The sequence below is a fragment of the Hippoglossus stenolepis genome, chromosome 20, assembly GCF_022539355.2.
Source record: "Hippoglossus stenolepis isolate QCI-W04-F060 chromosome 20, HSTE1.2, whole genome shotgun sequence".
Classification (NCBI taxonomy): domain Eukaryota; kingdom Metazoa; phylum Chordata; class Actinopteri; order Pleuronectiformes; family Pleuronectidae; genus Hippoglossus; species Hippoglossus stenolepis.
This window is the reverse complement of record NC_061502.1, coordinates 951,105-1,003,427: the sequence shown is the minus strand read 5'-3', so window position 1 is coordinate 1,003,427 and position 52,323 is coordinate 951,105. Positions and strand designations below refer to the sequence as shown.

Below are 52,323 nucleotides of genomic sequence, written 5' to 3'. Positions count from 1 at the left end.
TCTTTTTGCAACTTAATAAACTGTGTGTGAGTTTGTGGTGCATTCAGGATTTGATGGTTTCTAATTTGTCCCTTGTAAGTTCCCCCCAGTTTCTGGTCATATGTTAAGAGCTACATCCCTTTGAATCCAAAAACCAGTCACACGGGATTGAAAGCTGCCTCTCTAAGAGCAGGTTTGTGGCAGCTAACCTCGAAGCTTTTAACCACTAGAGAGCAGTGCAGCAGCGTGACTCAGTTACACAGTACACGTCAAGAAGCATGTGGACACTATATGACTGTTTCACATCCCAAGTGATTTAGTGCTTTTATTTCACAGGCACAAAAAACCCGGCACAGGTGGATGACATTCTTTACAGAAGTACAGAATATAGCATTCCTCACTTTGAGGCAACATGAGAACAACAACACATGCTGCTTTAATCCAACATTTGTCTGGGCTACAATACGTAGCATGTATGGAGCTTAGTGCATTGCACTTGTACACAGGGATAAAGAAAATGTATTCTGTCTGCTACAATTTCACGACTTCCATTCTTAATGCTTTGAATAAAGGGGAAGTTTGTTCAGGGAGGAGTATAAATTCTAATAATATAAATTCACAGTCACTTTAAGAAGAGTAAAACACTCTTTGTTTTCACTTTGCTTGTGAGATGACAAAATTCAACGTGGGCTCAATTTCAGTAAAAAAACAACAGTCTCTGTATCTCAGAGGGAGAAGTGGCTGGTCCTGTAGCTCTGGATGAGAGGAATCAGTTCGGACATGTCTGAGATTTCTGGGTAAGCATTCATGACCTGCTCCACTGTGCTCTGGGGGAAGAGGGTGCTCAGCTGGCTCCTCAGGGCCTTCCTCTGCTTGCTGCATGGACTCTTGTCCCGGCCGTTGACCTGGGCATCAGGAAGGCTGCCCTGCCCCCATGGGTCTCTGGGCACGGTGTGAGTCTGTCTGTTGGAGGGCTGCCTGAAGTACTGCTTCTCAGGAACATGGCTGGAACATTCTCCGTTATGTGGAGGCAGAGATGGGCAGGAGGACCATGTTGTGTGTTGCTGCTGCTGGTGGTGGTGGGGGGACATCCTGGTCTGCTGGTGATGCCAGCTGTACTGGCTGCACACAGGATGCATGCAGGTCAGCGAGCAGCTTTGATGAGGGTGGTAACAACCTCCGCTCAGACAGGGCCTGTGGGTGTTCCCGCTGTATGACCCTGACAGGGAGAAGTCATTGTGGCCCAGGCTGCAGCTGGCCACTCCACTGCTGTAGCTGTGGGGAGGGAGCTCCATGCTGTAGGGCACATCATGGGTGTAAAGCCTGGACATGGAGCTGGACATGGAGTTCTCCATGGAGCAGAAGGCTTCGTCCACGTCTAGGCTTGGACAGAGGTGGAGGCTCCTCTGGCTGCTGGAGTCTCTCTGATGGATGAACTGCTCACTGGGTGAAGCCCTGTGTGACTGCTCCTCTGTGCTCGGGAGCGGGGGTGTGGACGAGCTGTACCCGTGCTCCGGCTCATACAAAGGAGGGAAGAAGTGTGTGTCCTGCAGGCTCGGTTTGGGTGAGAAGTTCTTGGCTCTGTCTCTCAGCGCCCTCAGCTCATCGGCCACCGGCAGCTGTGATTGGTTGACCCTCTCTGGGTGGTAGAACTTGCACTTCACTCCATAAGTACACTTCTTTCCTGTAAGAAAGAAACAAGTTCTTTACAGATGTTTGAAACTATGGCACAACATCATCATTTAACTTCCTGGAGAAAATGATGTGGGTGTGTGTGTGTGCTGCCTTACAAACAAATTAGCTGTGGCTCTGACATAAGAACAATGAAACTGATTCTGCTCTTGTGTTTGGCTCCTGTCCCGACAGTGAGGGACAGGTGTGTCTGTTGACTGACACACCTCAGATAATCTCACAGACCAATGTCCCTCCATAATGTCCATGTGCTCCAGCTCAGAGTCACAATGGGTCCATTCTTCCTTGGTCTTCCAATGAGGAAATACAGTATGAGTTAAAAAAAAATTGTTACCATCTAGAATGTGGACAAGATTGTGTTGTGTTGAAATCACACAGTGAAGGCAGATTTCCCTTTTAAGAGGAGTCTACTAATATGAAGCACAGGGGCAGAGATGTTTTTCTCTCACAGTTTGGAGCACAGCTTTAATTTTCACCTGCCTGTTGTAAAAGTCAAACCTCCAGTTGGGGCGATGTTTGGGGACTTCCTCTATGTGCTGAGAATGTTCCAGTCTTGTGAAATGTTTTCTAAACCAGCCGGAAGCTTCAAATATTACACTGAATCTGTCCTGCACCTCTCACACCAGTTACCCACACAGACATGGAGCTTCCTGCAGACTCATCATGACGCACAGGGTTGATGTTTCATAGGCTGCACTGTTTTCATATCTCTCTTATGTCCTGGTGACTGGTTCTTTGAGAGAACAAGCAAGTGGAACCTGAGCAGTGCTGCCTGTTATGTGCTGCAAGAGAAATGTGAACCAACCGTATGGACAGTGCTGCAGCTTGTTGTCTGGGGTCTTGGGCTTCTTCTGTAGAAAGTCATCAATGGTGGGACCGTTTCTGCCCAGAGGATCGTATGGAGGCATGAACCTGCGGCAGCACAGAGACACAGTTAGGATCAAAGTCACATTGATATTGGGGACAAAATCCACTTTTATACAAATGATGAAGGGCCCCGTTTTAATCTCCCTCCTGAAGCATCACTCTTACTTGTCGTTGGCGAAGGTGTACATCAGCAGCCTCTCCTCTATAAACTTCTTCCACTCGGGATTCTCTGTCTGCAGGTCACGGTAGTTGTCATTGGACACGATAATGCCGTCTGAGTCAAAGGCCAGCTTGACAATGAAGCGATCATCGTAGCAGACCACCCTCTTTCCGTTTACGCAGCGAGACGGTGTGTAGACTAGGATCTTCCTTCTCTCCAGCTCATGGAGAATGTGCTGACCTATGACACAGATGACAACAGTCTAGTTTATTTTCAAGCTCGTCTCCCTCCTCATACACCAGCTTCATTTATTCAGACATGTTGCCTCTGATCATGATCCAGCACACTTATGAGAGACAGGTTTGTTGAAGGCTCATTATGACGTTACTATAAAAAATTGGTGGCTCAGGAGTTAGAGCGGTCATCTTCTAACCAGAAGGTTGTAGGTTCGATCCCAGTCTTCCCACTGCACTTTATAAATGTGTGTGTGAATGGGTGAATGTAAAAACTGAAGAAAAGCGCTATATAAATACAGACCATTCACCATTTAAAAAGAAAAAGTCTGCCTGAAGGCAGGTACACATAGGTTGAGCACCCTGATAGTATAATATGCAGCACACGTGTGTGTTGTTGTTAATTTCATTTATCAATCTTTTTCAAATATTTCCTCTGTAAAACATTTTTCAAAAATGTTTTGTCCATGAAAAAAGAAGAATGAATGAATGAATTATCCATTTATCTTGTTTTATGGCCGTCCCTTTGCTGAGGCTCACAATCACGTTTTTTCTTTTTAAACTAAAGACAAATAAATGTGAAATATTTGTCATAGTTTTTCTGGGTAAGATCATTGGAAGGTTAATATAAGACCGCGTCATGCACCTCAGGACCATGTTCTATAACCACAAGATAACAGCAAACACAGCTGTGAAAACAAAGTCACGGCCTCCGTGAATAATGGCTGAAGGTTCACTCATTTTGATCTTGGTGGTAAATATCAAGCTTGGTATTAAGTTTCAAATGCTCACTGAAAATGTCCCTGCAGACAAACAGCCACGCACAGAGACAGGTGAGCTCACGTTGCAGCACATATGAGTTCCTGTCTTTATGGCTTTATCCTTGTTTTGATAGTGAGCTTTACATAAAATGTGTGAAACTGTATTTGGCACGAATGGTGGTTCCTTGTGAACTGCTCATAATCGCTTTCAGGAAATAAAGAAGTTATTGTTGGCGGCTATCAGTCTAAACTGGCTCGAGCTGCCAAACAAAGAACAGGCAGGAAAGAGGGATGGAAATTTACCAGCAACTATCAGTTGCATGTCAGAGAAGTATTTAACATGTCAGAACACTTGTGAAGAATATCTGATTTCCTTGATTTTGTTTCCGTGATAGTTCCAGTTAATGTCGACACTGTCCTGACAAGCTCTTGGAAACGAACTCAGTGTTATGGCCTCCACTTCTGCAGGTTGTTGTTTTTCTTTAATGAATGTACTTGTTTTGCTGAGTGTAAAATGCCTCATTTCCTGTGTGACTTGTTCCCCCGGAAAGTGCAGCTGTTTACAGGCACTTCAAATTCACAGTGTGACAGCTTCACTTCAGAGGCTGCACCATTTATGTTAACTTGGAATTTCCTGAGAGAAGCAAAGCTGATATTTTCAAGAATAATATTAGTGGTGTGAAGTGGCTGGTGGATTTGTCTGACTGACGGACTATGAAACATCATAACAATGCTTCTTCCTCCAAAAGTCTTTGTTTCAGAATAGTTTTTCTTAAAATTTAAAATAGTTCTTCCTAAATAGTTTTGCAAGCTGCACTTCAAGATATTTATTATTCTTATTATTAATATTGTTAAAATATTATGGTTTACCTGCAATGGGAAATGGTAGTAGCAAACCCTTCAGCTCTATTTTAGTATCTTTAGTATCTCTTAGCCCATTGCTCTCATCAGCCCCTTTCAGGCAGCAGCAGACAGATGTTTCCAGCTCAGAGCTCTGACACAGCCTGTGTACAACATCTGCACAGCACCACACATCAGGCAGACAAAGCAGGCAATGAGCTGGGGAACATGGAGCAGCTACAGACGCAGCAGAGACCAAAGCAGAGCTACAAGGAGAGGACATATTGGCCTCAAATGTGACAGATGGACTGACACACAACTCCACAGGACACTGATGATTCTTTCTGTCGCCCAGATGTATTTAAAAAATGTAAAAAGAAAAAAAGAATTGTGTTTATGTATGTAAATATGAAGGTTATTGTGTTGCGCTACTTCCTCAAGAAAAACTTTCTGGCACTAGCCGCATGTCATGTTCTAGGACAATTATGACATCACAGCTGGGTGAGGTGACAGTTGAGACAAATATAACTCTTCAAACAGGCGTCATTATCATCTGAACTCAAAGGGTGCCAACTGGATCACGTGACCATACCTGTGATGGGTGCATCTGGTCGCGGCTGTTCCTTCCTCCACAGAGGAACGAACACCGTGATGTCCCGGAGCCCTTTGTCCCAGAACCAGCTCACTGCCAGCTGGAGACCCTGACACGAAAACACCTTCTTGTCACCATGGCTGCAGAGAAACAGAAACCAGATTTTTTTTAAAAACACAAAAACTACTTCTTCTTTTTTGCTTCTGTACACATTGTGCACACACACACACACACACACACTTTTTTGAGGAAGTAGATTTATCACGAGGCACATGTATGAGTAACTTGGCACAGAACAGAACCTGTTCACGTTCACATGGCCTCAAGAAGTGATTCTCATTAATCCTAAAACTGAAAAGAACTATGTATAAATAAAATGAATCAATAAATCAATGTGCTTTACCAAAACCAGTGGAGACCTTTCTAAATACAGTAAAGGAAAATAAGCAGATTCTCACACAAAATCTCAAGGTCATTGTCATTTCCCATTGTCAGTTCACAGTTGAAATAGGGAGAAAGATGACAAAGAGGAATTCTTCATTGTCCTACTGTGCACACACACTGACACACACTCACTAATTGGATGTTATCAGGAGGAATACATCAGTCCTCAAAGGTCCTTAAAGCTTTGAATCGCTTTTGTAAGAATCCGATTAAAGAGTTTTTCTAAATGTCCCGAGGGAAATGTTCTGATTGGTGTTTGATACAGTAGCAGTTTGACAAGTTTCTTTCATGTGACAGGATCATGAGCAGAAAAAAGCCTCAATACTAATTTTGATTCCTGAACTGAGCCGTTTCTTAAAACTAAACCATGGCTGTTTCAAAGTTAAGGGAATAGCGTGGGAAGCCTGGCCCCCTTGTACTTGGATCATCTCTGTCTCATCTGCTTTCAGTTCACTGCAGCTCAGTTGGTGCAACCTAACAACCAGTTGTTCTCTTCAGTCCACACACGTTTTTCTTTCTTCTGCCAGTTTACCTCTTGAGTACATTCCAGTAATATGTGTGCGTGTGGATGTGTTTGTGTGCTTCAGTGCGTGTGTGTGCAGGCCTATGTGTGCGCCTGTGGGGGTTTCCCTTCTTTCCATCAGCAGGAAGTGGTGAGAGACTTTGTATTTGCATGTGACAGGTACCAGAGCTAAGCATGAGATAGTTCGTAGTGAATCTATCTGTCTTGCATAACTTTACAGGTTGCATGAAAAAGTTTCCTTTGAATGGTATTTACATCGCAGCCTGGAGCTTGTTCCCAAATATAACCCATAATGTGACAGCGTTGTACATACAGCCTTTACTGGTTTATGTAGAGATTTGTTTCATATTCTGTGGGTTGAATGTCCCCTGAGTTGATCAGTGGACAAACCAGCTGAGAGTGGGACACATGTCTGCAGCTGTACCCTGATGGAAACTAAGAGCCCTGCATTTAAACAAAATCTCAATTTACCAAGTATTAGCGTTAAATGTTTCATATCTGCCTCATTGGTAAATGTTCTTGCCCAGTAAATATACTGCTGACATATCTTATTCCTTACAAAGTTGACTAATATGACATGGGGGTGCCGTGCAGGTGGTGCATAGTGGCTTTAGCAGAGATGTCTGCTGCTGCTGGACACGTGGATGAGACCAGGTCGCCCTTTATGTGAAAACTGTTCTGTGCATGTGAGAGACAGATTCTGAGAAACCTTGGTTTGGGTTTGGGAACTGCAAATTGATCAAAGAAAGCCAGTGAAAGACCAGGAGGTTGAGATTTTGAATTATTATCACACCCTCCATTAAGTTAGTAGTTTGAGCCAACTTCCTTGTTACTGGATTTAGGTCAGGTAACCCTGGCGACTGTGAGATCATATGAAGTAGGAACTTCAGCGGTGTTACACCTTTTGAAGTCAAGGTAGTTAAACAAAACCAGCTGGAATCCAATGTGAAAAAAAAAGAATGAACATTTCTTGAACAGAGTAGACAAAACCAGAAGAACATAGCAAACACACATTGTGTTTTCACTTCCCCCATCTTAAAGAGGAAGTGGGGTGTGATCACATCAAGATTTGATGCAATTGGAGAGGCTTAAGTACAAACAAATGCCTGTTCTTTCATTCAACTACATCCTTTTATTTGAATAAGGGCTATTCAAATATCATTTTATTGATTGACTGATTTAATTAACGTATCATCTTTGCTCAAACCTCAAGAAAGTAAAAATAAAATGTATTTTTGTCCCACGAACGACAAGTCAGTGAGACCGAGATGGAAACTAACAGTAACATTTACTCAAGAACTACAAGTAGGGACAACGTTTACGTTAAATGTACTTTACCTGAGCACTTTCACTTTATGTTACTCTTTATGTGACTTGTACTTTTCAAACATGATGAATAAATGACATGGATTATATTTTTTAACAACATGTAAAGTTGTTTTAATCAGCTGCACTTTTACAAGACTTAAAATATAGCTGTTTCAATAAAAGTGGTCTGTATTTATATAGAGCTTTTCTAGTCTTGATGACAACTCAAAGCTCTTTACAGAACAGTTTTGCCATTCACTGATTCACACACACACATTCATACGGTGCATCCATGTGCAGCACTTTCTCTTTCACGTATCACTCACTGTCGGCACTATCAGGGGCAGTTTAGGGTTCAATATCTTGCCCAAGGACACTTTGGCAGTGTTATGGGGATTGAACCGCTGAGCTTCCAGTTAGTGGAAGACCCAATGTACCTCTTGAACTACAGCCTCCCCAAGGCAGCAATTATTATTATAACAATATTACAATAATGATGAAGACTGAAATGGACCAGTCTGCCCAACAAGTACTTTTGATAATTTAGGTACATTTTACTAATAATATGTCTGTAAAAAGATCTAAATTCAAATAGTGTTTACAACGTGGCAGTTGAATTCAAACACACAGGCTGAGATGTAAGACAAGTGCTGTTAATGAAAGATGAGGGGACTCACCTCATGGCCACATTGCTTCCGTCGATAACCACAGGTCTGAAGCCAGCTGCTGGCTCTCGGTCTGCTCCGGGTCTGGGCTGACTGGGACTGGGGCTGCAGCCTCTGGACACCAGCTTGGGACTGTTGGGGTCACTTATTTCGTTGTAAGTGCGAGTCTGGCAGGTCTTTATCAGCTCCTCCAAGATGTCATTGGTCTGGGCATCATGGCGGAGGCTCTCCAGGACCCTCAGGATGTCAGTGTGAGAGTATCCTAACTTGAGAAATCGCTCCACTTTGGCATGCTGCTGCTGGTGGTCCATCGTGAACACTGAGTGTGTCTTTCCTCTCCTCTGTCTTGTAGGGACTGTTTATCAGGGGAATCCTCCTCGCCTCCTTATTCTGGCTCATCCGTGTCGCCACAGTGACAGACTGTGTTTTGGAACAATTGACAGGTGCCAGAAGGAGACCTCTGTCACTGTAAACACAGGAAGCAAAGCTGTGGTCTCACAGGAGTTTTCAGACAAATCAATTGTGGGTTTGCTCCTGCTGACAGAATCTGCTCTGCTTACCACAACCTCATGACTGTTAACGCAAGAGCAAGCAGCGACTGACGTCATGTTGGTTAAGAAAGCCCCCGTCACACACAGCAGAGGAGGAAGCTGAGGGTCTGCAGTGATACTCTGCTCTTATTGTATTTGAGTTATTTTAGCTCAGTTACCAAAATAAACATTCATGAGTGGAACCGATGTGAGTGAGAGTGTGGGTATGTCACCCACACCCAAAATCAAACAGTTCTGGAAACCCCCTGAACTTCATGGCCATAGAGAGATCACACTGATTTATCTGAAGGTCTAAACTGTTGAATTCTTTTTACTTTTCCTCCCACGAGCAGTTATTCTTAGTGCAACACTTTGACACAACACCTGAGACCATGAAACACAGAAAATGAGAAGACCAGTCGATTTAAAGGGACTTAAATTCACGATCACCCCGAAGTGACCTCCCCCATTGTTTCAAGCACTTCCCTTTGTCGAGTCGTTTTGATGGATGATTAGCATTCGCTGCTTTTGATGTGTGTCAACTTGACATTTGAAGAATGAGGAAAAAGAAAGACATGACGCAAAGTATGTCAGAGTTTCTTTACCGCCTTAACAATCAATCAATTTGACTTTAAACCACGTCGTAAAACAGACCTCACAGTTACAAGTGTTTTTATCTGACACATTGTGCCTCTGCAGGGGGCTTTGCTGAAGACTGGCTTTCTACAACCTGCACCAAACCACATCCTCTGCTGCTGAGTTAACGCTCAGTTCATTTACAAGTTCCCACTCACTTTTTGCTTCTCACATGTCCAAACTCCAACAACCTTTGCTCTTTGCAGTGCTGTTCACACAGTCAGCGCACACTATCACCCTGACACCTACTAGTTTCTTGCAATCGGAGACATGACAAGTGTTAACAAGACACCGCTACAGGCTGTGGCTGAGGATTCGTGTTTAACACAAAGAGCAGGGCTACACTGTCACATGACTCAAATGTTCTCTCTTATTTTGTACTTACACATTCAGCGCGCCGTGGATTTGGAGCGCGAGTCCCTCTTGAAATTCGGGTGTTGTGTGTGTGAGAGCTGCACACAGTCAGTCAGTCATTCAGTCAGCTGCTCTGACAGACACACTGGTCTGTGTGAAGCTGCTCTTATTACTCAGAGGAGGAAGTGAGTGCTCGCTGCTGAGAAAAAAGGTCTGTGTGACCAGCAAGGAAGAGACACTGTAAATATGTGATGCACTTCCTCGTCAGTAGGCTGCCTGACCTGGGAACCTGAGAGATTAACTTTCCCCCTGCTCTCGTAGTGTGGTGTGGTGAAATCTATGCTGATTGAATGTCTCTGACAAAGCAGTGAAGAGCACCAGGAAGCCAGCTGAGGGTTTTATTAGTCATTCAGGCTTTTCATTCGTATTCTATTTACCACGTCAAATGTGTGTGTTGTAGGAGCTGCTGCCTGTCATGACATTTCAGTAGAATGTCATAGAGGAAATTCAAGTGAACCTCAATGTTTTGGGAATTATGTTTATTCCGTTTCTACAAGAGGGTCCAAAGAGTTCAAAGGCTGAAACTGGGCTAAACAGGGTCTGTCAACCATTGATGAGCCTGAAGAGTCCTGCATACGGTAACCTGATGTAAAACTGCCAATTCTGGTTTTAACACTTGAGAGGTTTTGTACAGAGAGATGCTGGCAGGTGGAGTCAGAGCCTCCTTTCCCCTTTAGCTAGCCTTATGTTAGCTATGCAAGCTGCTGGCTGTAGCCTGATATTTGGCTGCACTGAGCGTGGTCCAGTGCTACACCCCTGAATGTCCGTGCATGAGTAACAGAATTATGCTCATGAACTTTACACCATGGGCCACCCAGGTGCAGCATGACTGACTGACGTTACACAAAATGCCACTATCAGTTTCTATTTTTTGATGGACAGAAGTGCAATAGAAGGCGCGTGTAACTGAGAACATCAGCAAATTAACAGTATTTACAGCATTGATTAGAAGAAACAGTTTGTAACATAATGGAAACGTATTTATACATAAGAAAATGAAGGGAGCAGCGATGACAAACATATTGAGTATGTTTTGTAATCAGTTGTTAGTAATCATAGTCCACGATCAGGATCCACCTCGATCAGGATCCACCACCACAATCAGATGCCATCCACATACAGTACATCCAGACCTGATTGTAATTCTGTATTATCAGGCTCCAGCAGGAAGTCGTGAAAGACTCTGCTGCTTGTCCAGAATGCTGCAGCACGTGCAAAGAGACCACATTTCTCCTGTATTAGCTTCACTACACTGGCTTTAAATCTAGAATAGAATTACAAATTCTCCTCCTCACCCACAAGGCCCTTATTTAATATGACACCATTTTACCTCAAAGAGCTGATAGTACCATATCAACCCACTAGAGACACTGCGCTCCCAGAACTCCGGCTTACTTGTCGTCCCTAAAGTCTGGATCAAACCGCCGACCTTCTGGTTAGTGGACAGCAGGCTCAACATCCTGAGCCACAGTCACTAATATCTTTATGATTATTATTCTAGGGGGAATACAATGTACCATCATGGTCTGTTTCAGGTTTTACAGGCTGTTCCAACATTACTTCATGACATAAATATTCTCAAAGCTACAAGGTGAGGTCTAATTCAACCAAAGAGATACAGTTTAACATTCACAGCATTGGAAAGCAACAGAGTTATATTAAAATAAGCAGAAATTAAAATCCTGTTAGCTGTCCTTCCAATGAGTGAGGACTGCTGTCACTCACTCTTACAGTCCTCACTCAAACAACGTGCAGCTGAAAGAACAGAGCTCAGGACGGCTAAAAATAGCTCAGCAGGAAACCTCCGAGTTTATAAGAATGCAAGTCAATGTTCCTTTGACAATTATAGACAAAATATTCATAACATTGGTCGTGTCGTGATGTTGTGATGTTTTTGTCAGGACTAGTAAGGGTAACCTGACACCACAGCCTGATACAATGGCTCACAGTTTACCTGAACTGCTTCTGATTCTGAGAAATGAGGAGCAAAGTGCAAAGTGCTGAGTCTGCTCACACAAAGCTACAGTGGATCTCACAAGTTTGAAGACAACATGATGACATGCAAATGTGTCAAAAGAATTGGAAAGCATGTGAATAAAGTAGCCATTGAACCAGGCCCCACCTGACTCAGTGTGCCACACAACTCTTGGTACTGGCCATGATTACCTCTTGACTCCACGAAGGTATAACCCCGCTGGTGGGCCTCCCTTCATGCACATTGAATTGAATTGGGGTCACTCCACTGCTTATCAGCCCTAACTGGCTGTCTATGGCCAGAGTAACACCTATTTACTTTAAACAGGCTTACACTCTGGAATTGTCATCCCTGCACACAAGACAATCCCAGTCCCAACTGTTCTCTTTTGTATAGAACAAGCTGCCAGATTGTCTCAGAGAGGGGACGTCCATCTCTATCTTCAAGGACTAATACTACTATCTAATACTCGAACATGTCTAATCTTCCCGTGACTTCTTTACCTGGTCTTCCACACATTGTCTTCAACTCTCATATTGTGCTGATGCTTCAGTGTTGTCTACCAGTTGTTAGGTCCCTTTGGATAAAAGCGTAAATGAGTACATTTATATGTAAATATTAATGATGCAAATAAATACGATGCACACATCGATCACATTTCCTCATATACAGTATGTAATCCATTATCATATAACAATGGCTGGCTTTATCCCATTACTACATGTCTGACTTAATGTTTTCTCTGTTTGTCCTCATGCTACAGGTTCCATCCATAATTATTGTTATGATCATTGAGCTGGTGCTGCAATCAATGTTGCTGTTATAATAAATAACATCATTACAGCTTTAAGTATCACTATTATTATTATCAGTGTGACAGAGCTTAAATACAAGTTTGTGTTTCCCATAAAAAAAGGTGCAAACATACGTGTCATTTTTCTTTATCTAGTAAACCTAAGGCATGTGCTGTGAAATGTATGTCAACATGTTCTCTTTGTCACTCCCTCATATAGAAGACCAGACACCAGAAACAAATGATGTCATAGAATTACAACCCTCCAATGAGAACGGGAGAGAAAACACAGCACATGTTTGAGTCCTACATATGAGCAGCTATCAGTGAATGTATGACTGAAGGTATGTGTGCATGAGGCTAATCTATGTCCGGAATTTGGACTAACAGGAGTGTGTGACAGCTCCTGCTTTCCTTAGGTCAACATGCCAATGACATGGGTAAGAGAGCAAAACAGTGGAGAGGAATGCTGACACTGACACGATCTGATGACGAGTCGAGGGACGTGTGGAACACCTCAGGCTTGGGTCAATTAAACAAATCCTTGACAAACACGACTTCATGCCAATCTTAGCGTTTTATCCAGAGGCAGCCGGGCCTCACCTGGGTGTGGTGCTTTGTGCTCTGTGACTTTAAGGTTGAGAGGAGCACACCCAATGTAGGTGGAGGCTGGGGAAGTCTCCACCAGAGCCTGCACCTGTGGGAGTGAAGCTGTACAACCCTTTCCTTTCCCCTCAGCCCTGCCTGACCTTTCACTTCTAACACGGTTCATTCAGCCTCACTCTGGAAGACCTCTTTCCATTAAACCCCCTCCACCCACAAAACAACTATGTATAGTGGGGAAATTCACAACATTGTGTTGTGACTTTCTGAAAAATGACAAATTCAATCCAGGGACTGTGGATGTGTATGTGTATGCTTGAGGTTAAATCTGCTGATACAACTGAGAATTTAAGTGAATTATTATATCTACAGACCTGTAATGCCTCAATCAGGTCATAGCTATTATGGACTGTTATCACTTTGTCTGATGTCTGCTAGAGTATAATTACATCTTTAGATGTATAATTACATCATTGTCTTGAAATATTTTAAAGTGAACCACTTACTTTCTTTATACAAGTTTAAATGTTTATTACATTCAATTTTTCTAATAGACATCCCATATAAAAACACATCTTCTTCCTTCTTCCGAGTGTTCTCTGTTATCATTTATAACATCCGAGCCTCTCAACAACTCCTACATACAAGTTGTAGATGTCCTTCATGCTTCATGTTATACACAGCTCCCTGTGACTGTCTATCACATGGACTGACAGAGTGACAGGTACATTTAGTAATTATTCTCTCATCAGCACCGTATTTATCTTATCCCATCACACCTAAGAACATCGCTGCATTTGCCTTATGAGCTCTGACACTTTGAGACAGTGTATCCCCATCACGCCGCTCTATGAGGTGGGTGGAGGGAGACACCAGTGAATTTACACAGCGCTGCGTCTGAGACATTCTCCATCAAGCAGTTTTCCATACCCACACTATAAACACCCACCTTTTAAAAACAAACAAGTCAAAGGTGCAACATTAATCATCTGCCGTCTTTGTTCTAAACTGGGCGGCGTTTCAGAGGAGGAAGTAAGTAACATTCAGATGGGGAAGTCTGTCACGTTATTCAAATAAAATACAGGCATGATAAAAATTACACAGCAACTGTCAGTTTATGGAAAAATTTTAATATACGCATAAAAAAAGTTTCTCAAAACATTTTTGTTCTTCAACACAATGTGACAAGGACGTGATAATCATCTGATCTTTATCATTAAAGTCAAGGTAAAGTTATTTTGAAGGAAGTCTGTGGTTTAGACCCGAGAACATTTAGATGCCATATTATTCATGCTGAATACAGTTCCACTCTTCTCTGCCACAACGATATTCAGTAAGATTAAGGTGACCCTCAGTTCTTCTCTACCCTCCTTCATCTGTATCTACTCCTTTCTTTATCCTTGGACTTCTTCGGGGAGCGGCTGCAGCTCCTTTCCTTGTAGCTGTGGCCTTTGCTGTGTCCCTCCTTCCCATGTTTGCCCCGGGACTTGCTGTGTTTGTTGTCCCTGTCTCTGGAGCGGGAGCGGGAGCGAGAATGCTGGCGGCCTGTTTTTCTGTCTCGCTGGCTCTTCTCATTGTCCTGGACATGTAAGAGAAGACATGAGCGTGTGACTTTTGCTGCTTTCAGACATGCATTTAACTCTGGAGAAAAAAACGGAGTCATACACGTAGAAGACACTGATGAAGATGTCAAGAGAGCATCCTGCCTCTGTCGACAAAGAAATCTATCTGTAAAGAAAAGCAAGGTTGAATCCAAACCTATACTATTTACCTTTGTTTGGACTCAGTGTAGGCTAATACAGTCATCTTTTTGTAATTCCTTCCTCTATCAGTAATTTGTCTGATGAAGATGTTGGAGAAAAGACAGGAAAGGCAGGTGAGAGAGCGTGTGAGGGGATGATATACAGCAAAGGACCCAAGCTGCTGTGGTCAAGACCAGAACATGTACCTGCTCTACTAGTTGAGTTACTACACTGATAAACAAAACAAAAAAAATAGGGAACACTTAAATCGTTGGATACATGATACATAATGTCCCATAGGTGCTCAATTGGATTTAGTTCAGGGGAACATGAGGGCCAGTCAATGGTATCAATGCCTTCGTCATCCAGGAACTGCCTACACACTCTGGCCACATGAGGCCGGGCATTGTCCTGCACCAGGAGGAACCCAGGTCCCACTTGTGCCTCCTAAATGGACAGATTGATGTCCTTGAAGTTTAACTGACTTGGTGTTAAACTGTGACGATTAAGTGTTCCCTTAATTCTTTTGAGCAGAATGTGTTCTTGTGAAAGCTGCTTTTGGGCACCCGAATTCTGCTGAAGAGCATTGACCTTATCCTTCATGCATGTTTCTGGCTGTAATGAGCTTGAGATTGACCTTTTTGATGACTGCAACCATGTCCTCCCAAACTACACAGACAGGCTTGTCTTTTACTTCAGCAAAAACGACTTGTTTGTCCATTCACCAGAGAAACTACGACATTCACCAGGATGTTTGTCAGTAGCCACACGTAATAGCTACGTACATATTGTGTTCAGTCAGACCATGACCTGACAGGCATAAAGTAGCACCTGTTAGCATGTTAGTCCATTATTTTATGGTATTTTTTTACAACACTGTCATGAGATTCTTAAGTACTTCAATCAATCAATAAAATTTTATTTATATAGCCCATATTAACAAATCACAGTTTGTCTCATAGGGCTTTAACATGGTGTGACATCCTCTGCCCTTAACCCTCAACAAGAGTAAGGAGAAACTACTAAAAAACCCTTTTAACAGGGTAAAAAGAAGGTAGAAACCTCAGAGAGAGCCACATGTGAGGGATCCCTCTCCCAGGACGCACAGAAGTGCAATAGATGTCAAGTGTGATGGAGAACATCAGAAAGATAAGGGTATTTGCAGCATTGATTAGAATAAACACTTTGTACATAATATATTATATTATTGATATATTAAATATTATATATCAAGCAATCTTGTTGTAATCATAGTCCATGGTCAGCAGCCACCACGATCATGATCCACCATCAAGATCAGATGCCACTATAGTCCACAGTCATTGTCCACTGCCGCCACCAGGATCCACCATCAGCTGCCACCTCGATCCTGGTCCACCACCATTACTTCTGAGTTTGTATAACTGAATTGTCTCGAATGCCAACTTAAACCACATTGAGCTGAAAGCAAGGCTGACTTGTATAAACAGACAATGTAAAACAGACTGATACCTTTTCATTATCTGGTAACACTGAACCTAACATTGGTCCGTCCTGGATAATGTTCATTTGGAAGAGTTGTTCATTATAAGTAACATCCTCAGAAACATGAATACAATTCTTAATAAATTATGAGAAAAATGCTGATACTTGCCAATTAAGGTGGTTTTAGTGGCAGACAAAGTTGAAAAAAGTGAAATGCAAATGATGATCACATCATTTGCATTTCACACGGTAATTTTATTACATTTATCATTTCATCAGAAGTTTGAATTTGTGTTTGATGATGCAGACAAAAAGAGTGATGTCAGACTTTCTGCAGAGAGGAGAAAAGTAGCTCATGTGTGACGAGCTTGTCTCAGTGAAATGTTAGTTTCTAATCATGGGAACTACTGAACCGTTTAAGGATTTAGTTTTTATTTTCTCTCTTGTTCTGAGCTGCACTGACAGAATAAGAGTCATCAACACTGACAGGAATTCTGTACCAATTGAAGAATTCATCAGAAGTGAACTAGCTTTGTCCAACTGAAAACCCAGATTTAAAGCTGAAGTTACCTTGACACTTGCTATTCCAGCTTCATAGTGCATTTGTTGGTAAACGAACTATGAAGACAGAAAATGAAGCACTATTTTCAAATTCAACTGCGAACAAACAAGCCTGTGAGAAAATAAATTATGAATCAATTAAAGTAAGACAGCCCAAAATACACAGACACACATGCAATCTAAATTGATAATTGAACTGATAATTTATATATATATTGACATTTTTAGTTTGTTTTATGTTTTGGAATTTGTGTGCCTTGTATGACAGGATTAGGAATTGGACTATGATTGTTTTCTGAGATGGTAACAGATGTTTACTCCGATAAAATACAAAACAAAAGAGTTGAATGAATGTAGACCTTTTTATATTCAATATATTTATCGTCATTCCGACTACTTCTCTAGCAGAACTTGGAGGACATGAGATTGTGTTCTCATGTTCACATGTTCACAGAATCTGCTTTAGCAGAAAAGCTCTTTTTAAAGAGCTATTTTAGTTAAATCATGCCTTAGTAAAAGTTAAAATCATGAATTTATGTGTAGATACATTTATCAGACATTGGTGAGAAGTTTTTATTGCTTCCTTGTTTTTCTTAATCTTATTTTTATTTCCTGTTTCCAATGCTCAGTTGTTGAGTAAATGGTTTCATCACATGGGGAGGACCGGAATATGGCTCCACCCTAGGCGTTGGCTTTGATGTGTAACTGACAGGTTGATGACTCAACTATAGTAAAGAGACTGGAGGCCTTTGTGTAATACTTAACCTTTAAAAACCTAACAACCTTCTCAGGGTGACTCAAACAAAAGCACATTTCAGACAACTATCAATAGAGACAAAAGCATGTGATACCACTCAACATGTTGACTCCATTACTAAATCCTTAGTGCCCAACACAACATTTAGACTCTGTCACTGTGAGAGAAGCATTCTGGTTTCAGTAGAGACAGAACTAAGGCTGCTGCGATTGATCGGCCACCCGTTGGTATGGGCTGATATTCCCTCTAATTTCTCTGATCGGGGATTTCTATAAACATCAAACAGAGGAGCCAATCAGATGAGGCAAAACAAACAGCGGTCACTCATGAAGTAATTGAGATGGCTCACTCGTCATTTGTTTCAGTAAATACATTTGTATTCTAACCTAGGAAGTTATTTGATGACTACTGTTTCCTTTTCCCCCCCGGAGCTGATTGTGGTAATAGCTAACGAGTGAGGCCTCTTGCTTCTCTTCTCATCTCTGTGGAGAGTTGCACATGTGCAGTATTTTATTGATTCCACAGGAAAGTTAAGCTAAAGTTAGGCAGCTGTTGCCCGGCCAATAATGAACAGTTGTCAATTGAATTCATGATACTTTCTCATTCCTTGATTTTATAAAATGTTGTTAATATAGTTAAATAAATAATACTATATGATAAATGGAAGGCTTTCAAATTGAGATCCGACCGCTCAGACTACATTCAGCAACGTGTCCTTAGGCCACAGGGTAACACATGAAAAAACTTATAATTAACCTCATATTTGCTGATTCTGATGCTCAGATCTGGAGCCGAAAGCTCCAGAAGTTGACTTGACAACTTTTGAACGAGATGCTGATAAAGCGTTCTTATACCATTCTTTGCATTGTCAATAGCCTATTTATATTGACACACACAGTTGACAGCTAATTAGGTAGACCAAGCTTAAATGAATACAATGTAATATAGCATTTCTGTAATACAAAATGTTCACTAAATGCAGAGGTGTTGATTCATCTTTATGATGCAGTCTGTTGTGCTGTTGAATTGTATTGTGTTAAACTGTTGTTTCCTTAATGTCACACCATTTAAATGATGCTGTTTTCAGACAGGAGACTGTCCACCCCATTGGGTCTGGACTTTTCCCAGAGTTTACCTTTCACATATGAACATTCCGCTCAGACGCATTTATAAACAACACAGAGGTGAGGGGTGGGGCAGCAGGAAGAAGAAAGACATAACGTGTAAATTCTGTTGCAGAGATCACATTTTTTTGTTTTTGTCTTGGTGTACCCGATAAACTGACAGAGTGCATATGTTCATGGTGCCTTATATTCTAATTACAATCACTTTAAAAGCCCAAACAGAATAAAATTTGCTCCATATAAACATACTAACCATAAACTTAAGTGAAACTGTTCACAATTTCACCTGATTACTTAAGTTACTATAAAGTTTATCACCAACACCAACATCTCCCACCAACTCTGATGAGATTAAGTAGTAGTAGTAGTCTGCAAAAGCAGAAGTATGCCTCCACCAACCAGTGCGGTTTCCATCTACATAGCTTTGTTTTCCAAATTCATTTATCTAATAAGTTCATCTTTGACTCCAAGTAACAACTGATCAAAAGTTGAAGGAATTCCCTCAAGGCCCTGAGATATTACATACAAGAGACCAAAAACATGTTTTGTGAGGTTACCATGACCGTGCCTTTTGACCACCAAAATCTTTTCAGTTAATCAGTGAACATGTAAACTAAAATTTAAAGAATTCCCTGAGGTGTTCCTGATATATCACATTCACAAAAAATTGTTTTGTAAGGCTACTATGACCTCGAACTTCTGACCTTTGACCACCAAAATCCAATCAGTTCAGCCTCGAGTCTAAATGAATTTTTGTACCAAATTTGAAGAAATTCCCTTACGGCCTTCTTTAAATATCTCATTCACGAGCATGGGACAAACGGACGGACAAGCCTACAACGTAGTGCCTCTAGCCCAGACATGGGCAAAGTACGGCCCCCGGGCCGTATACGGCCCGGGGGCCGTACTTTGCAGGGTTTACACAGGACGCGGAAGCGCAGCGCCACGCCGTTCTCAAGCGCGCAGCCGCCTGGCTGTTCACACGGGACACGCATTTCTCCGCGCTGGTCAGCCCGCGATTCTGCTTTCTCCGCTTGTTGTTGTACCCGTTGTAACGCCGGGTTCACACAGGACGCGGAAGCGCAGCCTCGCGCCCTGCACCGATGGTTTCGGCGTCGAGTCTATTTAACAGAGCCACGTTTCCAAACCTCCGGAGGACTGCACAGAAGATGCTGACTTTGTTTGGCTCGACTTATGTGTGTGAGCAGACATTCAGCATCATGAATGCCAACAAAGCCCGTCACAGATCAAAGTTAACGGATCAGCACCTCAGATCTATCCTGAGAATTGCCACAACCAAAATAACTCCAGACTTGGATGCACTGGCAAAAATGGGAGATCAACAACACTGTTCCCACTGAAACTGAAAGTGATGATGTGTTGCTGCAGCGAGGTTGGAGCCAAATCTCCGACACAGCCTGCGTGGCTGCTCTAACCTGTTAATGTAGATAACAAAGAAGTTCAAGTGAGGTAATTGGTTTGGGCGCAGGCCTCAGATGTTTTCATGATGTTTGATCAGTCACGTTACGACATTTTTTTGTATTGTTCATGTTCGTGCAATTTGTTAAATTGCCTTGCAAATAAATGCTTTGCTACCTGTTAAAGGCCAAATCCTTTCATGTAATGATTTTTACATGTCATTTATATTAGTTCACACAAACACTCCATCCATCTGTTCCTGGCCCGGCCCCTCTGTCAAATTTTAGAACCCACTGTGGCCCATGAGTCAAAAAGTTTGCCCACCCCTGCTCTAGCCACTGGCTGTCGCTGGTGTGGAGCCATAAAGAGTATAGTTACTCTATCCTTTAGTACCAAAGTCAGAATATAAGAATAAAATACGTGTCTGAAAGTGGAGATGTACAGAAAAGATACCTTATGCTTTTTGGTCTTCCTGCTGTCCTCATCACCAGAATGATGATGGTGCCTCTTTTCCTTGTGCTTCTTCTCTGAGGGCCAATGGCTCGTCGCCTCCTGGTCCTCCTCTATTAGCAGATCATACTTGGAACTATTGGAAAAAATTATGGAAAACTCCAGGAAAAATTTGAACATCAATGGTGAGGGGTTTTATTTTTTAAACATCTCCCATCCATGTGGACAGATATGTTTGCATGAACCTCCACTACTGCTGACAAACGGGAAAGTTTGATCAGCGGTGTTCAAAAGTTCAAAGACTTTTCCACAACAAGCACAATGCATTTGCCGAGTAAGAGAAGCAGAGCAGAGTACAGGTCGATCTGTAAACTCCATTACTGCTGCTAGTTCCATGGCAGGTCAGAAGATAATGAGGTCACGACACAATTGTTGGTCTGAGCAGCTATTCTCGAAAATATAAACAATTTAATAAATAAATGAATGAAAAAACGGAGGCTTATTTAGAATAACAGGCTGCTACCTTTTTGCAGCTCCAGACAGATATATCAGATTTTTTCTGACCCCTGGGCTAAATAAAACGGCTCTATAGTTAAATACTCCCGAATGATATGGTTGGGATGACATGAAGTGGTAAAACCTGGAAATGAACTCCCAGCCTGTTACACACAAGGATACTCTTGTTTAGGCTTCACTTGATCCTTGAGAGCCAGTTTGGATTTGTTCTCCACATCCTTCTCATAGGCTTTGAAGTCATCTTTAGTATACTTCCCACCTAGGAAACAGAAGGTTGTGACTGTAAAATCTCTCTGAATGGAAAAGTTGAAGATGAGTAGGACAGTAACATTAAATAAATGTACTATATGGATTTGAAAAAATTGATTTACTAATTCAAATTGATCTTTATTTTAAAAAACTGATGTTTATTCAAAATCAACGACACCGATCCAATATTATTATCGTTAATATTTGCCTGTTACTGTCTTTGGCCAGTTCACATGGAAGCATGAAACTTGAATCTCTTTAATCTCACTTGGCCATTATTCTCATGCGACAAGATCTTGCCACATGAGACACTAAGCTTTAAGACAGATGTGGAAGAGTCACAACATGTTTTACTAACACACAAACGACAATCGTGAAGTGACAATCCTAACTCATCCGTGCAGATGTGAAATGCTTTTGAGTAGAGTGCATAGTGTGTTTCCGAAACAAGGTAGTTGATTTTACAAAAGCTTGGTTAGGGAATCTTTATAATACACTGATTCTGAATGTATAGATAGTAAATTTACAAGATTAGTTTAACTATTCAGGAAAGTCGACTTGATCTAGAAAACACTGTCTCTGCACCTTCTCAAAGGTTCATGGTTCAAATGCTTTATTGTCATATGCAGACATAAACAAGTTAACAATGCAATGAAATTCTTAGTTCTCTTGTTTCTCCCTGGTGCCGTCAGTTATTCAAATAAAAAATATTAATAAAAATGAAAGCACTTGTTAGTCATGTTAAATAAAATGTACACGAATGAAACTGCTCTGTCCATTCTAAGAAGCAAATCTACATTGAATTGTAAATCTAACTGAATTGGGACCTTGAGACATTTATCTATTTGGGAAATGAATGGTGATACCCAGGCCCTACAGTGACCCATTAGAACATAAAGAACTATTTAAACAAAGTAAAACACAAAGGCTTCAGCGCGAGTACCTTTCCCTTTCCATTTGATCTTTGAGACTGACTGGCTGAAGTCCACGTGAATGCGTCGATCATCAATGAGCACGTTGTCCATTTTGAAATAGGCCTTTTCACATTCCTCTTGCTGTGGAGACAGACAGCAAAGTGTGATAGAAGTTAATGTCAGGCAGTACATTGATTACCACTGTTAGTTATTTTCACAAGAACTGTAACTATCACTGATAAAACCACAGATTATTTTCTTAGTTAAATTGTAAAACTTCAATCAAGCTGTCCAGTAGTCTAAGATGATGTCTTCCCTTACGCAGCCTAAAACCAAAGAGATTCAGAAACGAGCAGAATGTCGGCCCAGAGCACCTTTTTCTTGAGAAAAGGACTTAAATACTACAGACTACCACTTGTGGATCAGCTATCAAAGAACTGACATATCACTGCAGCTCAAATTTCTACATTACATAAGTTTATGTACAAGCAAAGATGAACATCATGCAGTCAATACACTTAAAACTGAATGACTGTCTGGAAAACAAAACTCATATTTAAAACCAGTCATTTTACAAACTAACTTTCTCATTAACTTCTTCCCAAAGTCAACATTTGCAAAGTCGGAAATGAGAAAAAATCTAAATAAAAGGGAGCTCCATGCAAAGGTTTCTTGGAACTCATTGACTGGAGGACACAGATTGATAATATGGTTTAACCTCATTTCAGGGGGTTGCCTCTTTTGAATGTAGTTCATGAAGGTCTTCACAGGACTTAAATAACCTGGTCCACTTCAAACCACTGGCTGAACTAATACTGCACATGGACTTCCTCATTGTAAAGTAAACGGGTCAATTCATAAGATTACCACAGGGAAGTTGAACAAAGACTCTGATCTAACACACCCACCATTCTTATGTTTTACTTCCATGATGGACAGCGTCATCATAAATACATCTATGTAACTTCTGCTTCTCTATCATAATGACTCCATGTGATAACAGCCCTTCTGCCCTAGATAATAAATTAAAGATATTCAGATCATCGAAGGGTTTTTCCAATGAATCATTATCGGAAGAGAATAGAGTCCAATCTTGTGCTGCCTTCTCCTCCCGCTGAGTACATTCTATGTGGAAATTTCTAATGATCCCATTTGCCCCGGTCAAATTAATCACTAGGAGTGGTTGATTATATAAAATAATTGTGAGGCTTATTAATGAGATTCCCAGAACCTGAGAGAAAGTAGTTGCGGTAAATGCAGGGCGCACTGCGGATGATAGAGACACAGAGAGGAGCAGTACATTACTGACAGAGCCGGTAAAAACTGTAAAAAAACAAACATGTATGAAAAGACCCAAATGAACCCTGTAAGCGGACTTAGTGGAGCTGTGCATTTCTTCACAACTGTCAACATATTGACTGATTGACCCCGGCATTAAAAAAGACGACCCTTTTCTGGAAGCTTTAGTGTTTTATGTCAAGTGTACATTTCTTGACCCATTAGACTTCCGCAATCATATTTTCTCCTTTAAGATTCATTTTAAAAGTCAATATTTCAATTTCAAATGAAACTACGAAAAGAATGTTATACATTACATTCAGTAAAAAGTAAGTTACTGTCAGAGAGCTATTCAAAATCAACAAGAGCTGAAATGTTTATGATAAAAAAGTTGTGTGTGCTTTAACTTGAATAACGTGTTTAACCAAAGGGTGATTTGAATTAGCACGAAAATAATTGTGCAGATCAGCCAATCAGAGAACAAGATTATGTCAAGTGTTGGGCAAAGTTTAGATATTTTTAAACAGTCTTTTTCTGTCAACAATATTGCATGATGATACTTTCACACATTTTTTATGATGTCAGTCCCATCTCATCTCAGTCTTAAAATATATATATATAATTGACATCAATTTTCATAGTTTACGTGAACAAAATCAAAACTAGTCCAGGGAGCACATTTCTTCAGTGTTTGCTTCTCTCCATTGAGGATTCTAGATTTGTTTCCCTCACTTTTTCATACTGATGATTTACTTTTTGTTTGTTGTAACAAATATTCTTTAAAAATTGTACTATGTTGTCCACCTGGTATTTTTGCTTATTTTGATGTAATTTCTTGAAATATCTTCAAATGCTTTACATCTCTAAAAATCTGTAAAACCTGAGCTAAAAGGGTTATGGTTAAGTCAATAAATCATAATCAATGAGGAAAGTACTGAAATTATACAAAAAGTGTTTCTTCACTTAACCTTAATAAATACATTAGACATATTGGCCAACAGATTTATCAAAATATTTATTAACTTCCCATAAGTTGTTTGAAATATGTTTATTTTTAGTTTGTGAGATATGAACATTCCTCTCTACTCCTGTACAGCCACTCTTTGGCACCACCTCGCATTATCAGCATTTCACCGCATGTAACTAAACCTAATGACATCGTCACAAGTGTGCAATGTGATGAAATGAAAGAAGCAGACCTTGGCTTTCTGCTGTAAACAGAATGAATGCTCTAATTATTATGGTTTTAATTTTAGATCGATTTTAACTTGATCGTAACTGCACATGTCCGTTTTCAGGGTTAAAACATATGCTTTAAAAAAATTGCTTTAAAAATAAATATCTTTTAAATTTAAATGTAAGCACACATTCCTAGTGGGTTACTTTGTAACATGATTGGTGTTTTGTCTACCATAGAACTGTGAAATGTTTGGTTTGTCAGAAGCCCTCTAATTCATCGATCTGGGCTTCTTGGATTCTATTTCAGAACTCATTGGTACCTTAAACAAAACAAGTATCTTGCATGGTTTTAACACAGGCTGAATTTCAGTCTGAACAATCTTCATGCTAAGCTAGGCTACCTTTATTCTGACAACAGCCCTGAACTGTCGGCAGAGACACATGATTGACATACGCTCACTCTCAGAAAGAATGCGAGTGAGCGCATTTCCCAGAAAGTGTTCCTTTAAACTGTAAACACATCCCGACATACTTTACATAGAAGTGCAGCACATACAAAAACAGTACATTCAGAGAGTATCAAGTTATAGAAACATCTCAGTGGTTATCAAGAGTCAAAGCAAAGTGTCTGCATACTTTACTTTCTTAATAATAAATTGTCATTATGGGATATTTAAAAAATGTTATATTAAACAAGTAAAAGGGGTCTGAAAACTTTCTGAATGCACTGTACACACTTCACTCAGATATTATGTACAGAAAAATGCTTACCGTGTCAAACTCAATGAAAGCGTAACAGAGGGAATCTCCAGATTTCCAGTCTCTGATGATCTCACAGCTACACAGAACAGTGTCATAAGAAATTCATCATCAGGTTTGTTGTGAATATAATACAGAACTAAAGCCAAATGCAGCACATATAACATTTCCATATAAACTTATATCTATGAAATTACCAGTCTTATATGAAGACAGTCTACCATTATGTCAGACTTAAAGGTTAGTGTCACCTTTTTATGACCCCAAAGCGTGAGAAAATGATTTCCAGGTCCTCATCGGTGGTCACCGGGTTCAGTTTGCACACAAACAGCACATTCTCTGGAGGTTTCACGTTTGCGTCAGGGAGGTCACCCACCTGGAAGAAATGTGAGTAAGAATTGTCTAGAAAAGACTCGTGGTACCTTTAGCAGAAAGCTAGGAACTGATTTATTCTTCTCACCATCTCCAGCAGGATGGCCTGAGTCTTGGCCTCATTCTCCTTCAGCCTCTCCTCGAGCTCTTCGGCCGCTTTCCCTTCTGTATCGTCGATCACTTCGTCAGCTCCAATTCTGCCACTCTGCAAAGAATATTTACAGTAATCATACACATTTTTCCTTCTTTTTTATTTATCCTTTTAAGATTTTCTGAGTATGTTTACGGCTGATTTGGACTGAATATGTACTATTAGGTAACCTGAGGTAGTTAGTTGCTTTATATTGACATGCAGAAACCTTCAGATCCATGTAGCTTGACTACTGACTGCAGGGTTGGAGACTGATGATTATGATGCAAGTAGCAGCTAATGTAACCGAAACTAGGTTACTTTTATTTTCACACTTGTAGTCTTCAGCCCAAACCAATGCTTACTCAAGTGACATCACTTGAGGACATTAATCAGATTTCACACAGGTACCCAACGCAACACCAGAATACACACTTTTATACAGGGCAGTTTGATATATCTGTATATCATGTGATGGTAGACAAATGTCAGTCGTCAAATATTGTATATATTTATTTTGTACACAAACAAACACGGAGGAGAGTGAACATGACACAAGAGAAGGACTAAGACCAGCCAAGACAAAACAAGAAGCACATTTCTAAAAGAGGAGCTACTTCTATCGCAGGGACCAAGCCAGACACAGAAAAATGAGACACAACAGACTCAAAACACCACTAACCCTTTTAGCACCTAAACATGAAATATATCAAACGGTACAGAGCGAGTCTATGGATGAGAGACACTAAAGTCCAGTGGAGATGGGAAAAACAAACCCCAGACTCAGACACCGCAATAAGGCTTTAGCCCGAGACACAACACATGACAAAGCTGCTGCTACAATTTAACAACTGCCAACCCAAGGACACATTTAGGTGGCTGGGAGTTATCTGGATATGAAGTGACCAAACAGTGGCAGTGTACTCACATCTAGCTGCTCTCTGGTGGGCTCAGGTGAGCGGTCAGGGACTGGCAGGTCAGGAGGATCATCGAATGGGTCTTCCAGTACCACTGTGTGGTTTATCCTGATGAAAAGATATTTCCCCATCACTTTAATACCTAATGCTCTGTCGTCGTTTTTTTTATGAGAAACTACAAAAAAATACATTTCTGTTGATTTTTGTTATTGTTGGAATAAAACCTCTGACCTTCACAACACAAGTGCCATATACTAAATACACAATAGATCCACCTCACCTGATATCCTGAAATGGGACAAAGTCCTTGTCAACAAAGGTCTCATTGATTTTGGTCAAGACATCCAAGCCTTCTGTGACTTCCCCAAACACAGTATGGACTCCATCCAAGTAGTCCAGGTTCTCACCAGTGGTAATAAGAAACTAAGGACAAAAACATCAACAGATAAAGTACACCGTGTATCACATCTATAAAAACAGGTGAAAACACACAGTAGACCACTTGGCATAAAATCACACCAAGATCTGATACATGAATCTGAGTTTAAGGTTTTGATATAATTTGAATGTGACAGTAAAACATTATCGATGTAAAGACATTTTAATCATGGACATACCCAGGACTTCAATTTAAAATAACAATCTAGAGTTTCTTTATATCAGAATATTCTAAATATTCATGATACACAAGTTATTTTTCTCTTAGTTTCTCGTTCCCTGTTGTGTCTAATCTGGAGTCTTGTAGGGAAAATAACATGCTTGTCACCTGAGAACCATGCTGATTGTTTCCATTGTTCACCATGGATATAGTCCCCCTCTTTTTGTGTTTGATGCGTGGTGCTTTCTCCACATCGAAAAAGGAGGCTTGGTCCCCAAACAGTTTGCTAACCACAAACAAAAGAGAAAATCGGTTCAACTCGGGTGTCCAAATAAATAAAAGAATAAAAAGTTCAGTAGGTATGCTGATGACTGACCTATAGACCGATTCTCCACCACGGCCAGTACCAGTGGGATCCCCTGTCTGCACAATGAAGTCTCTCTGTGGACGAGGCAGACACATTGTTACATGAAGCATGTCTAACACACTTTGGACAAATCAGGTAATGCAGTGTATGTTTACCACAACTTTTAATAGGACAGTAAAGATTTTTTTTTGTAAATTTAGGAATTTGGTTACAATATGACTGCATGAAGAGATGATGAACAACGCAATAAACAATATTGAAATATTCACCAGCTGACTTCAAAGTCAATCAAAGTTAGAGTTGTTTTGTTTTTTTATCCATGTATAAATCAAATCAAAATCTCATCTGTGACCATAGCGCCACCCTCAGGCCAGTCAACATGAGTGTGGGACATGTCTGAACGGATAACAGCAACAAGATTAATTCACAGCGCCGCAAAAACTTAAGTCTTACCTGAACATTGTGGAATAGGCAGTAGTTGTAGTATTTTATTTTGCATAATTTCAGGAAGTTTAGTGAAGCTGCAGGAAGAAGAGCACAGAGGCTAAAGATAAACCGAGTCATCACATCTGACCAAATAATAACAAATTAATAACAAAATACGTCTATTTAGCTTTACGAAATAAAGAATTTGTGTTGGTTCATTCCACCGTTGTTGCTGTTGGTGAATTAACTGTTAGCTACTGTTAAATACGCAAATGAAAGGAAGCAAACAAGCTAACAGCCTTTGCTAGCACTTCGTTATTCTGCGATAATCATGAAAATTCATCTTGCTAGTTTATTCCACAAACGGCCAGTACACGGCGTTAGCTCTCATTATGTAGAAGTGTCTTGGTTTTCTTACTTTTAGGCCTTTCTTCTGTAAACAAATCTATTACTATATCGCCCAGTGTCGTTTCAAGGAGCACCGCCATGCTGACGTCTTCTTCTAATGAACTAATGGCAAACAACTTAACGGTGCATTACCGCCACCGCCTGGAAAGGAGTGTTCTTGTTCTTCTTCTTCTTCTTCTTCTTCTTCTTCTTCTTGATTTACCGTGGTTGGCATCCAGATTATAGCTTCTGTGTGGATCAATACGTTTTTTAATATATATATATATATAACACACACACCATAACATATGGCCTACTTTATCCTCATTCCTACTTTACACCCTACTCCTACTATAAATTCTTTAAAATACTGTCACCCTAACATCTATTCCTATTTACCATCATACCCTGTGAAAACCCCCTGTATCCCTTAAAAATGCTCCTAGTACCTCACAGGCAAACAGCTGTCCAAGGACCCAGAAAACCACAGCTCCACTATAAGGGATTACAGGCCTTTCTCACAGAGTACATTTGGGCTTGTCAATCAGGGCTAGAGGGGGTAGAGCAGTCGTCCTTTAACCAGGGGGTCAGCACTTCACATCCCAGTCTTCCCCATTCCGCATGCCGAAGTGTCCTTGGGCAAGGTGCTTAACCCCAAGTCGCCCCTTTTCATAGAGAAAGTGTTGCACATAAATGCACTGTATGAAAGTGGTTGAATGGCAATAGCTGTACTGTAAAGTACTTTGAGTTTCAGCAGGACTAGAAAAGCTCGATATAAATACAGACCATTATCTCCCTGTGTGTGTCCCGTACCTGCTACAACTCATAATGCTCCACTGATTCCTCTTCCTGACGCCCCTCACACAAGCCTGCCCCCTGTCCCCTACCATTCTAAGGGTTTTGTTAAGTGCACGATGCCCTGACCTCGTCCTATAACAGCATTTCCTCCCTCCTATTTCCACCTCTTACCATTTTAACTTCACCACTCTTCTGAATAGAATACACATGCCTCTCTCTGTCCCACCTTTCTTGCCACATCTGACTAGTTTTTTCTCTATCACATCTCTATAGTAATTTCCATTTCAACCCTTCCTTTCTTTAACACCTTCTTTTCCAGCTCGCCCCCCTCTCGTGCCCCCTCACCCCTACATGTGCTGGGACCACAGACAGGTCACCTGACCTCCCCGATTCACTATTATTGCGCTTCCATCTCTGACCGCCACGCCGACGCTCTTGATCTCGCGAGAAGACAATTTGGATACGTCACTCGCATGCGCATTTAATGTATGTTGCTGTGTGTTGTTGTTGTTGTAGCTAACGTGTAGCTGCTAAGTTGAGTGAACACAGAATGAAGATGTCCGGAGCAGCACTCTGCGTTGTGCTTCAGGTTTTTATCTCAGTGGTGTCCACACAGTCGTCGCCCCGGCAGCTGAATACGGTGAGAAACAAGGCGGCTACCATGAGCTAACATGAGCTAACATGACACTGAGCTAATGAAGAGGCTGCTGTTAGCATAGCGTCACAGCTCACTGCTGGAGGACTGGCAGACATTGTGGTGTTAACCCCCACGTCTCTCTTTGTTTTTGCTCTGTGGTTGTTATGATTGCTGTCTGTAGGAAACCATCTTGATTAACGTGACAGCAGGGACACTGGCGGACACACAGCTGCAGGATTCCAACAACTTGCAGGTACACAGTAAAAAAACCAAACTGAGGGTTCCTATGACTAAGGAAACCTGAGCCATTGGCATAAACGCAGTTGTTGCTGTTGTTTCTTCCAGATCAATTTCAACATATCGGTGGGTGAAGAGCAGGTGCTGATCAATGACGTCCCAGTGGAGCTGTCGGGGGTCACCAGGTTCACCTGTCAGGCTCTTCTCTGTGAGTTTCCTTCATCATCACGTCAACGTTCACTGCTTATGTCTAATCCAAGTATTTAACCAACAAAACCACTAATTCAAAGCAATCTGTTACAAATCAAATACTCCTGCTTATACACTTTACAATGCTGACTGTACATTCCACCAGCGCACCGTGCTGCTCTTTCGGCTGTTGTCGGGAACCTCTCATTAACTTGCTGCAACCAATCATACACTGCAGTTCATATCTACTTTGTGCCTTTTTGACCGCATACTTATATGTTGTGTACTTATGTGTACTTATATGTTTACACCAGGATTAGAGAGAAACAACAATTCATTACCATCTATGTCCTGTTCATATTGCAGTATAAAGTTGACTTTGAGTATTCATAAATTCAATTATGCTTACCTCTCTCCATATTATATTAATATACTGCCAGTGCTTTGAAATGTGCAAGTCATTTTTTATATAAAATAATCTAATATCTAATACAATCTAATATGAATAAAATATCTAATCAGTCATTGTTGCCAATATTATTTTTCCAATGGCATTTATTTTTCTATGACAACTTTCTGCTGTTTAATTGATAGATTCATTTACTAATTGTAAGGGCTGAAATCGCATCCTCAAAATTTTAAATTGTTTAAGTCGGAGACACATCCCAAGCTTGAAAATAGACTGGTTTATGATTTTTTTTTTCTCCAGTGGACAGCAACAATGGAAGCAGTGAGTTTGAATCTGGGGACATGGTGTCCACTGTCACCCGGGTGATGGTGAGCCAGAACCGGCTGTACAGCAGCTCAGAGGAGGTGGTGGCTCTACAGGTGTTCAGTGAAGTGATAGAGATGGAGGGCAAAGAGGTAGGCACCTTTTTGCAATCTAATGCTTCTCTCATGCATCTTATTGTTAATGAGTTATTAAGTTATCACGATGTGTTCCGTATGAAAAACGTTTGTGTAATTTGGTTGTCCCGCGGCGGTAAGTCGGTCTGGGTGAATGCTTCTGCAAAATGAGTAAATAAATATAAACATAAGAAAGATCCCAATTAGGTCTCTAAAGTTTAAGTCACTTTTTACTTTGAATACTGGGTGTGTATTAAATGTTTGGAAGGATCCATATTGTCATTTTACTGATAAGTTAGTTGCATCACTAAAACAAAGTAGTAGCCCACATCATCCCTCATTTGACACAATGTGTTATTTTTCCTATTTCTACATGACTGATCAAATCCAAAACTATCTAGTGTAAAACATTGTTTGTAATAGTTGTATGTGGATATGATTTCACACCATTTGGGGTTGAATCATTTAGGTCCAGCAGCCTGAGATGTGTGAGGTGAAGATCCTGATGAGCCCAGATTACCAGAAGCTTGCTCAGTTTACCAATATTTACCCAATTGGTCACAGCGAGATCTTCAGGGTTCCCAGGGAAAATGACGTGGTCGTCACTGATCCACCAAATCCTCAGAAAAGTATGAAAACATGTTTCCTTTTCTGGTCTTAATTATTGCAATGCAGATAAACTAAAGCTTTATAATTTAAAATCAGATGAAGATCAGCTGGTCTCTCAGACCACCAGCCAGTACCCCCTGAAGCACACAGAGACCACCCAGGAAGAGACTGCAGCTCCTGGGAAGCTCCCAGAGACTCCTCTGCGTATGGACCCCGACCTGCTGTATGACGTCAGATATGATGACAAATTCGATGACCAAGAGTCGAGCCAGCCAGATAACATTCAGATGAAGACTCCACCCAAAGAGCTGATATCATCTTATTCTGTAAGTATAATTATTATTTATATATAGATAGTACATTTACTTTCTTACTGTATATAGGTACATTTCTTATGTATCTGTACATTACTTAAATCTTATCTTTGGGTAGTTCCACTACATATATAAGCAAATATCTGCACTTTCTACCAAACTACATTTTTACAATGCACTGTGATTGGTCAGACAGAGTTTGTGAAAAGCTTATATTAAATCACAATCTCAATCTTTACATTTAATTAGCTCAGTCACAAGTTACCTTTTATTAGCAATGACCAAAAGTACCAATGCTTTTCCAACTTCCAAATTATTCCAGAACAAAGTGGCTTATTCTACCAAATTTGTAGTCATTGTTCTAAATTAGAATGTCCATTTACTACCTGTTCTTTATGAAGATCATGTGACGCGATCCACAGCTGTGAGCTTTGAGCTCAGCTTTTAAAGGAATATTTAGACATTTTGCAAAATATGCCAAATTGCTATTATTCAGTTTGAGTTAGCTTAAACTCAGCTAGCCTAGTGCATGTTATCTATTCTATACGAAGATGGAAGTATAAAACAACTTTTGTGGGTGGTTATGCACTAAATAATTATTAGGCTGGGAAGAGTGACTTTCTAGAGGTTTGTCTCCCCATGAGGCTGCCAAGTCCGTCACGTTTCCAAAAGTTCATTATAGCTTTTATTCAAATTCTCCATTATGGCGTAATACAACTGCACTATTACGATGTGTTTTTGGTAGATAGTCAGAGACGTTGCTTCACTCATTTCTGGTGCCCCCGCAGCCTCACTTGTGTGGTTGCCAGTAAGGGACTTTCCAATATGTCGTAATTGTAGAGCAGGGATGAGGAACCTCTAACCTCTGGGCTTATACAGCAATATATAAGCAAATATCTGCACTTTCTACCACACTACATTTTTACAATGCACTGTGTTATATGTTCACATTGTCTTTAGATTTTTTTAAAGTAATGTAGTAGACCGTTGTATTAGGGAATAGGCCTCATCTTGCAAGTACTTTTACTTATAATACTTCAAAATGTATTTAAAAGCAAGCAAGTACTTACTTTTACTTAAGTACTTCCTCCACCACTGTCAGCCCCACAATATCATGAAATGAGAGATTTTTCCCCATCTAAAGCCAAAAGTCTTCACCACGGCCGTCAGGAAGTCACACACTGAAATTCTAAATGCACATCAAACTTATCACCAAAGGATTGTTCATAAAGTCTGATAAACATTTGCATAATTGAATATATATATATCACTCTCAATATATCAGGTATCTGTTTCTGTCCAAGGCTGTTCACCACCTTATTCCAGTCTGGACCTCTGACCATCACTACATGTTCAGGACTAATTCTGCTCTTTAAATTGAACGGGTTTGGAAGGGATTCGGCTTTTAAACTTTTTCCATACTTGCAGCTCATGACCTATGATTTCTCAGTCATTTTGGTTTGTTTTCTAAATGACAAATGGGCTGCGTTTATTTAGTATTGTTCTAGTTTTAATGACCACTCAATGTGCTTTGCCGTATTAGTCATATTCACCCATTCACACACACTCACACATTCATACAACGCTCCTCTATCCCATATCATTTACACTCTGGTGGAACAGTGTCCTGACCAAGGAGTGTGGAACTATTAGAGCTTTGTGGTGGCAGTAAATGCTCGTCTCTGTGTCCCCTCTGTCCTCAGGCCATGTGTCAGTGGATGGAGCAAGTGAGGGAGCGTCTGAGGCGCTTTTGCTCCGAGTCCCTGCCTCTCTTCTTCCTGGTGATGTGGGTGGTGGTGATCGGCGTTGTCGGATCAGCGGTCATAGTTAAAATCCTGGACATGTTTTTCCCAACATGTGAACACAAGTGAGTTTGTTTCATTGGGTTTATGTGCAAACAAATACTGGAATATATCCAGAATGTGTATTTAACCATGTGATCACTCACCAGGTGACCTCCCTGATTGGCTTCAAAATACCAAACTTTATGTCTCTCTCTTTTTTTAAGGCACATTTTTCACATGAACCCTGTCACTCTCATGCCAGAGGATGAGAAGCACACACTGTTGGAGAGCATAGAAACAGAAGCAGAGGGAGAAGAGAAGAAGCCTTGAATAAGGATTGACTTGGCCATTCCCTTTATTTTCAATTTGTTCTTGTTTATTCTTTAACCTTTGCAGCTTGTGTTACATTTCAGCATGGTTTTGTCTTGCTCATATTCAGATTTGTAAACCATCAGCTTTTCTCTTTAGTTACCCTCTAACAACATTGGCAACAGAACAGGGGGTGGTTTAAATCTGTCAAATTGACAAACTCACTCTGCTGATTTAATGCTGGTCCAGGTGATTCCCTCACATTGAGTCACATGGTCAAGTGGAACAGAGAGTGAGTGGGCTACAGTACTGGATCAAGTTAATACAATGTCTTGTCAGCTTGCAATATGGTGAATCTCACTGTGTTCCCAGCGTCTTTGCATTCAGCCGATTTATTTGCACAAGAAAACTCTTTGCTGGTATGATTGGTCAGACAGAGTTTGTAAAAAGCTTATATTAAATCACAATTTCAATCTTTACATTTAATTAGCTCAGTCACAAGTTACCTTTTTATTAGCAATGACCAAAAGTACTAATGCTTTTCCAACTTCCAAATTATTCCAGAACAAAGTGGCTTATTCTACCAAATTTGTAGTCATTGTTCTAAATTAGAATGTCCATTTACTACCTGTTCTTTATGAAGATCATGTGACGCGATCCACAGCTGTGAGCTTTGAGCTCAGCTTTTAAAGGAATATTTAGACATTTTGCAAAATATGCAAAATTGCTATTATTCAGTTTGAGTTAGCTTAAACTCAGCTAGCCTAGTGCATGTTATCTATTCTATACGAAGATGGAAGTTGAAAACAATTTTTTGTGGGTGGTTATGCACTAAATAATTATTAGGCTGGGAAGAGTGACTTTCTAGAGGTTTGTCTCCCCATGAGGCTGCCAAGTCTGTTTCCAAAAAGTATTTTACAACAATTTTCATTACATTTAATGTGAACACAATCCACTGGTGGTCAGATTTCATTATAGCTTTTAATCAAATTTTCCCACAATGGCATAATACAACTGCACTAATGCTATGTGTTTTGGGTAGATAGTCAGAGACGTTGCTTCACTCATTTCTGGTGCCTGCCAGCAAGTGACTTTTCGATATGTCGTAATTGTAGAGCTGGGATGAGGAACCTCTATCCTCTGGGCTTATACAGCTTGATCGTGCCTGTGTGGCAATTCAAAAATACATTTGAGAAATACTCATACTCATGATAGCGATGAATTTGTCTGTGTTAAAGGAAAATATCATTAAATAGTAGACTAACTTCAGGATGGTCTCTCCTGGCTGTATGTCTGTTGGGTCACAGTAACAACACACACAGAGCGGTTGTTTCACCCCTGACAAGCATCATGGCAACTATCAAGATAAGAAAAGTAGATGTGGAATTTCTCATTTCTTAGAGAAACTGACAAATGATTATTTTCTCATTTTGCAACCACGTTTTGAGAGACTGCCCTCTGCTGGACCATAGGCCAAACTATTGTTTGTTGACTTAAAATGTTTTTGCTCAAACACTTTGCAGGTGGAGTATTTCATATTCTTTTCCAAGCAGTGACCCTAGTCAGCATTGACTCTAGGAATTCCGCAGTTACTTTGCTCAAATGTAAACTAAAACAACAGAACATATCCTCAAAGTTTGAATATTAGCTGTTCTGTGACAATTAAGGAATCTTGATTCACTTATAAAGATCAAAAGCTTCATAGTGACACTGTTTAGTCAAGGTTTTCTTTACAAGTATGTAAAGGAAACTTCTCTCTTACTGAACAGCTAGAGAACACAGGTCAGAACACACACTGTTTTAGGAGAGTTGATGTAAGTAGTGTAGGTTCAACAAATGACCTTTAACAAACTGAGCATTTTAGGGGCTGCACCCAGTGATTTAGAGTTTTTATGTTCACTGAAAAGAGTTTCTATATGTAGCAGCTCTGTGCATGTTTATCTCACATGTGTTTTCTCTTAACTAGTACCCCATTGCTGAGAAAAAAACATCTGTAGGTCAGCAAATGCACTACCGGTAGTTTATTTGAAATATAATTATTTTTTATCCTGTCATCCTTTAATTGAAAACAAGATGAATACTTAAAACAATCATGTTTGAGTATGTTGTCTCTGATGAAGTAAGGTTATACCTCATCACACTGTAACTTGTGATCAGTGATTGTGTCCCTCTCACACCATTTTCATACTGGATCTGAATGTCACTTCTGAGAAGAACACATCCCTTTGAGGTCTATTACCCAATCATGAGGTTCCTATGTTGATTGTCATTCTTCACAGTGCCTCAGTGCCTGTTTGAGGGATTCTATTTGATTTTACTTTGGTTGATTCATGTTGCTAACACATGGAGAATGTAAGTGAAGTTGTTGTTATAGTCTATGCACTCTAAATGTATTATTGACTGATGTAAAATATCAATGTGTTTGCACAAGAAATGAATTCAAAGTGGAAAATATAACAGCGATTGAGCAAAAGCATAAATGAAATTTTGCTCAAGTTTTGAGGTAAATTATTTTGATGTTTGTGGCGCCCACTATGAGTTTGGTTTATTATGAGTTTATTGGGTGAGTCCTTTAGGAGTTATTACAACCTCTTTTGATTTATAGCAGCCAGATTTTAAGTTGTGCAGTGGCGTTGTCTCTCTAAAATGGTGTTTTTGGGGCCTCATCTGGAAGCACTGGCACATCATTACAAGTTATTGAGCCATTTTTCATGTTTGTAGTGCCTCCCAGCGCATGGCAATTTGAGCTGCAGCATAAGGCATCAGATAAGAACCAAGAATGGCACTCAGTAGAGTGTATACTTCTGCTAAGGATGGAAAATCCTACACATGATTGGCTAGTAGCCAAAGAAGAAGGAAGTGTTCTCATAACCATAACAATGCATTTGTGAGAAAACATAGTTAAAGTGAAAAACAAATCCTGGATCTGCCCCTTAATCTGCATGTGCACCAAAATGTAATGGTTCTTCACAGGCCCAGCCACCATCCCTCCACCCTTTTTGGTTGTAATCGATTTTGAATTTTTCGGGTAAATAAAACCAGCATTCGACACGGGGAACATAACTCCTTGATACTGGTGACAAACTGGCACAAACTAAATTAAGGTTCTACACCTTTGTAGTCAGAATCCTGATTATTGCAAAGAGGGTTGGTTACTTAGTTTTGAATTTGGGAATGAAAACTTGAGTACAACCTGCATGAATTTTTCTTTAATTTGTTTTGTGGTAAAACTCATCGATAAGTCAGAATGACTGAGATGATAAAGCTCCTATTAGAGCCCAGGCTGGGCTCCAGGCAGGTGAATGTGGGTTTCATTACTTCAAAAGTCAACTGGTTTTTAGTTTTCCCAGAACCTTTGTCATGCTTGAAAAAAGCAGCACTCATAAAACATCAGCTTGTGTATCAGCCACAGGACACGTCTCTCCCCAGGGTTCTGTTCAGCTGCAGGATGCATGATGTGCTGCATTAAGGTGCATGTGTAGCTAGTGAATGCAGCTTGCTGTTCTGTCAGTAAGCTATACATTAAAACTAGGAAACTGCATGATGACTCACAACAATCCAACCTGTTTCTTTCAAGTGTATGCCTGGAAATCCAAATGACACACTCCAAACAATTAGGTGCTGTAGATGACAGCTACATCTACATTCAGCCTGTAAGGCAAACAACGAGTCAGGCATGGATTCAGATGTGTTGAAGAATAAAACAAATGTGTTTTGATTTGAGACATTTGTGTGTGTGTAACTTGTGTGAACTACAGCTGGACTCTGTTTTTAAACCTTAAATTCCTACTGATTCCTTTTGACCATAACTTTTATCTATTGTCTGATAAATGTGGTTGTGCAGGCTGAGAGAGCTGAGAGAGCTTTGTCCAAAAGGTTTTTCCAATAAGATGACTCTTTTTAACTTATAACTTTTCAAATGACGATAACAGCTTACACACAGTTTCCCATTGGACATCCAAAATAAGCAACAGGGGATTTTACATCTGTATAGTCACTATCATAAACCCATTGGACAAACAAATTACACAGCACCGTCCATGAGATCAGTCTTTAAAGCTCATCTGGTTGCTGCATATTTAGTGAAGGACTTAAAAATGTTATAAGACAAGGCAAATATTTGTATTTCTGTTGCAAGACTTGAGTTTGATAGATAAAGCTGATAAACCAAGCTTCATGTGTTCCAACTATAACCACAACAGGATCCTCAACTGTCACAAGGCTCAAAATAAAGTGCAAACTGTCTCCAGCCAACAACTATCACACTCTAAATCCAACCACTAAATAAACACACAGGTAAGGCAATGTTAATATATCCATAGAAATTGTTAACTTTATTCATTGAAATATCTTACTAGTGTTGTGCTCATAAAAACCTCCAGAAATGTGAGAGAACCACACATGTCCATAATTTCGTGGACATGTGTGGTTCTTTCTTTCAAAAGAAGTGCATAAAAGAAAGAAAATAACTAAATAGGGATAACAATTGATTGGCTGTTGACTCAGTATCTCATTGTCAGATACAATGGTACAAAGCAAACGTTAAGACACTTAGAAAGGCAAAGTAACAGTACAACATCTGTGGAAATGAACTCTACTGCAGGAACACACATACATTTCATTTGTTGAACATGTTTGCTGGTTTTAAGATCATAAAACATTTTTGCAATTCAAATTATTTGCATTATGAGTCCATAACAATTTGGTATACCATGAGAAAAATCTACTACTACTTTCAGCCATTCATTCTTCAGTCACCTGTCTTTAGTCTCCTGTTAGACTTGGAAATTAACAGAATGTACAATGGAAAGAGGTTCTAGTCAAGTGCATTTATTTACCTAATGTAATGGACATTACCCTCTTCCATGTCACTGAGCTGCTTCCGAACAAAACAAACAGCCACAGCCCGAAACGCACACAGCCATTCAACACAGATTACACACACTCAATCCAGTGACGCACACATGCATACACACACACACAACTTGGACATCTGCCTTTTTTTCAGCAGGACCCAAACTCATCAATCCACTTCTCATACTTCTCCAGGTCAGATGCAGACACAGATTTGGACACTTTCTTCAGAGCCGACTCAAAGTCCTCCATGGTGGTAGGCATGTGCATCTCATCCCGGGAAATGTTGCGGATCTCTTCTGGCGTCAGGCCCTCTATTCTTCGTCTCATGGCCATCAGAGACGCATCCCTGCAGCATCAGACACAGCTTTAGTTTAACCACTTTGAGCATAAACGTTTAATCACAGGGATTTCTCACATTCCACAAGGGATCCTTTCAGCCATTGCTTTTAAAGTGCTAAACTGAAATCTTTATAATCAGAAAAAACTGAGGGACAAGTTGTTAGATTATTTTACATGCACATTCTTAAAAGGTGGGTTCTATGTTCTAAGATTTGTTGTCTAATCATTCTGACTTCAAATTGACTAGAAGTTTAGAAACTCTAGAACTAATTCCTCTGAAAATGTCCTTCCATTTTAAAAAGACTATCAGGGTTTTAAACACAGGACACTCAGGGGTGGTGGACAGCAGGGAAATGAAGATACACTACAGTCACCTGTCATTGTAGCTACAACACGGATATAGTTTATTCAAATTTGTTTTGGAGAATTGCTTGACCTGCACACGTTGGTGATGTCCGCTCCTGAGTAACCCTCCATCTGATCTGAAATCTTGGCAAAGTCCACATTGCTGGCCAGCTCCAGTTCCTTCAGGTTGATCCTGAGCAGTTCCACTCGCCCCTTGGCTGCAAACAGAGTGTGAAGTGAGTGGAGCAGCCAGTTTCACAGCCCGGAGTGGCCTCCACAGACACTGGGTTTACTCTGATAAACATCTGGTCTAATAAAGCCTGGCCCCCGAATACATGCCAGGGTAAAAACAAAAGGTGAATATACTGCTGCTGCCTGTCGTATAATGTGCACACCACCTAAACAGAATGCTCATTTCTACTGCTTTGATTTCATAAATACAAAAATATAATCATGATGATTACAACACTGTGTTGCTCTGAATTACTCATTCAAGTAATATCAGAGTATCATTGTCTTATTTCAGTTACTGTGGGTTCATGTGCGTAACCACTTTGCTTTGTCGTACTTTTTGTCATCCACCTGGCTGTTGTTGACTAGAGATGTAAAGGAAGGGTTTATGTTCATTAAAATGCCAGAAGGCTTCCTACTAAAATATGACCTGCTCTACTTATCAGAAGCAATTAGAAATTAAGAGATGCCTCTAACAGAAATCAATCTCAAAGAAAGGACTGTCGCCTTCTGCAGATCTCGTCAGTATTTGAAGAAATACAGTAAAACAACACAATCACAGCTGGACCACTGCTTCACTGTGTGGTTTCCAGTAATAACATTAATTGCAAAGTTGTTTGAGGATATGTACCATTAAAGACAGGGAATAAATCTGAAGTAGCTCAGGAGCATTACCACAGTCCAAGAGAACAGCCCATTCCTAAAAGGCAGGTTTACAAAAGGATCTCCACTAGTAGTAGTAGTAGTAGTAGTAGTAGTAGTAGTAATAATAATAATAGTAATAATAATAATAATAATATTATTATTAATTTTTAAAAAAGATTACAGAGTTGGCAGTAACTTTCATTTGAGCACTTCCAACTAATCACAAGTCATAGTATGTATGAAGACTACACTGCTTTACAGTAAAGGAAGTGACTGTACTTGAAGGCAGAGGGATGTAGATCCTCTTCTCAAGCCGTCTCCTCAGAGCTTCATCAATATCCCAAGGGAAGTTGGTGGCAGCCAGGACCATCACCATCTTTGACGGGTCCTCGTTTTCCGATGCTCCGCCGACACCTAAACAACAGCAGCAACAGTGTGAAATGAACAAATGCTTCCCTTAAGAGGATTCTGCAGTTTCCACAGAACAAGAATAGTGAAGAATGAATATATAATTAGACTTGGTGAATAGATTCATGATGTCATTGGCATTATACCATCCATCTGCACCAGTAGTTCTGCCTTGACTCTGCGGCTGGCCTCATGTTCCTCTGACGTCCCTCTGCGGCTGCAAATGGAGTCAATCTCATCAATGAAGATTGTAGTGGGGGCGTAGAAACGGGCCTACATGTGGAAAAACATTTACTGTACCTTCCGACCAAAACAATTAGCTGGAAGAAATACTTATTTTATACTTCTTTACCACAATCATTTCATTCACTGCTCTCAACTAAGTTTTATTTCATGCCAAGGAGAGAATGAGAAGAGTTTCTTTTTCTCAACTGTAAATTTTACGACGATTTTTTTTTCTACAAATGGCATTTAAGATGTACATTGACCATCAAAAGGGATACAACTTAAGTACTACAGGTGTAATAATAACACGAAGAGCCTTATCCTTAAAAAAACCTGACATTTGATCTTACCATTTCAAAAAGGAGGCGAACTAGCTTCTCAGATTCCCCTCTGTACTTGGAGGTGAGAGTAGATGAGGAAACGTTGAAGAATGTGGTTCTGCATTCAGTAGCAACTGCTTTGGCCAAAAGGGTTTTCCCTGTGCCTGGAGGTCCCACCATGAGCACACCCTAAAGTCAGAAAAGAGTTCCATGTAACACATGTAAGAAAAAAAGCTACAGAGATCCAACTGAAGTCTCCTAAGCCAATACCTTCCAAGGTCTTCGTATGCCTTTGAAAAATGCTGGCATCCACATCGGCAACACAACCGCTTCTTTCAGAAGCTTTTTTGCATCTTCCAAGTCTGCGATGTCATCCCTACAGGTTAGAACGAGATTTATCAGTTCAAAGGAAGGCCAATCAGTGCACGTTAAAACACACACTACCTACATTTGTCCAAAGCTGGTTGCATCTAGACATTATATTATACCTAATCAGTTTTGACCAATCCCAATCTATTTTACCATTGATATCTGTCAAATAAGCAGTCCAATCCCAGACTTGAAATAGTTGGAAAAGTCACAGCATTACTGATTTGAGAATATCATCCTGACATGACATACAACTCTCTCACTTTATCTTTGAAAAGACATCAGCAGAGACACAATCCAGACACCTTTAATTTGTTATCAAATGATTCAGGTACAAATTTTCAGTTTGATATTAACACATTTGCAAAAATATGTTTTCACTTTGTTGTTATTGGTAAAAAATAACAATTTTATCCATTTAAAATGTGTCTAAAATGCAATTGAGAGCAGGGTTAAGGGGCCTGAAGTGACTGTATATATTGATAACAGCTACAATTGCATCAGTTATAGCCAAGAGTGACAAACTGGTATCTGGTAAGTGACTCAGATAAAAGGTTTAAGGCAGCTTTGCATCTCACAAATATACGATGTTTAAATTGAAACTAGAACAATTGTTAATTTTAATGGCTGCTCTGTTAATCAGTTAAGTATTTTATGTTGCAGAAAATAAATTCCACTTCAACAGTCTAAGAACAGAGGATGTCATATGCAGCACACAACATTAAGCCCTTAAAGAATTTAAGTATTTGTGGCTTGCAATATATGGCTATATAAATGAAATTAGTTAAAAAGATGGTGTGACTTATCAACACTTAATGTTGTTTCACCTTTTATTTTTACCTCCAACAAGGAGGTAATGTTTTTTTTGCTATTTGTCTGTTTTTCTCTTAGCAGGATTATGCAAAGACTACTGAACCAATTGTATAATGGAAGGGTGGTGCGTGGGCCAGGGAAGAACCCATTCAATTTTGATGTGGATTCGATGAAGGTGGATCCAGGAAATGTTTCCCCTGTTTTGAACATTGGGAGATAGGATTTTAGTTTTGATGGAGGGATGTGCCCTTCTAGTTGATTTGTCTTTTGTCTTTACTTGAGAGCTGAAAGTCTCAATGGGAAAATTACACAAAGAAAGAGAACAACCTAAACAACCAAACCAGGGACTTTGCAGTTATATGGACACATCTTAACCACAGGGCGGCTCCTCGCTTAGCTTCTAAAAAACTTGAAATAATAAAAGTTGTAGCCTGAGTTGTAGTCCCAGACCCGGGGCGGCACATCATGGATTAGATCTGTGGATCACGATCAGAGGTCGAATGTGATCAGTATGGCGACTCTGCATCTGCGGCTGATCGTGATAAAGGCAGATCCTTATCGTGGCATCAGATATGGTAGTGACCAGGTGCAGCTGATGTGGATCCTAATGGGCGTGGACATAACTGTGGACTATAGTGGATCGATCTTGATGGTGGATCATGATCTGTGGCTGCTGACCATGGACTATGATTGCAGCAGGACTGCTATCATAGTATTTTCCTCAGACATTGACCATAATGACATTAATCCCCAATTCACTGACCTTCAGTTATACTTCAAATGTTTACCTAATCAAGTAAACCTTTATCTTGATTCTCTTACTGACATCTATTGCTGTCCGTCCTGGAGAGGATCCTTGGCTCTTGAGGTTTCACTCTTCCTGTTAAAGGGTTTTAATTTTCTTACCTTGTTGAGGGTTAAGGGCAGAGATGTCACCATGTTAAGCCATAGACAAATTGTGATTTGTGAATATGGGCTTACAATAAATTGATTGATTGATTGATTGATTGATAGCCTAATAACACAGTAACACAACAACACTGAAATCTTTTGATTGTTTTTCCTGTTCAGGGATTAATTAATATAATTTCATCCCTGTCTAGTACAGAGACGGTCCTGGGACATGTTTACATATGACGTGACATGAATAACAATAAAGATCACATATAGGTTCATGTGTCCTCTGTAAAAATCAAGCCAATAAACACTGAATTGTAAACACATACCATTTCACGTTTGGATTCTGAGATATAATATCTCTGTCCAGAGCTTCCACTAGGTCTTTGTCATATCCTGTTCCATCGAACTTTTTCATTTCTTTCTCCTGGAAGTCTCCTTTGTTCTGGAAGACAAACAAGAAACATTAAATATAACCAATGTGGTCGGTTTTCTCCCACACACAAAACTGGAAATACAGGCTAGACATGGCTGTAGGTACAAAAGCAGCATGTGGATACTGTTGAATCAACAATGCAAACAGTTGTGACAGAATATAAAGTATGTTGTGTAATATAACGAAGGTGAAGGTGGTGCATTCTGTTGAGCATGGTGTTCACCTTATCATCCTTTGTTTTGCCACTTGCTTCCTTTCCCTCTTTCTTGTCTTTGCCTTTGGAGGGTTTGCTTCTGTCCCCGTTGGCTCCACGTTGCCTCTGCTGGGCCCTCACAGCTGCGCTCAGCCGGTTGTTGGGAGGCTTGCTCTCTTTATGGGGGTTAGCAGGCCGCCTGACAGGACAAGGAGAATGTCTGGGAAGAAAAAGAAAAGAGGAAGATGGAGCAACAAGCATAATACCTTTCAAGTCGAGCAGTATAGTCATTCTAAAGCAGACTTAAAAAATAACTGCTTAAATTACTTTTGTTTACATTGTGTACACAGAAAACATGAGGGTATACAAATCCTGTGTGTATCAAGTAAATCACTTCCCTGGAGGAAACAAAAGATATGAGACAATACATTGTCTGAAGAAAAACAAAAGCACAAACAAACATACAAACAAAGAGGCAGTGTGAGGTTTACAGGCCACCTTTCTAAAGGGCAGACCAGGAACAAACCCCGGCTCACATCAGGGACTCAGGTTTGCTAATCTCAATCATATGACTATGTCAGGGACAAATAGCTAATACAGAGCTCTCCCTGGGTTTTCAGGGGGCGTATGTGCTATCTGCTTCTGGGGGGGGTGGTGGTTACAGAATCTGAAATTATTCCAAGGAAATGTGAAATTATTTCAAGTTATTTATCCTACGGGTGTGAATCTATAAGCACCTTCCCTTAGGGCTATGATGTAATATAAATCAATTATTAAATTTGCTTGATATACAGTATGCCTACTCCCATACTCTACCATTACTGACAATAACTCTGCTCTCTTCATCTCTATCAGACATTTTCTAATGTATAGGGTTAGGGCACCCGAGCCCTGCTCTCAGTCAAACAGGCAGAGGGGAGGACAGAGAAGCAAAATCATGGTAGAAAAACTGACACTTCAGTCATTTCATTCGTCTGAAGTGCTGTGAAACACGGGGCCTGGGTGTTATAATGCTGGGGAAACTCTGCCTATGCAACTCAAGATCATACATTTGTGAACAGTGAATATGAAGAGTGAATTAGGGCTACAGTGTTGGTAAAGTCTGGTTTGGAACAATGAACACAGAACATTGATTTAAACAGAATGAAAGGAGATGAAAATTATTATTATTAGTTGTGTGTAACCAACCAAGCCCCATACCTCTGCTCCACGTGTACAGGCCTGATTTCACAATCATCGTGGTTACTGGGTTTAGCAGGCGCCGTGTCCAGCTGAAAGTTCTCCAGATTGGACATTATATTCTGAAGCTGCTGGCTCTCTTCACTAATTTCTTGCCACAGCTGAGGGACAAACACAAACATCAGAAAAGCCAACTTTCTTTTTCCTTGGTGACATAATATGAGAAATAATTAAAGCCGCATTTACCTGCTGCCATTTGTGCTGCAAACTGCTGTCCTGCACAGCGTACACACACTTTTTGATCTGCTCAAGCAGTCCATGATAGAGGACACTGGCCGAGTTGTAGTTTCCCAGCAAAGCGTACTCACGGGCCAGCTTCAAGTTTTCACTGATTTCTCGTTGACTCATGCTGCTGTGGAAACAGACACAACATGTCAGCCCACCGGGGTACTGCACAACATATTGATGGAGACAGAAGATTCCAAACAGGTTAACTGTGACAGATTTTCCATTCGTTTCTCCACTTTGGATAATTACAAAACGAAATAGTAATTTCTTTAGATAATCACTGATCCCATTCACATAATCAATAATGTCACATTCGGACCTAAAGAAGTTGATTGACACGGACCAAATGTGATGGATACACGTTACAAACTTCTCCAGTTATTTATCAGGTATCATGTTGGTGAACTCTAACAGCAGTGTGTTTAGGTCTTGAGCTCATTTTCTAGCAACAAAATGAGGTTTGTCCTGAATGTAAAAAAAATATTATCTACACACACGAAGACCAGATAGTGAGAAACACATTTAGCCTAATCTTGACTGGTAAGGGAACCCTCCAATTACCCTCTGGTTCCACGCTCAACTGGTGCTGGCTGATTGGACAGCTAGAGAAAGACAAGTAACCTTGATACAAAGATACAAGTATTTGCTCGCATTCCCTGACACACACTTTAAACAGGGAGCTAACTGTGGTTCAGTTCGGCGGGTTAGTCACAATGTTTGTGTCAAAATGCGACACCGAAGTCTGCACGTACGAGATGTGCGCGTCCCAGGTGTTTCAACAATGGCTGAAACACATATCTGTGTCTGTCAGGCTGTTTGTGTGTCAGGGTGTTTGTTTGTCAGGGTGTTTGTGTGTAAGGTTGTTTGTCTGTCAGGGTGTTTGTCTGTCAGGGTGTTTGTGTGTCAGGGTGTTTGTTTGTCAGGGTGTTTGTTTGTAAGGCTGTTTGTGAATATACATGGAGCAGCAGAGTTTACGTTAACAAACCTCCACTCTGAAGTTCAAGCCGAGCGGTTGGTTTCCTTTCACTCTCTCTTAACAAAACTCGACGAACACAACAGTTCACATAAACACACGCGAGTTAATCGGTCCGAACACGAGCAGGAAACCAGTTAGTATCAGCTTCATACTCAACTTTTCCCTGGATCACACGCAGAGTCGCCCCGAGCATCTGTTATGACGAGTTCCGCTGTGGAGCTTCAAACTGTGACGACTGCACGGGCACGAGCAGCAGAAAACGACGTGCGCGCGGCTGGTAGCCACACGTTCACTGTAAACATGTTTCCACTGAGGGAGAGAAACAAGTTTTGACTTCCGTACATAACCTTCAAAACAAAGTCGACTCACTTTTAAATGTTACTTTATTAAAAAGTTTGGTCTCAGCAGCTCGAGCAGACAGCTTCAATGTGGTAAAGGCCGGAAGCACAAATTACAACGACTAATGGTAAAACACAATAACAAAATCATAACTCCACAAAAAAAAGAAAACACACAACAATTCACAAATCTTAAAAACATTTCACAAAACACAATAACAATTCACAAACACACCTCAATTCACAAAAAAAACAACAACAATTTACAAAACACAACAATTTACAAAACACAACAATAATTCACGAAACACAACAATAATTCACAAAACATAACAATAATTCACAAACCACAGTAAATAACAAAAGACAACAGCCTTGCTGCCTTTGTTTTGGGGAAAAAATCTCACTTATCAACCTGAAAATAATCGGATGTCTCACCTGCTGCTTCCTCTTTGTCATAACCTGCTACTCAGCCAGCCAGCTCTGCTACATGTTCCTGCTGAGACTCCTGTCTACCATTCTGTAAAAGACTCATTCAACTGGACTGTTAGTATTATTTCTGTTTAAGAACTTCTGTATTTAAGCCTTTTAACCATCTTGAGTCTCTGCTACTGGATAAGTCCTATTAATTCCACCTCCTGCGCCATCAAAGAGAAAACACATGTTCATGAAATGACTTACAAATAATACAGATAGACAATTGGTTCTTTATTCAACTACTTTTTTTTATGAGCACACACATTTTTTAAAGAACAATATGCCCTTTCTTCAGTTGAATCACATAAGCATAATAGTGCAGGTCTGAATAGTCAGGCTACATAATAATACACATGGTGATCGACAGAAGGAGCTCAGAGACAATAGACATTGTCATAGATCACAATGAGATTCATCATCAGCTCTTGTCAGAAGTTATTTAGTTTCAATTGCAACATGAACCTTCAGTATTGTGCACTGGAAATGAAATCTTAAAATAATGATAAATATATATAATATATATCACAAAAACAAAATAATGACAAAGGCGACAAGACAAGGAAATGGAAAAGACGACAGGCACAGAGACACAAGGGGACTGTAGTCAATATTTTCACTATTTACATTACAATAAAAACCTCCATTGATAGAAATCAACATTATCTTCTGAAAAACATCAGATCAATGCCTATTTGTTGGGCCACCACACACTTCAGTTAAAGTGACATCAATCAGCACTTATTTTATATATTATAATATATTTATTGTATAAAACCTTTCCATTATGATCACAATAACTGCTCTGGAGCTCTGCATTACTGTTCCAGGGAGAGGAACTGCATCAACAAAAAGAGACAGACAAAATAGTAATGCACATGATAGCATTCACCAGGTGGATGCAAACAAGTCTCCAAACGAGCGCTTAAGTCTTTCCGGGTCTGCTGGATGTGCACCTTTTTGTAAACAATTTCACTTTCCTATGAATTCATGTTTTACAGTAATCACAGTTTTCTGTGTAACCACTAAAGATGTTCCTACCGCCACTTGTTTGATTTTGTTGTTGTTACTGTCAGGAGTTGTCAAGTTTTTCAATACTTATACGCTGTGTTTGATTTAGTGTATTCATTGAAATGAAGCTCAACTCTTTAAACCAGGGGTTCAGAGTTTTTCCAAACATCTCCTTTGACTTTCTCCTGAAATGCTTCCCCACGATGACAAACAGGAAGGGGTTAACAGCACTGTTGCTGTATGCCAGATATGTGGACAGCTGGATGCAGATGTCCAGGACATGACCCCAGAGGCATCCGGGTGTGAGCTGGAAGTAATCCAAAGTGTCAAGAAACCGCATCACTTGGTGTGGTGTCCAGCAGAAGAGGAAGACAGCCAGCACAGTCAGGACCAAGTAGGTGGCCTTCCTCTCTGCCCTGAGCCCAGGGAGTCCGTTGGCTTCGCGGTTGTTCAGTGCAGCCACAATGTGACGGGTACAGTAAACAATTACCAGAACTGGGATAAGAAATCCCAACACATTCCTGGTGATGTTGTGGTGCAACCTCCATGCTGGATGGGGGTAGACCAGAATGCAGGCATCAACCCCAGGATCCTCTACGTATGTCATTGTGCGGAAGAGCAGGACAGGCAGACTTAAGAGGAAGCCCAGGCTCCAGATGCCCAAGCAGATACGCTTGGCCCAGGCTGCTCTCCTCAGACGGCTGGGGCTCATGGGCTTCACCAGAGCCAGGTATCGGTCCACACTGACCAGTGTGAGGAATAAAACACTGCAGATGTAGTTCATCGAGATGGCCACATTGACTAGCTTACAAAGGGCCTCTCCAAAGTCCCACTGGTAGCCTTGAGAGATGGTGACAGCCCAGAAGGGAAGGCAGGATATCATGACCAGGTCAGCAGCCGCCAGGTTCCCCAGGTAGATATCGGCCACTGTGCAGGGCTTCCTCTGCAGGCAAAACACACAGAGAACCAGGCCATTCCCCACCAACCCCATGACACTGATCAAACCGAGGTAGACTGGCTGCAGGGAGGACAGCCACAGCCAAGCTTCAGTGTAGTTACTGCAGGGGTCCTGCTCTGTGCCCACAGTCGGGACCAACCAGTCGGATGCATTCACAACCATTGGAAACTGTGGATGACAACGATTCTTCGTCAAACATGCAAGCATGGAATATAACATTGTAACACTCATCAAAACAGAATGTCCAATGTGATTTACAAAGGGAATAAATAAATCAATTAAAAAATAATTTGAAAGATGTGCACTGATTGTCCTCTCTATTATCTGAACTTTAGTCAATCTTATCTAATATTATTTCAGCAAAAACAGCAAAACCACCATCACCTTCACAGCCTGAAACACTAAGGAAACCTAAATTGTCCCTTAGTGGTCAGTGGTTCCCGACAACTCTTTTCCTTACAGTGGTGTCTGACTATTTCATGCAATCAAGAGAAAAGATTTAATAAAAATGGAGATGGAGGAGATGGACTGTCAGATAAACAAGTTGTTGAAGTAGTCAATGTGTAATATAATCAAAGCTTTTTTTTTCATACAAACCCTAAGGGTTGTTATTTATGCTGTGTTTTTTTGTAATTTCGAAAGGGCTGTTATTGCGAAAAGTTGGAAGAACAAATTTCCAGCATTCCTGTTCAGACTACATCTCTGTGATGAATGTCTCTGCCTCCCTAAGAAATTCCGGTTGAAATGAAACATCGTTTATGAGCAACAGATACAATCTCGGTGACTCAGCTACTTTCCCTCCTTATTCATACATGTGACGTACATGGTGTGACATTTTGCCTGTTTCTCGACAATTTACACTTTTGGTGTCTGAGACTCTCCAGCAGACGAGAGAGGTTTGTCTTCCAAGATTTCTGCCACGAAGCCTTCACATGTGGCTAACGTTGTGAAATAGTCTTTTTAAAACCAAACCATGATCGTTTCCTGAATTGGACCAAGTAATTTTGTTGCCTAAACTTAACCAAGCTGCAAATGAAACCTGAAGCCAAAAAGCCTTTCTACCAGTGAGGCTTTCTGACAGTAAAGACCTCGGGGCAAACATAGCTCAGACAGCAGAAACGGCCTAATCACCAAACGGCAAAGGTTGTTTACTGCAACGGTCGGACTACACTAAAATGAAGAGGTGTAAGTTTAAATATCTAATGTACATTCTACCAATTGACGCACTTAAGAAAGATTAGCCAAGAAATACAATTTCCTTTGTACTCTGTCAGAAGCTTCTGAAACACTTACCTTATTTCCGTGGCTCTGTTCAATCCATCCAGATTGCCCTGATGTTCAGACCCTGCAGATAATCACCATAGTGATCGAGCCTGCTCTGAAGTGAGCACTGGGAGGCTGGTGAGTTTTATACGTGCAGACACCAGAGATCATCAGTGTCGTCACACATTATCATTTTTTCCCCCCACAGCTAGTGCTGTGTTCCGGCTCACCAAAATGGGATTCACAGTCCAGCAGCATTATGCTTTCACTTCACTTCCTGACTCAGTGATTGGTGATAAACAGTCTGTTGGGGTTTGGTGACACATACTAGACTTTTTGGCTTCTCTATTGAAAGCATTGCTTGCATATTTAATAAGAAGGTGGGACTGAATGTAATCTTTGATCCTTGTCTCCAGGAGAAAAAACAGATATTGGTCCGAATTCCTGGATGATTTGGAGAATTGGAGTGAGAGAAATAAATAAACTTCAGCAGCTGCAAAGGAGTCACAGCTGGATCAGAGCCAAAATAGGAGGAATGTAGTTTTAATGGTAGATGTGTCCAGTTGTTTGTTGAGCCAGAACAGCGCTTATGTGGGTCATGTGTTCTCAGCAAAAGTGTTTTGTGAAATGAAACAGGTTCAAAGACAGAAAACACACATGCTGGTTCAAAGGAATGGCTTTTTAGAGAGTGGGGGATGATACTTCAAACATGCGACAAAAGCAAAGCTGGAAAAAGATCTCAGGATGAAAAAGTGGTGTCATACACATAGTATACACAGACGAAGATGTCAACAGAGCTTTTGGTGATAAGAGCCGATGCCGTTGTTGATGTGATATTGAAAAAATCTCTGCAGATCTTCCCAAAGACATATCTGAAAACAGCTATAGTTGTGCTACTGTTTCTAGATCTTTGAGCTCTCAGATCTCCTCATTGATGGCTGCTAAAGAAGCAGTTGAGAGAACAGGACCTCTCAGGTGGGCTCGGTCTCTCAACCGTTCAGTAAAACACATTCTGAGCTGTGATAACTTTCAGCTTGCAGAAGCAGAGATTTTCTGGTGGCAGGAAATTGTCTCTTTTAATTTTTCAATAGGTTTGAATGAACACCCGTCTAAAACACTTCCAACAAAAAGTGAATAGCAGATCCGTTGTGGTTGTATGGTGTGAGCAGACAACTACTGCAAATCATTGTAATATCAATAGGCTAATTAAATTAACACATTGTGATAGAATCCTTGATGTGGGGTTTTGTCACGTCACAGAAAACACATCATTTCTACATTTATAACAAGCTTTCACTGCTTGAAAACAATCCTGAGAATAAGTAGTAACATGTTTCATATGAATAGTAATTTAAAAAATGAATAAAGTGACAGACGAAGAGAGTATTCCGTATCACTCGTCCTTCAAAGG

At 40.5% G+C, this 52,323-nt stretch overlaps 5 protein-coding genes across 7 annotated transcripts; 1 reads left to right on the top strand and 4 right to left on the bottom strand.

Annotated features, from left to right (window-relative positions):
* Positions 1–271: 271 nt before the first annotated feature.
* On the bottom strand, positions 272–9,818 carry LOC118099164 (probable ribonuclease ZC3H12D). The gene is made up of 6 exons (XM_035143491.2): positions 9,616–9,818; positions 8,077–8,530; positions 5,125–5,264; positions 2,704–2,938; positions 2,477–2,583; positions 272–1,663 (listed from the first exon to the last, which is right to left on the bottom strand). The coding sequence occupies exons 2-6, from the start codon at positions 8,373–8,375 to the stop codon at positions 705–707; spliced, it is 1,740 nt and encodes a 579-aa protein (XP_034999382.2). The 5' UTR covers positions 8,376–8,530; positions 9,616–9,818; the 3' UTR covers positions 272–704.
* Positions 9,819–14,123: 4,305 nt separating this feature from the next.
* On the bottom strand, positions 14,124–28,778 carry ppil4 (peptidylprolyl isomerase (cyclophilin)-like 4). The gene is made up of 13 exons (XM_035144519.2): positions 28,656–28,778; positions 28,265–28,332; positions 27,821–27,885; positions 27,613–27,730; positions 27,127–27,269; positions 26,858–26,954; positions 25,888–26,004; positions 25,679–25,803; positions 25,440–25,506; positions 22,241–22,352; positions 21,211–21,307; positions 20,536–20,668; positions 14,124–14,594 (listed from the first exon to the last, which is right to left on the bottom strand). The coding sequence occupies exons 1-13, from the start codon at positions 28,723–28,725 to the stop codon at positions 14,388–14,390; spliced, it is 1,419 nt and encodes a 472-aa protein (XP_035000410.1). The 5' UTR covers positions 28,726–28,778; the 3' UTR covers positions 14,124–14,387.
* Positions 28,779–29,863: 1,085 nt separating this feature from the next.
* On the top strand, positions 29,864–38,070 carry ginm1 (glycoprotein integral membrane 1). Its single transcript, XM_035143501.2, has 8 exons — positions 29,864–30,062; positions 30,241–30,312; positions 30,405–30,504; positions 31,195–31,349; positions 31,801–31,960; positions 32,037–32,266; positions 33,958–34,121; positions 34,263–38,070. Exons 1-8 carry the CDS (start codon positions 29,973–29,975, stop codon positions 34,366–34,368), a joined length of 1,077 nt encoding a protein of 358 aa, XP_034999392.1. The 5' UTR covers positions 29,864–29,972; the 3' UTR covers positions 34,369–38,070.
* Positions 38,071–38,654: 584 nt separating this feature from the next.
* On the bottom strand, positions 38,655–47,146 carry katna1 (katanin p60 (ATPase containing) subunit A 1). 3 transcript variants are annotated; one of them, XM_035143498.2, is made up of 11 exons: positions 47,026–47,146; positions 45,851–46,016; positions 45,626–45,765; positions 44,456–44,645; positions 44,126–44,241; positions 41,988–42,093; positions 41,748–41,906; positions 41,319–41,445; positions 41,044–41,178; positions 39,980–40,106; positions 38,655–39,550 (listed from the first exon to the last, which is right to left on the bottom strand). In XM_035143498.2, exons 2-11 carry the CDS (start codon positions 46,010–46,012, stop codon positions 39,352–39,354), a joined length of 1,461 nt encoding a protein of 486 aa, XP_034999389.1. In that variant the 5' UTR covers positions 46,013–46,016; positions 47,026–47,146; the 3' UTR covers positions 38,655–39,351. The 3 variants fall into 3 exon arrangements, with proteins under 3 accessions (XP_034999389.1, XP_034999390.1, XP_034999391.1); XM_035143499.2 differs by having other exon boundaries at positions 46,878–47,099; XM_035143500.2 differs by having other exon boundaries at positions 45,851–46,013; positions 47,026–47,091.
* Positions 47,147–48,062: 916 nt separating this feature from the next.
* LOC118099598 (B2 bradykinin receptor-like) lies at positions 48,063–51,039 on the bottom strand. The gene is made up of 2 exons (XM_035144274.2): positions 50,943–51,039; positions 48,063–49,817 (listed from the first exon to the last, which is right to left on the bottom strand). Exon 2 carries the CDS (start codon positions 49,809–49,811, stop codon positions 48,753–48,755), a length of 1,059 nt encoding a protein of 352 aa, XP_035000165.1. The 5' UTR covers positions 49,812–49,817; positions 50,943–51,039; the 3' UTR covers positions 48,063–48,752.
* Positions 51,040–52,323: the final 1,284 nt, after the last annotated feature.

What these genes read in the sequence shown, in the direction of transcription:
- ginm1 (XM_035143501.2), top strand. Translation starts at nt 29,973, where the DNA reads ATGAAGATGTCCGGAGCAGCACTCTGCGTTGTGCTTCAGGTTTTTATC. An exon ending in CACCTGTCAGGCTCTTCTCT is followed by an intron (nt 30,505 to 31,194) that starts GTGAGTTTCCTT and finishes TTTTTTCTCCAG; the next exon opens with TGGACAGCAACAATGGAAGC. An exon ending in TCCACCAAATCCTCAGAAAA is followed by an intron (nt 31,961 to 32,036) that starts GTATGAAAACAT and finishes ATTTAAAATCAG; the next exon opens with ATGAAGATCAGCTGGTCTCT.
- ppil4 (XM_035144519.2), bottom strand. Translation starts at nt 28,725, where the DNA reads ATGGCGGTGCTCCTTGAAACGACACTGGGCGATATAGTAATAGATTTG. An exon ending in CCACCAGAGAGCAGCTAGAT is followed by an intron (nt 26,005 to 26,857) that starts GTGAGTACACTG and finishes TATTCTTTGCAG; the next exon opens with AGTGGCAGAATTGGAGCTGA. An exon ending in GGAAGACCAAAAAGCATAAG is followed by an intron (nt 14,595 to 20,535) that starts GTATCTTTTCTG and finishes TTACATGTCCAG; the next exon opens with GACAATGAGAAGAGCCAGCG.
- LOC118099598 (XM_035144274.2), bottom strand. Translation starts at nt 49,811, where the DNA reads ATGGTTGTGAATGCATCCGACTGGTTGGTCCCGACTGTGGGCACAGAG.
- LOC118099164 (XM_035143491.2), bottom strand. Translation starts at nt 8,375, where the DNA reads ATGGACCACCAGCAGCAGCATGCCAAAGTGGAGCGATTTCTCAAGTTA. An exon ending in ACCAGATGCACCCATCACAG is followed by an intron (nt 2,939 to 5,124) that starts GTATGGTCACGT and finishes TCTGTGTCATAG; the next exon opens with GTCAGCACATTCTCCATGAG. An exon ending in TACACCTTCGCCAACGACAA is followed by an intron (nt 2,584 to 2,703) that starts GTAAGAGTGATG and finishes GTGCTGCCGCAG; the next exon opens with GTTCATGCCTCCATACGATC.
- katna1 (XM_035143498.2), bottom strand. Translation starts at nt 46,012, where the DNA reads ATGAGTCAACGAGAAATCAGTGAAAACTTGAAGCTGGCCCGTGAGTAC. An exon ending in TGCAGCACAAATGGCAGCAG is followed by an intron (nt 45,766 to 45,850) that starts GTAAATGCGGCT and finishes TTTGTCCCTCAG; the next exon opens with CTGTGGCAAGAAATTAGTGA. An exon ending in GCATACGAAGACCTTGGAAG is followed by an intron (nt 41,907 to 41,987) that starts GTATTGGCTTAG and finishes TTCTGACTTTAG; the next exon opens with GGTGTGCTCATGGTGGGACC.